We start from the raw sequence: 72089 nt of genomic DNA, 5'->3' as shown, positions 1-72089 counted from the left end.
TTATCCAACTAGTTTAATACATCTCCAACTAGTTTCCAGCTTATTATCCAACTAGTGTAATACATCTTATCCATCTAGTTTAATACATCTTATACAACTAGTTTAATACAGCTCATCCAACTAGTTTAATACAGCTTATTCAACCATCCAACTAGTTTAATACAGCTTATTCAACCATCCAACTAGTTTAATACAGCTTATTCAACCATCCAACTAGTTTAATACAGCTTATCCAACTAGTTTAATACAGCTTATTCAACCATCCAACTAGTTTAATACAACTTATTCAACCCTCCAGCTAGTTTAATACAGCTTATCCAACTAGTTTAATACAACTTATCTAACTAGTTTAATACAGCTTATCCAACAAGTTTAATACAGCGTATTCAACCATCCAACAAGTTTAATACAGCTTATTCAACCATCCAACAAGTTTAATACAGCTTATCCAACTAGTTTAATACAGCTTATTCAACCATCCAACTAGTTTAATACAGCTTATTCAACCCTCCAGCTAGTTTAATACAACTAGTTTAATATCCAACTAACTAGTTTAATACAGCTTATCCAACTAGTTTAATACAGCTTATTCAACCATCCAACTAGTTTAATACAGCTTATTCAACCATCCAACTAGCTTATCCAACTAGTTTAATTTAATACAGTTTAATACAGCTTATTCAACCATCCAACTAGTTTAATACAGCTTATCCAACTAGTTTAATACAGCTTATCCAACTAGTTTAATACATCTTATCCAACTAGTGTAATACATCTTATCCATCTAGTTTAATACATCTTATACAACTAGTTTAATACAGCTCATCCAACTAGTTTAATACAGCTTATTCAACCATCCAACTAGTTTAATACAGCTTATTCAACCATCCAACTAGTTTAATACAGCTTATTCAACCATCCAACTAGTTTAATACAGCTTATCCAACTAGTTTAATACAGCTTATTCAACCATCCAACTAGTTTAATACAGCTTATTCAACCCTCCAGCTAGTTTAATACAGCTTATCCAACTAGTTTAATACAACTTATCTAACTAGTTTAATACAGCTTATCCAACAAGTTTAATACAGCGTATTCAACCATCCAACAAGTTTAATACAGCTTATTCAACCATCCAACAAGTTTAATACAGCTTATTCAACCCTCCAGCTAGTTTAATACAACTTATCTAACTAGTTTAATACAGCTTATCCAACTAGTTTAATACAGCTTATTCAACCATCCAACTAGTTTAATACAGCTTATTCAACCCTCCAGCTAGTTTAATACAACTTATCTAACTAGTTTAATACAGCTTATCCAACTAGTTTAATACAGCTTATTCAACCATCCAACTAGTTTAATACAGCGTATTCAACCATCCAACTAGTTTAATACAGCTCATCCAACTAGTTTCATACAGCTTATCCAACTAGTTTCATACAGCTTATCCAACTAGTTTAATACAGCTTATTCAACCATCCAACTAGTTTAATACAGCGTATTCAACCATCCAACTAGTTTAATACAGCTCATCCAACTAGTTTCATACAGCTTATCCAACTAGTTTCATACAGCTCATCCAACTAGTTTAATACAGCTTATCCAACTATTTTAATGCAGCTTATCCAACAAGTTTAATACAGCGTATTCAACCATCCAACAAGTTTAATACAGCTTATCCAACTAGTTTAATACAGCTTATTCAACCATCCAACTAGTTTAATACAGCTTATTCAACCATCCAACTAGTTTAATACAGCTTATTCAACCCTCCAACCAGTGTTTAATACAGCTTATTCAACCATCCAACTAATTTAATACAGCTTATCCAACTAGTTTAATACAGCTTATTCAATCCTCCAACTAGTTTAATACAACTCATCCAACTAGTTTAATACAGCTTGTTCAACTCTCCAACTATATTAATACAGGTTATCCAACTTTGTTTAATACAACTATCCAACTAGTTTAATACAGCTTATTCCAACTAGTTTGTAATCAAAAATACCTGTTCAATTCCAGGTATCAGGGTCCAGGGGGGGCTAGATTTGGGACATAACCCAGAGTAATTTCCTTGAGGTCATTGAACTTTGTGTACTTTAAAAAGTGTGTCGCTCTAAATCACTGATTAACCTGTTGCTTTGGAGTCAGGGGCCTAAAGTAGTGCACTATGTAGGGAATAAGGTGCCATAGGGCTCTGGTCTAACGTAGTGCACAATATAGGGAATAGGGCCCTGTTCTAAAGTAGTGCACTATATAGGGAATAGTGCTCTGGTCAACAGTAGTGCACTATATTAGGGGGCTATTTTTGACGCACTTAGTGTCTTGTTTCCTTATTCCCATACCCCTGATGACGGAAAGGGGGTGTGCACCTATCGACCAATCACAAGTCATCTGAGTTATGAGCCTGCTCTCTGGTTACTCGGGTCAGTCCGTGGTCGGCCCTGCCCTGCCTCTCCTCAGATACAAACAAACCTCAAAGTCAAACGAAGGGTGTGGAACAACCAACATGTTCACACTGTAGGTCGAGTCACATGATCTGTACGCCTAATCCCCTAGAGTATTAATAATAATAATAACATAATATAAAATCCCCGTCAGAATCTGTCTCTTTAAACTAAAGATATATATATTTTTGTATGGGCTGTGTCTCAGTCCGCCACATCCGCCTATGGCTGCATTCCAAACACGTAAAAGACACACTCAGCCCTCAAATTAAGTGGACACCTCTGATGATCTATCATGAGTTAACACTTGCAGGGCGAGGGAGGAATGAATTAATTTTAAACGAATCGCCTTTGCATGAAAATTCATCATTAGTTGTCCCAACGTATGCATTAAACTGGTTGGATGAGCTGTATTTGTCCCAACTGTTTTCAGTCATCACGGAACCACCGATGTCTGTTGTGTGTGCTTTATATGCGCTACAGTCAATTATGATTGCATTTCATATCTTGGCCAAAAGACAATGCATCCGCGGACATCGAACACTAGCCATCTGACGATATCAATTGAAAATTATAATGTGATGTCAGGGAAAGTTATGGCTATTGTTTTCAAAAGAGACGTGTTTGTGCCATTATGTGCATTAGTAGCACAATTTCTAACTTATTTACATTTACATTACATTTAAGTCATTTAGCAGACGCTCTTATCCAGAGCGACTTACAAATTGGTGAATTCTCCTTCTGACATCCAGTGGAACAGCCACTTTACAATAGTGCATCTAAATCATTAAGGGGGAGGGGGTGAGAAGGATTACTTATCCTATTCTAGGTATTCCTTGAAGAGGTGGGGTTTCAGGTGTCTCCGGAAGGTGGTGATTGACTCCGCTGTCCTGGCGTCGTGAGGGAGTTTGTTCCACCATTGGGGGGCCAGAGCAGCGAACAGTTTTGACTGGGCTGAGCGGGAACTGTACTTCCTCAGTGGTAGGGAGGCGAGCAGGCCAGAGGTGGATGAACGCAGTGCCCTTGTTTGGGTGTAGGGCCTGATCAGAGCCTGGAGGTACTCTCTTTCCGGTTCCGGTTGGAGCGAGCGGCCGCATCTACACTTCGGTCCGCAGGTAGTATAACTTTTTATAACTTTTCATTACATTTCGTTATAGTACAACGGTTTGATTTGTCTAATCTTAGCAACTTCTTCTTAGCCAGCTACATAGCCGTCTTTGTATCAACGACAATTGCATAATTATCGTATTTCGTCGTCCTAACGTATCTGCCCAGCAGCTAGCTAAGCAGCTAGCTAACATCCACTGTCCACTAGCACTGTAGAAACTATTACACTCAACTGAACGACTCGATTAGCGTAGTGTCAGCTAGCTACATAGTTGTCTTCGTATCCAAGATAATTGTGCAGTTTAGAGTGTGTAGACTTAGAGTGATTATCTTAATTTACCGAGGTTAGCTAGCCAGCTATTTGTCGTCCTTAACGTAGGAAATGCTGCTAGCTAGCTAGCCAACAGCTAGCCAACCTCTACCGAATTGAACTCCAACTACCCGGTCAACATTCCGCGTCGTTCCACAGGTAGTATCACATTTTCATTTCACTTCATTACAGTACAACGGTTTGATTTGTTTGATCGTAGCTAGCCAGCTACATAGCCGTCTTTGTATCTAAGACAATTGTGTAGTCTAGAGCGATTTTCTAGGTTAGCTGGCCAGCTATTGTCGTTCTTCTAACGTAGCTAGCCAGCTAGCCCCGAATAGCAGCACTGTAGTAACTATTACAGTACAACGGTTTGTTTTGTTTGATCGTAGCTAGCTAGCTACATAGCCGTCTTTGTATCTAAGACAATTGTGTAGCCTAGAGCGATTTTCTAGGTTAGCTGGCCAGCTATTGTCGTTCTTCTAACGTAGCTAGCCAGCTAGCCCCGAATAGCAGCACTGTAGTAACTATTACAGTACAACGGTTTGTTTTGTTTGATCGTAGCTAGCTAGCTACATAGCCGTCTTTGTATCTAAGACAATTGTGTAGCCTAGAGCGATTTTCTAGGTTAGCCAGCCAGCTATTGTCGTTCTTTTAAAGTAACGGAACGCAATCAACCTTGCTAGCTAGCCAGCTAGCCCCGAATAGCAGCACTGTAGAAACTATTACACTCGACGGAACGACTTGATTAGTGTAGTGTCAACATCGCAGCCACTACCAGCTAGCCTACTCCAGCAGTACTGTTTCATTTCAATCATTTTAGTCAATAAGATTCTTGCTACGTAAGCTTAACTTTCTGAACATTCGAGACGTGTAGTCCACTTGTCATTCCAATCTCCTTTGCATTAGCGTAGCCTCTTCTGTACCCTGTTAACTATGTGTCTATCTATCCCTGTTCTCTCCTCTCTGCACAGACCATACAAACGCTCCACACCGCGTGGCCGCGGCCACCCTAATCTGGTGGTCCCAGCGCGCACGACCCACGTGGAGTTCCTGGTCTCCGGTAGCCTCTGGAACTGCCGATCTGCGGCCAACAAGGCAGAGTTCATCTCAGCCTATGCCTCCCTCCAGTCCCTCGACTTCCTGGCACTGACGGAAACATGGATCACCACAGATAACACTGCTACTCCTACTGCTCTCTCTTCGTCCGCCCACGTGTTCTCGCACACCCGAGAGCTTCTGGTCAGCGGGGTGGTGGCACCGGGATCCTCATCTCTCCCAAGTGGTCATTCTCTCTTTCTCCCCTTACCCATCTGTCTATCGCCTCCTTTGAATTCCATGCTGTCACAGTTACCAGCCCTTTCAAGCTTAACATCCTTATCATTTATCGCCCTCCAGGTTCCTCGGAGAGTTCATCAATGAGCTTGATGCCTTGATAAGCTCCTTTCCTGAGGACGGCTCACCTCTCACAGTCCTGGGCGACTTTAACCTCCCCACGTCTACCTTTGACTCATTCCTCTCTGCCTCCTTCTTTCCACTCCTCTCCTCTTTTGACCTCACCCTCTCACCTTCCCCCCTACTCACAAGGCAGGCAATACGCTCGACCTCATCTTTACTAGATGCTGTTCTTCCACTAACCTCACTGCAACTCCCCTCCAAGTCTCCGACCACTACCTTGTATCCTTTTCCCTCTCGCTCTCATCCAACACTTCCCACACTGCCCCTACTCGGATGGTATCGCGCCGTCCCAACCTTCGCTCTCTCTCCCCCGCTACTCTTTCCTCTTCCATCCTTTCATCTCTTCCCTCTGCTCATACCTTCTCCAACCTTTCTCCTGACTCTGCCTCCTCAACCCTCCTCTCTTCCCTTTCTGCATCCTTTGACTCTCTATGTCCCCTATCCTCCAGGCCGGCTCGGTCCTCCCCTCCCGCTCCGTGGCTCGATGACTCATTGCGAGCTCACAGAACAGAGCTCCGGGCAGCCGAGCGGAAATGGAGGAAAACTCGCCTCCTGCGGACCTGGCATCCTTTCACTCCCTCCTCTCTACATTTTCCTCCTCTGTCTCTGCTGCTAAAGCCACTTTCTACCACTCTAAATTCCAAGCATCTGCCTCTAACCCTAGGAAGCTCTTTGCCACCTTCTCCTCCCTCCTGAATCCTCCTCCCCCTCCCCCCTCCTCCCTCTCTGCAGATGACTTCGTCAACCATTTTGAAAAGAAGGTCGACGACATCCGATCCTCGTTTGCTAAGTCAAACGACACCGCTGGTTCTGCTCACACTGCCCTACCCTGTGCTCTGACCTCTTTCTCCCCTCTCTCTCCAGATGAAATCTCGCTTCTTGTGACGGCCGGCCGCCCAACAACCTGCCCGCTCGACCCTATCCCCTCCTCTCAACTCCGGACCATTTCCGGGGACCTTCTCCCTTACCTCACCTCGCTCATCAACTCATCCCTGACCGCTGGCTACGTCCCTTCCGTCTTCAAGAGAGCGAGAGTTGCACCCCTTCTGAAGAAACCTACACTCGATCCCTCCGATGTCAACAACTACAGACCAGTATCCCTTCTTTCTTTTCTCTCCAAAACTCTTGAACGTGCCGTCCTTGGCCAGCTCTCCCGCTATCTCTCTCAGAATGACCTTCTTGATCCAAATCAGTCAGGTTTCAAGACTAGTCATTCAACTGAGACTGCTCTTCTCTGCATCACGGAGGCGCTCCGCACTGCTAAAGCTAACTCTCTCTCCTCTGCTCTCATCCTTCTAGACCTATCGGCTGCCTTCGATACTGTGAACCATCAGATCCTCCTCTCCACCCTCTCCGAGTTGGGCATCTCCGGCGCGGCCCACGCTTGGATTGCGTCCTACCTGACAGGTCGCTCCTACCAGGTGGCGTGGCGAGAATCTGTCTCCTCGCCACGCGCTCTCACCACTGGTGTCCCCCAGGGCTCTGTTCTAGGCCCTCTCCTATTCTCGCTATACACCAAGTCACTTGGCTCTGTCATAACCTCACATGGTCTCTCCTATCATTGCTATGCAGACGACACACAATTAATCTTCTCCTTTCCCCCTTCTGATGACCAGGTGGCGAATCGCATCTCTGCATGTCTGGCAGACATATCAGTGTGGATGACGGATCACCACCTCAAGCTGAACCTCGGCAAGACGGAGCTGCTCTTCCTCCCGGGGAAGGACTGCCCGTTCCATGATCTCGCCATCACGGTTGACAACTCCATTGTGTCCTCCTCCCAGAGCGCTAAGAACCTTGGCGTGATCCTGGACAACACCCTGTCGTTCTCAACCAACATCATGGCGGTGGCCCGTTCCTGTAGGTTCATGCTCTACAACATCCGCAGAGTACGACCCTGCCTCACACAGGAAGCGGCGCAGGTCCTAATCCAGGCACTTGTCATCTCCCGTCTGGATTACTGCAACTCGCTGCTGGCTGGGCTCCCTGCCTGTGCCATTAAACCCCTACAACTCATCCAGAACGCCGCAGCCCGTCTGGTGTTCAACCTTCCCAAGTTCTCTCACGTCACCCCGCTCCTCCGCTCTCTCCACTGGCTTCCAGTTGAAGCTCGCATCCGCTACAAGACCATGGTGCTTGCCTACGGAGCTGTGAGGGAACGGCACCGCAGTACCTCCAGGCTCTGATCAGGCCCTACACCCAAGCAAGGGCACTGCGTTCATCCACCTCTGGCCTGCTCGCCTCCCTACCATTGAGGAAGTACAGTTCCCGCTCAGCCCAGTCAAAACTGTTCGCTGCTCTGGCCCCTAATGGTGGAACAAACTCCCTCACGACGCCAGGACAGCGGAGTCAATCACCACCTTCCGGAGACACCTGAAACCCCACCTCTTCAAGGAATACCTAGGATAGGATAAGTAATCCTTCTCACCACCCCCCTTAATGATTTAGATGCACTATTGTAAAGTGGCTGTTCCACTGGATGTCAGAAGGTGAATTCACCAATTTGTAAGTCGCTCTGGATAAGAGCGTCTGCTAAATGACTTAAATGTAATGTAAATGTACTGCGGTGCCGTTCCCCTCACAGCTCCGTAGGCAAGCACCATGGTCTTGTAGCGGATGCGAGCTTCAACTGGAAGCCAGTGGAGAGAGCGGAGGAGCGGGGTGACGTGAGAGAACTTGGGAAGGTTGAACACCAGACGGGCTGCGGCGTTCTGGATGAGTTGTAGGGGTTTGATGGCACAGGCAGGGAGCCCAGCCAACAGCGAGTTGCAGTAATCCAGACGGGAGATGACAAGTGCCTGGATTAGGACCTGCGCCGCTTCCTGTGTGAGGCAGGGGCGTATTCTGCGGATGTTGTAGAGCATGAACCTACAGGAACGGGCCACCGCCTTGATGTTAGTTGAGAACGACAGGGTGTTGTCCAGGATCACGCCAAGGTTCTTAGCGCTCTGGGAGGAGGAAACAATGGAGTTGTCAACCGTGATGGCGAGATCATGGAACGGGCAGTCCTTCCCCGGGAGGAAGAGCAGCTCCGTCTTGCCGAGGTTCAGCTTGAGGTGGTGATCCGTCATCCACACTGATATGTCTGCCAGACATGCAGAGATGCGATTCGCCACCTGGTCATCAGAAGGGGGAAAGGAGAAGATTAATTGTGTGTCGTCTGCATAGCAATGATAGGAGAGACCATGTGAGGTTATGACAGAGCCAAGTGACTTGGTGTATAGCGAGAATAGGAGAGGGCCTAGAACAGAGCCCTGGGGGACACCAGTGGTGAGAGCGCGTGGCGAGGAGACAGATTCTCGCCACGCCACCTGGTAGGAGCGACCTGTCAGGTAGGATGCAATCCAAGCGTGGGCCACGCCGGAGATGCCCAACTCGGAGAGGGTGGAGAGGAGGATCTGATGGTTCACAGTGTCGAAGGCAGCCGATAGGTCTAGAAGGATGAGAGCAGAGGAGAGAGAGTTAGCTTTAGCAGTGCGGAGCGCCTCCGTGATACAGAGAAGAGCAGTCTCAGTTGAATGGCTAGTCTTGAAACCTGACTGATTTGGATCAAGAAGGTCATTCTGAGAGAGATAGTGGAGAGCTGGCCAAGGACGGCACGTTCAAGAGTTTTGGAGAGAAAAGAAAGAAGGGATACTGGTCTGTAGTTGTTGACATCGGAGGGATCGAGTGTAGGTTTTTTCAGAAGGGGTGCAACTCTCGCTTTCTTGAAGACGGAAGGGACGTAGCCAGCGGTCAGGGATGAGTTGATGAGCGAGGTGAGGTAAGGGAGAAGGTCTCCGGAAATGGTCTGGAGAAGAGAGGAGGGGATATGGGCGGCCGGCCGTCACAAGAAGCGAGATTTCATCTGGAGAGAGAGGGGAGAAAGAGGTCAGAGCACAGGGTAGGGCAGTGTGAGCAGAACCAGCGGTGTCGTTTGACTTAGCAAACGAGGATCGGATGTCGTCGACCTTCTTTTCAAAATGGTTGACGAAGTCATCTGCAGAGAGGGAGGAGGGGGGGGGAGGGGGAGGAGGATTCAGGAGGGAGGAGAAGGTGGCAAAGAGCTTCCTAGGGTTAGATTTACATTCATTTTTACTTATACTTGTAAGTAGACTCCATTTGGGATGTTAGTTTTAAGTTTTGGTAAAATTTTCATTGAGATGAGATGTACAATCATCCAGAATTAAATTATGGGATGTTTCAGGCCCTGGAGTGAACAGAATTCGATCACTCACACTCGAAATCAAATCAAATCAAAATGTATTTGTCACATACACATGGTTAGCAGATGTTAATGCGAGTGTAGCGAAATGCTAGTGCTTCTAGTTCCGACAATGCAGTAATAACCAACAAGTAATCTAAATAACAATTCCAAAACTACTGTCTTATACACACTTATATACACAGTGTAAGGGGATAAAGAATATGTACATAAAGATATATGAATGAGTGATGGTACAGAGCAGCATAGGCAAGATACAGTAGATGGTATCGAGTACAGTATATACATATGAGATGAGTATGTAAACAAAGTGGCATAGTTAAAGTGGCTAGTGATACATGTATTACATAAAGATGCAGTAGATGACATAGAGTACAGTATATACATATACATATGAGATGAATAATGTAGGGTATGTAAACATTATATTAGGTAGCATTGTTTAAAGTGGCAAGTGATATATTTTACATCATTTCCCATCAATTCCCATTATTAAAGTGGCTGGAGTTGAGTCAGTGTGTTGGCAGCAGCCACTCAATGTTAGTGGTGGCTGTTTAACAGTCTGATGGCCTTGAGATAGAAGCTGTTTTTCAGTCTCTCGGTCCCAGCTTTGATGCACCTGTACTGACCTCGCCTTCTGGATGATAGCGGGGTGAACAGGCAGTGGGCTCGGGTGGTTGTTGTCCTTGATGATCTTTATGGCCTTCCTGTAACATCGGGTGGTGTAGGTGTCCTGGAGGGCAGGTAGTTTGCCCCCGGTGATGCGTTGTGCAGACCTCACTACCCTCTGGAGAGCCTTACGGTTGTGGGCGGAGCAGTTGCCGTACCAGGCGGTGATACAGCCCGCCAGGATGCTCTCGATTGTGCATCTGTAGAAGTTTGTGAGTGCTTTTGGTGACAAACCGAATTTCTTCAGCCTCCTGAGGTTGAAGAGGCGCTGCTGCGCCTTCTTCACGATGCTGTCTGTGTGGGTGGACCAATTCAGTTTGTCTGTTATGTGTATGCCGAGGAACTTAAAACTTACTACCCTCTCCACTACTGTTCCATCGATGTGGATAGGGGGGTGTTCCCTCTGCTGTTTCCTGAAGTCCACAATCATCTACTTAGTTTTGTTGACGTTGTGTGTGAGGTTATTTTCCTGACACCACACTCCGAGGGCCCTCACCTCCTCCCTGTAGGCCGTCTCGTTGTTGTTGGTAATCAAGCCTACCACTGTTGTGTCGTCCGCAAACTTGATGATTGAGTTGGAGGCGTGTGTGGCCACGCAGTCGTGGGTGAACAGGGAGTACAGGAGAGGGCTCAGAACGCACCCACTGGGGCCCCAGTGTTGAGGATCATCGGGTGGAGATGTTGTTGCCTACCCTCACCACCTGGGGGCGGCCCGTCAGGAAGTCCAGTACCCAGTTGCACAGGGCGGGGTCGAGACCCAGGGTCTCGAGCTTGATGACGAGCTTGGAGGGTACTATGGTGTTAAATGCTGAGCTGTAGTCGATGAACAGCATTCTCACATAGGTATTCCTCTTGTCCAGATGGGTTAGGGCAGTGTGCAGTGTGGTTGAGATTGCATCGTCTGTGGACCTATTTGGGCGGTAAGCAAATTGGAGTGAGTCTAGGGTGTCAGGTAGGGTGGAGGTGATATGGTCCTTGACTAGTCTCTCAAAGCACTTCATGATGACGGAAGTGAGTGCTACGGGGCGGTAGTTGTTTGGCTCAGTTACCTTAGCTTTCTTGGGAACAGGAACAATGGTGGCCCTCTTGAAGCATGTGGGAACAGCAGACTGGAATAGGGATTGATTGAATATGTCCGTAAACACACCAGCCAGCTGGTCTGCGCATGCTCTGAGGGCGCGGCTGGGGATGCCGTCTGGGCCTGCAGCCTTGCGAGGGTTAACACGTTTAAATGTTTTACTCACCTCAGCTGCAGTGAAGGAGAGTCCGCATGTTTTCGTTGCAGGCCGTGTCAGTGGCACTGTATTGTCCTCAAAGCAGGCAAAAAAAGTTATTTAGTCTGCCTGGGAGCAAGACATCCTGGTCCGTGACGGGGCTGGTTTTCTTTTTGTAATCCGTGATTGACTGTAGACCCTGCCACATACCTCTTGTGTCTGAGCCGTTGAATTGAGATTCTACTTTGCCTCTATACTGACGCTTAGCTTGTTTGATTGCCTTGCGGAGGGAATAGCTGCACTGTTTGTATTTGGTCATGTTTCCGGTCACCTTGCCCTGATTGAAAGCAGTGGTTCGCGCTTTCAGTTTTACGCGAATGCTGCCATCAATCCACGGTTTCTGGTTTGGGAATGTTTTAATCGTTGCTGTGGGAACGACATCTTCAACGCACGTTCTAATGAACTCACACACCGAATCAGCGTATTCTTCAATGTTGTTGTCTGACGCAATACGAAACATATCCCAGTACACGTGATGGAAGCAGTCTTGGAGTGTGGAATCAGATTGGTCGGACCAGCGTTGGACAGACCTCAGCGTGGGAGCTTCTTGTTTTAGTTTCTGTCTGTAGGCAGTGATCAACAAAATTGAGTCGTTGTCGGCTTTTCCGAAAGGAGGGCGGGGCAGGGCCTTATATGCGTCGCGGAAGTTAGAATAGCAATGATCCAACGTTTTGCCAGCCCTGGTTGCGCAATCGATATGCTGATACAATTTAGGGAGTCTTGTTTTCAGATTAGCCTTGTTAAAATCTCCAGCTACAATGAATGCAGCCTCAGGATGTATGGATTCCAGTTTGCAAAGAGTCAAATAAAGTTCGTTCAGAGCCATCGATGTGTCTGCTTGGGGGGGAATATATACGGCTGTGATTATAATCGAAGAGAATTCCCTTGGTAGATAATGCGGTCGACATTTGATTGTGAGGAATTCTAAATCAGGTGAACAGAAGGATTTGAGTTCCTGTATGTTTTTGTGATCACACCACGTCTCGTTAGCCATAAGGCATACGCCCCCGCCCCTCTTACCAGAAAGATGTTTGTTTCTGTCGGCGTGATGCATGGAGAAACCAGCTGGCTGCACCGACTCCGATAGCGTCTCTCCAGTGAGCCATGTTTCCGTGAAGCAAAGAAGGTTACAGTCTCTGATGTCCCTCTGGAATGCTACCCTTGCTCGGATTTCATCAACCTTGTTGTCAAGAGACTGGACATTGGCGAGAAGTATACTAGGGAGTGGTGCACGATGTGCCCGTCTCCGGAGTCTGACCAGAAGACCGCCTCCTTTCCCTCTTTTACGAAGTCGTTTTTTTGGGTCGCCGGCTGGGATCCATTCCGTTGTCCTGGGTGAAAGGCAGAACACAGGATCCGCTTCGCGAAAGTCATATTCTTTGTCGTACTGATGGTGAGTTGACGCTGCTCTTATATTCAGTAGTTCTTCTTGACTGTATGTAATGAAACCTAAGATGACCTGGGGTACTAATGTAAGAAATAACACGTAAAAAAAAACAAAAAACTGCATAGTTTCCTAGGAACGTGAAGCGAGGCGGCCATCTCTGTCGGCGCCGGAAGTAACACTAAGACCACAAACGAAGGCTGAGGGACTTAGGTTGCCAACTTTCCTTGCATGGCTAATTGTTCGGACCGACAGAAAAGATGGCCGCTGGGATTCCCCCAAGGGCACATGGTGAGGGTAAGTGCACAAGCATATGTCTTTGACGTGTTTGGAATGCAGACCCAGTCTGTGGGGGGAAGTGGCAGAGCTACAGTGGTGTTTGTCAGACCAGGAGACATCCCCAAAATCGGTCTTCTCACAATAGCGTCACGCATTCGATGGTGTTCTTCGTAAGTATTATGCAAGTGGCTATATGAGAAGTGTATGATAAGAAGGGTGTATTGTATGTATTAATTCTGAGTGTGTAATGTACAGTGTCCATTTTCTATACAGCAGTACCTGTATTTAAGACAGTTTTCCCCTTGGGATATTTCCTATGTATCATTTACTAAATCGTAATAAACATGAAAAAAAAAAATACAAGTATGCTACTACGCCTATATTTTGTACCAATTGACAGCAACACAAATGTATTTTCAGTGAACTGTTGCTTTGTTACAATGTTATGGGTTTGTCAAAAAAAAAATATATATAGAATTTAAGATACTTTAGCGTCATATGCCGTATTCCGTATTTTAACATAATGCTGCTCCATACTCCCAGTCCATACTGCCAGTCCATACTCCCAGTCCATACTCCCAGTCCATACTGCCAGTTCATACTGCCAGTCCATACTCCCAGTCCATACTCCCAGTCCATACTGCCAGTCCATACTGCCAGTCCATACTGCCAGTCCATACTGCCAGTCCATACTCCCAGTCCATACTCCCAGTCGATACTCCCAGTCCATACTGCCAGTTCATACTGCCAGTCCATACACCCAGTCCATACTGCCAGTCCATACTGCCAGTCCATACTCCCAGTCCATACTCCCAGTCCATACTCCCAGTCCATACTCCCAGTCCATACTCCCAGTCCATACTGCCAGTCCATACTGCCAGTCCATACTCCCAGTTGAGGTCAGTTGCCAAATACCAGCTCTGAGGTGATACATTACACAGTATACCGGAGGTGATACATTACACAGTATACCAGAGGTAATACAGTATACCGGAGGTGATACATTACACAGTATACCAGAGGTGATACATTACACAGTATACCGGAGGTGATACATTACACAGTATACCGGAGGTAATACAGTATACCGGAGGTGATACATTACACAGTATACCGGAGGTGATACATTACACAGTATACCGGAGGTAATACAGTATACCGGAGGTGATACATTACACAGTATACCGGAGGTAATACAGTATACCGGAGGTGATACATTACACAGTATACCGGAGGTGATACATTACACAGTATACCGGAGGTGATACATTATACAGTATACCGGAGGTGATACATTACACAGTATACCGGAGGTGATACATTACACAGTATACCGGAGGTGATACATTACACAGTATACCGGAGGTAATACAGTATACCGGAGGTGATACATTACACAGTATACCGGAGGTAATACAGTATACCGGAGGTGATACATTACACAGTATACCGGAGGTAATACAGTATACCGGAGGTGATACATTACACAGTATACCGGAGGTGATACATTACACAGTATACCGGAGGTGATACATTACACAGTATACCGGAGGTGATACATTACACAGTATACCGGAGGTGATACATTACACAGTATAGCAGAGGTGATACAGTATACCGGAGGTGATACATTACACAGTATACCGGAGGTGATACATTACACAGTATACCGGAGGTAATACAGTATACCGGAGGTGATACATTACACAGTATACCGGAGGTGATACATTACACAGTATACCGGAGGTGATACATTACACAGTATACCGGAGGTGATACATTACACAGTATACCGGAGGTGATACATTACACAGTATACCGGAGGTGATACATTACACAGTATACCAGAGGTGATACATTATACAGTATACCGGAGGTGATACATTACACAGTATACCGGAGGTGATACATTACACAGTATACCGGAGGTGATACATTACACAGTATACCGGAGGTGATACATTACACAGTATACCGGAGGTGATACATTACACAGTATACCGGAGGTAATACAGTATACCGGAGGTGATACATTACACAGTATACCAGAGGTGATACATTACACAGTATACCGGAGGTGATACAGTATACCGGAGGTGATACATTACACAGTATACCGGAGGTGATACAGTATACCGGAGGTGATACATTACACAGTATACCGGAGGTGATACATTACACAGTATACCGGAGGTGATACATTACACAGTATACCGGAGGTGATACATTATACCGGAGGTGATACATTACACAGTATACCGGAGGTGATACATTACACAGTATACCGGAGGTGATACATTACACAGTATACTGGAGGTGATACAGTATACCGGAGGTAATACATTACACAGGATACCGGAGGTGATACATTACACAGTATACAACAGGTGATACATTACACAGTATACTGGAGGTGATACATTATACAGTATACCGGAGGTGATACATTACACAGGATACCGGAGGTGATACATTACACAGTATACCGGAGGTAATACAGTATACCGGAGGTGATACATTACACAGTATACCGGAGGTGATACATTACACAGTATACAACAGGTGATACATTACACAGTATACTGGAGGTGATACATTATACAGTATACCGGAGGTGATACATTACACAGTATACCGGAGGTGATACATTACACAGTATACCGGAGGTGATACATTACACAGTATACAACAGGTGATACATTACACAGTATACCGGAGGTGATACATTACACAGTATACAACAGGTGATACATTACACAGTATACCGGAGGTGATACATTACACAGTATACCGGAGGTGATACATTATACAGTATACCGGAGGTGATACATTACACAGTATACCGGAGGTGATACATTACACAGTATACCGGAGGTGATACATTATACCGGAGGTGATACATTACACAGTATACCGGAGGTGATACATTACACAGTATACCGGAGGTGATACATTACACAGTATACCGGAGGTGATACATTACACAGTATACCGGAGGTGATACATTACACAGTATACCGGAGGTGATACATTACACAGTATACTGGAGGTGATACAGTATACCGGAGGTAATACATTACACAGGATACCGGAGGTGATACATTACACAGTATACAACAGGTGATACATTACACAGTATACTGGAGGTGATACATTATACAGTATACCGGAGGTGATACATTACACAGGATACCGGAGGTGATACATTACACAGTATACCGGAGGTAATACAGTATACCGGAGGTGATACATTACACAGTATACCGGAGGTGATACATTACACAGTATACAACAGGTGATACATTACACAGTATACTGGAGGTGATACATTATACAGTATACCGGAGGTGATACATTACACAGTATACCGGAGGTGATACATTACACAGTATACCGGAGGTGATACATTACACAGTATACAACAGGTGATACATTACACAGTATACCGGAGGTGATACATTACACAGTATACAACAGGTGATACATTACACAGTATACCGGAGGTGATACATTACACAGTATACAACAGGTGATACATTATACAGTATACCGGAGGTGATACATTACACAGTATACCGGAGGTGATACATTACACAGTATACCGGAGGTGATACATTATACCGGAGGTGATACATTACACAGTATACCGGAGGTGATACATTACACAGTATACCGGAGGTGATACAGTATACAACAGGTGATACATTACACAGTATACCGGAGGTGATACATTACACAGTATACCGGAGGTGATACATTACACAGGATACCGGAGGTGATGCATTACACAGTATATCAGAATAACGTGTATTACCCCAATTACAGAAATCACTGGTTGACTCAGTATCAATTTTTTTTTTTTTTGCAAATAGACTGTGCAAGAAATTTGACTTCCAGACATTAGAGGAGGAGGTTTTTTGGGGGGCATTTTTCAGTTTTGTCACCTCTCCCTCATGTCCCTTCGCACACAATAGTGATGAGCGGCTTGACTCATCACCCGCAGTCCGGACTGGTAAAGGGTCATTCAATATTGCCTGGCTGAAGGGCGGGCGGGTTGAATAAAGAGACAATACCTTAACATGTTTTATAAATGTATAATTCTTGTGCAATTTATATCTATAGGCTACATTGAGGGCTTTTCGGTCTTAGTGCATAAACTTAAATGTTTGGGTTTAACTGTACTCGCGCCAAATAGCCAACACAGCCAATCCTCAATGGATGCTTTTGGGATCAGCAGTGCCGGCTGTGTTGTGTAGTGATTGTGAGGCAGCAGTGCCGGCTGTGTTGTGTGGTGATTGTGAGTCAGCAGTGCCGGCTGTGTTGTGTAGTGATTGTGAGGCAGCAGTGCCGGCTGTGTTGTGTGGTGATTGTGAGTCAGCAGTGCCGGCTGTGTTGTGTAGTGATTGTGAGTCAGCAGTGCCGGCTGTGTTGTGTGGTGATTGTGAGTCAGCAGTGCCGGCTGTGTTGTGTGGTGATTGTGAGGCGTTATACAAATTCAACAGTCACAAGATAGGATTTCAAAATAGGCGTTGTGGCACGTCAATGGAACTGTAGCCTGCTGTTTAGATGGGTTAAATTGAAACTGAAATCTGGACACTGACTGTAGGTCTATAACTTCTCACATTACCTTAATAACTTTTGCAGAATTAAGCGTTTCTTGCAGTAAAATGATACTCCAAATGTAGGCTAAATTTGGACCTGGGAACAGGAGCGGAGAAATATGCTGAATTTATTTCTGCGTCGTGAGAGAGCGCAATAGTCAGTTAGATACAATCTGTAGAGGTGCTGTCTTCATCATAAAATCAGATAGTACTTTAAAAATATATATATAATAATCTTTCCCGTTTTTATTTTGTTGCGTTATTGTATTTTCCTCCCCTAAACGTATTTGCACCGCGAAAGATGACCGAGAACTTTACCGATGTCAACTAGATTTAAGCATTTATTCTATCGATCTTTTACAAAATATAATGACAAAGGATAAGCTGTATGTATCTAATTATAGACAAGTTGACTAACAAAAAGCCTTACAAAATGACGAAAATTATCAGCAGAAACTAAATCAGGCAACAACAAAAAATCCTGCACCCCTGTCAAAAAATCGTTCTGCCGTATTTGACTGTAGCCTGTAGTGCATTTTCTATATTTACGGGTTAGGTTTGAGTGGGGGCCTCAGATTTTCACATATAGTCGTTGAGTTGGTGTGCAGGCTCAGTCAATATCCTGACAGAACACTCCACTCATTGACGTCATGTGGGTGTGGACTCGGCGCGGCAGTGGGACCGCACCTCCGAGGCTCCGCCAATCGGAGGGGAACCCGGCTTCTCTTGAACCCAGATGGCTTCTGCTGATATATAACGCCTGGTGCTGAGACATAATTTATGAAAACTTACGAGCGTCGTGTAGCTTGTCTAGCTGACAGCGAATAGGACGGACCAGCCAAACTTGGGGAGAAGCATACCTTACCAAGGCGCAAAGAAACAAGGAACACTCTTCGAATTTCATAAAGATCCAGACTATTTATTTGGTGAGTAATTATTCATTTTAACGTATTAAGTTAAAGCAGATATGTTGTGTAAACTGAATTGGGGGTTTATTCAAATTTCTTGAAGCAAAATGGACAATTATGGACAGTTTTTTTTTATGCTGGCGCAAATTAGAACTTTTATTTTAAGGACGTAATATAAATAACTATATTATAGAGACTGTCGCTTATTGCTAATATTTCTCGAAATCAGCAATCTAGTAGAATTAAAACAACTCGATCGATTCAACTGTTGGCACATCTAAAAAAGTATCCTAAGCAAATAAGACAACATAGAGAAGAAGATATAACACGAAAGCTTGAAATTAAAACCTGCCAATGTGGTTTATAGCATTTCCGTTACGTGGCCGATACCCGGCCTTTGTTCGGTGTCGGCTTTTCCAATCAGTCCCAGGACACCGTTCATATGAGCCAGTGTGAGGAGTTGGACCAAAGCCCGGTAGATGGCGATATTGAGCAGTTTCATCAGACCTTCCAAAGGGAATGTATGCAGCCTGCTATACATTTATTCCCCCTGGACCAATTCCTTACATGACACATTCTCCATTCAACTGCAAAGGCATCCATTTCCACAACTCAATTTAATGGCGAGAAGGTCGGAAAAATAATTGATTGGCTGAAAGTGACAACACCCAGGACTAGCATTACCTACTCTAGCACGGTGGTGGTAAATGGTGTTTCATGAACATATTTCCCTGTTTTTTTGTTGTTGTTGCCTTCTCTCTATTAAATAGAGTAAAGGAGGAAATTGACGCATTTGCAGCCTGTATAGCCGCCTGCATGCATTCCCTTTGGACAGTAAGATGAAACGACTCAATAGTGCATATCAATATGTTACGTGTACATACAGTGCCTTGCGAAAGTATTCGGCCCCCTTGAACTTCGGCCCCCCACAAGCTTCCCACAATAAATTGGGTGAATTTTGGCCTATTCCTCCTGACAGAGCTGTTGTAGCTGAGTCAGGTTTGTAGGCCTCTCCCCTCTTTTTCAGTTATGCCCACACATTTTCTATTGGATTGAGATCAGGCTTTGTGATGGCCACTCCAATACCTTGACTTTTTCGTCCTTAAGCCAGTCTGCCACAACTTTGGAAGAATGCTTGGGGTCATTGTCCATTTGGAAGACCCATTTGCGACCAAGCTTTTACTTCCTGGCTGATGTCTTGAGATGTTGCTTCAGTATATCCAAATCATTTTCCATCCTCATGATGCCATCTATTTTGTGAAGTGCACCAGTCCTACCTGCAGCAAAGCACCCCCACAACGTGATGCTGCCACCTCCGTGCTTCATGCTTGGGATGGTGTTCTTTGGCTTGCAAGCCTCCCCCTTTTTCCTCCAAACATAACGATTGTCATTATGGCTAAACAGTTCTATTTGTGTTTCATCAGACCAGAGGACATTTCTCCAAAAGGTATGATCTTTGTCCCCATGTGCAGTTTGCAAGCCATAGTCTGGCTTTTTTATGAGGGTTTTGGAGCAGTGGATTCTTCCTTGCTGAGCGGCCTTTCAGGTTATGTTGATATAGGACTCGTTTTACTGTGGATATAGATACTTTTGTACCTGTTTCCTCCAGCATCTTCATAAGGTCCTTTGCTGTTGTTCTGGGATTGATTTGCACTTTTCGCAACAAAGTACCTTAATTTCTAGGAGACAGAACCCACTCCTTCCTGAGTGGTATGACGGCTGTGTGGTCCCATGGTGTTTATACTTGCGTGCTAGTCTTTGTCCAGATGAATATGGTACCTTCAGGCGTTTGGAAATTGCTCCCAAGGATGAACCAGACTTGTGGAGGTCTACAATGTTTTCTGAGGTCTTGGCTGATTTATTTTAGTTTGCCCATGATGTCACGCAAAGAGGCACTGAGTTTGAAGGTAGGCCTTGAAGTACATCCACAGGTACACCTCCAATTGACTCGAATTATGTCAATTAGCCTATCAGAAACTTCTAAAGCCATGCCATAATTTTCTGGAATTTTCAAAGTTCTTTAAAGGCACATTCAACTTAGTGTATGTAAACTTCTGCCCCACTGGAATTGCGATACAGTGAATTATAAGTGAAATAATCTGTCTGTAAACAATTGTTGGAAAAAGTACTTGTGTCATGCATAAAGTAGATATCCTAACCGACTTGCCAAAACTATAGATTGTTAACAAGAAATTTGTGGAGTGATTGAAAAACAAGTTTTAATGACTCCAACCTAAGTGTATGTAAACTTCCGACTTTAACTAAAGCCTTAGGCTATAGGAATGCTGCGTTTACATAGCCAGTCCTTGGCTCAATGTGTTCTCAGGGCATTTCGTATTATACTGTACGTAAATCTTTAGTATACATTATGTTTTGTATGGTAGGCTTTGTATTAATTAGTGAATGTCTGTTATCCTTTCCGTATGATATGTTACAAATTGCAATTTGTACAGTATGTTTACGAATTTTCTAAATGTACAAATGGTATGAATTGCAAAACGAATAATATGTTATGAAATCCAATTTGTTCTGGCTAATGTTAGATAGATGACTTAAGCTAACATTAGCTAGCATTAGGGATTAATGTTAGGGTTTAGGTAAGGGGAAGCCAACATGGTAAGTAGTTAAATATCTAAAATGCTGAAGTTGTCAGTGATGAGATTTGAACACACAACCTTTTGGGTTGCTCGAGGTTCTCATTGTCTCAATGTGCTAGGCTTGGCTCAACAGATGGAGATGCATGAGGGCGCTAAATTTACATTGAAAGAGGAATTCATTTAGTGACTAAAATCAAGGACAATTTATTATGTTGCACTTGCAACTGTGGGGAAAATGAGGCCAATCACTACATGGCTACACTACACTATATGTTTGAATGTTCTTGGCAGACGCAGACCAAATGAACAGTGTTTATTGAATTAGACAAATTAGACTAGGCTAGAGTTAGATACATTACGAGTCATAACGAGACGAGAGTGAGTCATAGCGGGACGAGAGCGAGTCATAGCGGGACGAGAGCGAGTCATAGCGGGACGAGAGCGAGTCATAGCGGGACGAGAGCGAGTCATAGCGGGACGAGAGCGAGTCATAGCGGGACGAGAGCGAGTCTTAGCGGGACGAGAGCGAGTCATAGCGGGACGAGAGCGAGTCATAGCGGCACGAGAGCGAGTCATAGCGGCACGAGAGCGAGTCATAGCTGCACCATATTTGCACCTTGAGTGGTTTTGCATGCCTGCAACTATTATTTGCCCTTATGATTGTAGGCATGTGAAAACACTGAACCTGGAAAAAAGATATTGAATGGTCAGTGAACATCACCATTGGAGGCATGTAATTAACTAAATGTATTTAAATTCAGGCTGCAATATGTTATCGGTGTATCAATACACCCAGACACTATAAAGATACAGAAATCCTTCCTAACTCAGTAGCCGGAGAAGAAGGACACCACTTAGGGACTTCCCAATGGTGACTTGTTTGTTTTATTACAATTTTCATTGTATTATTTCACTAATCCTGCATGTTGGAGTGGGGGAGGCTGAGATTTCACTGTACCCTGTAATCTCACCTGCAACCCTGTACATGTGACTATTAAACAATCTGACGCTGATCGGAGAAAACTGAGGACGGATCAACAATATTGTAGTTACAGTACTCTAATTGACAAAGTGAAAAGAATGAGGCCTGTACAGAAAATGCATCTCATTTGCAAAAAAAATATGGCGAGGCAATTAACTTTTCGTCCTGAATACAAAGTGTTATGTTTGGGTCAAATCCAATAAAACACATTACTGAGTAGCACTCTCCGTATATTCAAGCACAGTTGTGGCTGCATCATGTTATGGGTATGCTTGTAATTGTTAAGGACTGGGGAGTTTTTCAGGACAAAAAAAAGAAACAGAAACATGCAAAATCCTAAAGGAAAACCTGGTTCAGTCTGCTTTCCATCAGACACTGGGAGATGAATTCACCTTTCAGCAGGACAATAAGTTAACCCCCTAAGGTCGATGTCCGCACCCATGCGGAAATCTAAAAACAAAAATCCCCAGCAAAATCCGTCAGTTTAAGCTATAGGTATCTGTTTATTTTTTTGCATTGGATGCGTCTCAATCCACCTCATCCGCCTATGTGTAGCCTAGTGGTTAGAGCGTTAGCCTAGTGGTTAGAGCGTTGGACTAGTAACCAGAAGTTTGAGAGTTCAAACCCCCGAGCTGACAAGGTACAAATCTGTCGTTTTGCCCCTGAACAGGCAGTTAACCCACTGTTCCTAGGCCGTCATTGAAAATAAGAATTTGTTCTTAACTGACTTGCCTGGTTAAATAAAGGTAATAAAATAAATGTTGCACTTCCGCATCTGCTGTGAGCTAGAGCAGTGTTGGTCAGACCTTGAGACACCCCCCGAAAATTTGCCTTCTCACAAAAATCTTGCGTTGAAACGGTTTTACAGTGTCTCATCTATGGAAAGATCTCTCTTATTTTGCTCTACGACAAGCATCTGAAGTCGGTACAGCCGATCTGACAACTTCTGTCTGTAGTGTCCCAACATCTTAACATGTGCAAAGGTGAGACTCTCAGGAACACATACATGTTAATTGTTTTGCTCTAGGTTTTTATGACAGACATTCCTCTAGTGTATTCAGATATTAGATATATATTCAGATTTCTTGTGGACTTTCTACCCCCCCGCTTTTGTTTATATTTTTGTTATTGAACTTTTATTTATTCAGCCCAATACCTGTGCCCATCTAAGATGCTGCAAATTAGCAAAAGATTGATGGTGGATCAATGCATCTGATTGATGATCCAATATGTTTTAATTGTATCTGTAGCTAGCAACTAAAAACATTTATTATAGGTAATGTATTCTGAACCATGAGTTTGAGTCCTTGACAACAAAAGCATTCTACTTATTTGTAAAGTATTCAGGTGAGTGGGGTCCTTACAATGCCCCCATCCTCCTCCTTTAGGTGACTGTCAAGATGCCTGTTATTAGATCTCTCAGCAAGGTGGCTAAGCAGGCCCTCCTGAACCCAGGATGTGGCTGTCAGCCAATCACAGTGGCCGTACGGACCATCAGCTTCTCGCCCCGCCAGGTCACCTCGGACGCCAGCTTCCACTCTGTGTCCTTCTCCGAGACGGACCACCCCAAGGTGCTTATCACAGGTAAGACCAATCAATGAATCACTCAGTTAAGACCCCCCTCCCCGAGAGATCACCTAAAGGAAGAAACATAACACAATAGAATCTCTTATTAATGATTTGAAGAAGCATCTTCCTCTAACGACTCTCAAGCTAGCTGTAGTCTGTGGAACGAACCTCGATAACACAATTTCTCTCTGAATAAGATGAGCTTTGTCTAACTGAACATTAACAAGGATTGTCAAGCAACAGACAGGCTTAGCTCTATTTCTGGGAAGCAAACCTTAATTACACAACCTTACAACCTAACACAATAGGACCTCTATCTATGGTTTAAAGACACTTTGTCTAACTTAACCTAAACGAGACTCCCAAGCAACAGTTAGCTGTATTGATGGAGAGGTTGGTTTGTTGTGTGAACAGAACAGCTGTAGGTGTGAAGCTAGGGCCTCTCCTTCTCCGATGTAGCTTCTCTATGCCTGACTTAACCTGACGTATCCTGATCTCCACGGCAACCCTGTCGTCATGTTGCTGATCTGTAACGATAACGTCTCTAATGTCCTCTAATAGTAATATGTTTTGTCTTTTGTCTCTGTCTATATCTCTGTCTCTCTCTGTCTCTGTCTCTCTCTGTCTCTCTCTGTCTCTGTCTCTGTCTCTCTCTATCACTCTGTCTCTGTCTCTCTCTGTCTCTGTCTCTGTCTCTCTATCTCTCTGTCTCTCTCCCTCCCTCCCCCCCTCAGGCGGCCTTGGACAGTTGGGGGTAGGACTGGCTAAAAGGTTGAGGTAAGACCATTACAGAGTTCTGTAATAGCGTATGCTTGCCCTTCTACAAGTGTTGCTGTTTATTAACATTATATACATATGGTTATTAATTTAGGATCATATTTGGATGCTTATTATTAGTACTTAATCTAGGTCCCACTTAAAACAAACTACAATTTATAAAGCCTTTGTATAGCATACATAAAGCATTCAAAGCACTGTGGTAACCCAGTGATCAAGAACCAACCACTGAACGTAGTCTTTAGGAGGGAATGTTTTAGTCAAGCTTCCTCTTCTTCTTCTTCTTCTTCTTCTTGTGTTTTTAAATGTAACTTCCTGTTTCACAGGAAGTGGTTTGGAAACAAGAATGTAATCCTGTCAGATATAGCTGTCAGGTATAGCATGCATAAAGCATTCAAAGCACTGTGGTAACCCAGTGATCAAGAACCAACCACTGAACGTAGTCTTTAGGAGGGAATGTTTTAGTCAAGCTTCCTCTTCTTCTTCTTGTGTTTTTAAATGTAACTTCCTGTTTCACAGGAAGTGGTTTGGAAACAAGAATGTAATCCTGTCAGATATAGCTGTCAGGTATAGCATGCATAAAGCATTCAAAGCACTGTGGTAACCCAGTGATCAAGAACCAACCACTGAACGTAGTCTTTAGGAGGGAATGTTTTAGTCAAGCTTCCTCTTCTTCTTCTTGTGTTTTTAAATGTAACTTCCTGTTTCACAGGAAGCGGTTTGGAAACAAGAATGTAATCCTGTCAGATATCAGGAAGCCTCCAAGCCACGTTTTCTACAGCGGTGAGTGATACACAACATGTCAACACAATATAACCTCTCAGACATTATGCTTCAAGCATCTGCTGATCTAGGATCAGTTTTGCCCTTTAGATCACAGTGAATAACCAAGATTTCACGGACAGAGGGGACCTGATCCTAGATCAGCACTCCTACTCTGAGACACTTAAAAGAATATTACTCAATTGGTCTGTTGTGAATACGGTGTGACGTCTGTGAGGTGAGACTACAGGCACACAATGGCATGTGTTGAAGTATGATGGTGGTTTACTGTGCTACTGAAGTCGACCGGTCTGTCTATCTACCGATCTGGCTGTATTTGCATCACACTGGGTTGACGTCAGACTAGGTTGTTCATTCACCAGACTGTGTAAATATTCTGTTGGCGTCTGATCAGCTCACCAGCTAACTGGCTAAATTACGGCGTTACTAGGGCTGTTTCGGTGACCGTATTTCCACCACACAGGCGGTCACGAGTCATGAAGGCAGTCAAATTTCACTTGACCGTTTATTCAATAATTAGGCTTCTCCAAGCTCTGATGCTGCTGATGGTCATTAGTAGTCTACTAAACTTGCTAATTGCCTGGTACTCAGCACTCTATTGTCCCTCTAATCACTCTGACATCAATGGAAATGTATTTGAAAATGAGCCCATGAGCTCATGTTGCATAACATTTCAATAGGCTATGCAATTGCGTGATAAAATAGTGTGATGGCCTCTATTAAAAAGAGGAGGATCCCATCAGCTTTCTATAGGCTAGGCCTACTATTATGTATTTCTCAACTTTCCTGATATTAAGCACATTGCTTATCTTTACAACAGGAGTTTAGCCTACCTGGCTGGCGTGAAAATGAACCAGGGGGAAAATCACATTTTTTCCCGCTGCCCCTTGTTTCAGACAGGTGAATCATAATGGTCCATTCTAAATCAAACAAATTTCACAATTCATAAATATTATTTAGTACATGTAAAGACAAGATTAAATCAAGAATAGTCTGATGGGTGACAATATTAGCCTATCACTTGTGAATTATATATTATCACGTATGAATGATGCCCAGCATAAGAAATATAAGAAATAATGCCTTTTTGGCAACTTTTTTTAATCATCGTCGCACACCTCATGTAGCCTAGCCCATAGGCCTATATGTTTTAATAGGGTTAGTATCACACCTCATGTAGCCTAGCCCATAGGCCTATATGTTTTAATAAGGTTTGTATCACACCTCATGTAGCCTAGCCCATAGGCCTATATGTTTTAATAAGGTTAGTATCACACCTAGCCCATAGGCCTATATGTTTTAATAAGGTTAGCCTAGCCCATAGGCCTATATGTTTTAATAGGGTTAGTATCACACCTCATGTAGCCTAGCCCATAGGCCTATATGTTTTAATAAGGTTAGTATCACACCTCATGTAGCCTAGCCCATAGGCCTATATGTTTTAATAAGGTTAGTATCACACCTCATGTAGCCTAGCCCATAGGCCTATATGTTTTAATAAGGTTAGTATCACACCTCATGTAGCCTAGCCCATAGGCCTATATGTTTTAATAAGGTTTGTATCTAGCCCATAGTCCTATAAGGTTAGTATCACACCTCATGTAGTCTAGCCCATAGTCCTATAAGGTTAGTATCACACCTCATGTAGTCTAGCCCATAGTCCTATAAGGTTAGTATCACACCTCATGTAGTCTAGCCCATAGGCCTATATGTTTTAATAAGGTTAGTATCACAACTAAAGTGGCCAAAACACATTAATCCGCTTTATAAAGGGTGTAGAGCCTAACTACATACATAAACAGCACGTGAGTTTCAAGTTTGGGGAAGATGATTTTGACCATAAAAATTCACCTTTATAATAAAAGCATAACATGCATGATCACATTTGCGTTCGCTTTTGATAATGGTGATTTCCGCTAATGAAACATTAGCGCTTGAAACCTTCTACCATGGACCTACTTCTACCTACTGCCATGTACCTACTTCTACTTACTGCCATGTACCTACTTCTACTTACTGCCATGTACCTACTTCTACTTACTGCCATGTACCTACTTCTACCTACTGCCTACCTACTGCCATGTACCTACTACCTTCCACCTACTGCCATGTACCTACTTCTACTTACTGCCATGTACCTACTTCTACCTACTGCCATGTACCTACTTCTACTTACTGCCATGTACCTACTTCTACTTACTGCCATGTACCTACTTCTACCTACTGCCATGTACCTACTGCCATGTACCTACTTCTACCTACTGCCATGTACCTACTTCTACTTACTGCCATGTACCTACTTCTACTTACTGCCATGTACCTACTTCTACCTACTGCCATGTACCTACTGCCATGTACCTACTTCTGCCATGTATCTACTTCTACCTACTGCCATTTACCTACTGCCATGTACCTACTTCTACCTACTGCCAATTGAGCATTGAGCATTGCAGCACTTATAATATGGAGAAATGGACTAATAGTTTATCAATATTGAAAGCTAAGTGTTTTGATCTGTTGCGTCAGCCACATTGCTAGTGGTTGTATTAATTTGGGCTCTATCGCATCCCACAACTGTCCCCGACTATGTTTGGAATATTTATTTCTCTCACAGAATAGAATAGGTCAACGTTTGTACCATGGGGGATAGTAGATTGACAGAGGCTAGTGCTTTTGCTGTTCGTTAGGCCTACTCATCTTAGTTGGCTGATGAAAAGTAAATGTGGACAGTTCTTCCAATATCTTCAATATGCACCTCGGAATTGGATAAGGATGCGTCCCCGATGTGTCTGTCTTCACTTGTAGCCTGTGAGAAAGACCCGAGTCGCATCATGCAACCTTACAATGTATAAGAATCAAAATACCTGTCTGTGTCTTTGTTATTAACCTCTCAACACAGAATAGCTGCATGTGCAACACTCCCTCAAATTGTTTGGAGAAAATATCAGTTCGATTTTATTCAGCTTTTTTTTCAATTGATCAGGACCTAACATAAGGACAACTCAGAATATGCTATGCTGTTCTTCTGAAATAACTACAATTTCTTCATGTCATGTCTACTCCCTCTCCCCCTCTCTGGCGCTCGTTGTCGCCAGTTTTTTCATTATTATGCACACCTATCACCATCGTTACGCTCACCTGCACCTCACGAGACTCACCTGGGCTCCATCACCTCCTTGATTACCTTCACTATATCTGTCACTCCCTTTGGTTCTTTCCTCAGGCGTTATTGTTTCTGGTTGTATGATTCATGTCTGTACACTACTTATGTTTCTTGTTTTGTTCCATGTTCGTTTATTTACTAAATTCACTCCCTGTACTTGCATCCCGTTTATTAGCGTACAAGTTACAGAATAACGCCTCACCAAATGGAAGAAACAGGGTTTTTTTACTCTTTTTTTACTGGTGACATCGGGTCCATGGGCCGCTGCCGGAGTAACCAGGGATGCCTCAGATGGCTTGATAGGTTCACAAGCCTTGGTTGGCTCGTCAGGCTTCCATTACCGAAGTTACCGGGGATGTCTCAGCTAGCTCGTCAGGCTTCCAAGCCAAAACAGGTTCGTCAGGCTCCCATGCCTCAGCCGGCTCATCAGGCTCCCATGCCTCAGCCGGGTCGTCAGGCTCCCATGCCTCAGCCGGCTCATCAGGCTCCCGTGCCTCAGTCGGCTCATCAGGCTCCCTGGTCCTCAGGACCGTCCCTCTGGTTGGTGTCCTGAGGCAGGAGCCGCGCGTCAGGCAGGGGGTACTGTCACATCTACTCCCTCTCCGGCGCTACTTGTCACCAGTTTTTTATTAGCGTACACATTACATCATGCTTAATTAGACCTGATTAAAATAAATAATGGATGTATTGTGGAGGTGTTGGCCATATTACATGGATTTATTAGACTTTTTAAAATGTAGATGTTCCAAAGGTCTGCATCAGTGTCTTGTTGGCTATATGTGGAAGCCAGGAGATGCTAAGTGTGTTTATGTTAATTAACGGTCAATTACTGTGAGACCGACAGTTATATTTGCTTGACAATCACCGGCTGAATAGATTTCGTGACCGCCACAGCCCTAGTCGTTACAACCAGGAAGGAAGCATTAACCTGATTCACGTTACATTTATCAATTCATTAATTCAGGAGAATGTAAACTTGTCCGTAGTTTGTTTTAACATTTCTGAAATGTAAATTGAAAAGACATCTGGAGGGTTCCGTATTTAAATTAGGGAATGATTTGGTTAGTTGTGAAATTGATCCTTGTGAAAAGCTTCTCGTACAGAACGTCACCAGGAAGTGAATGTGTTTTGAACAGTTCATGAATGGTGATTAATTGGTCAAAACTGTCTACTACAATGCTTGATGAATGGTGATTGGTTAGTCAATAACCTGTAATGAACTGTCTGCTACATTGACTGATGCAGGGCCAGCTACTACTAAGTAAGTCTATAGGAATTGTCCAGGGTACTGTTTATTAACCAACCGTTATCATGAGTACTGTTAGTAATTCTCATCCAAAATCCAGAAGACATTACAATCATACTTGGGGCTTTAAGTGAGCACTGTTTTATATTGATGCTTGTTGTTTCTATGGTGCTTCCTGTTTCTCCTAAGGCCCCTTCATCTACTCTGACATCCTGGACTATAAGAACCTGCGTGAGATTGTGGTGAACAACCGCATCACGTGGTTGGTCCATTACAGTGCCCTGCTCAGCGCCGTGGGAGAGGCCAACGTATCTCTGGCTCGCGACGTCAACATCACTGGTGAGCAATGGAGAAACCGCCATCTTGGCTCAGCCTAGATCCTTAACACACCAAAGCTTCCTTTTAACCTGGCCTGGGAGGTGCCCAAAGAGAGTAACTGTGAACTTCCTGTTCCTCAGGGCTCCACAACATCCTGGACATTGCAGCGGAGCACGGCCTGCGTCTGTTCGTCCCCAGCACCATCGGAGCCTTTGGGCCCACCTCACCCCGGAATCCGACCCCTGACCTCTGTGTCCAGAGACCCAGGACCATCTATGGAGTGTCCAAGGTTCACGCAGAGCTCATGGGAGAGGTGAGATAAAAACACATGAATACAGAAGAAATTACCAATCAGCATTCAGCCTCAAGCCATTCAACCTCAGTCCAGAACCAGAATCACCTTAATTCCCCATTTACATGTACCTAGAATTTGACCTGGTGAATTTGACCCCTTCAAATCATCTGAAATCATTGGTCTGTAATGTCACTATAAGTGAAATATCCTAACTCTTATTGCCTGTCATCCCTCCAACAGTACTACCACCACCGCTACGGCCTTGACTTCCGCTGTCTGCGCTACCCAGGAATCATATCTGCTGACTCACAGCCTGGAGGAGGAACGACAGGTGAGTTAGAGAGACACACACCCCCTCCCCACACACACACCAAAGCGGAACACCAGGCTCCTCACTGTCATAACTCTATTTGAGTCCACCCCTCCCGACTTCAACGTGTTGTTGGGGGTTATCTAACAGGGACATGTTCTAGAACGTCTGCCTCCTGACTTCAACGTGTCGTTGGGGGTTATCTAACAGGGACATGTTCTAGAACGTCTGCCTCTTGACTTCAACGTGTTGTTGGGGGTTATCTAACAGGGACATGTTCTAGAACATTATGGTTATGGCCTTCAGCAATTTTAGCCAGGGTGATGATGTGAGAATGTGATGCAGTATGTAACCCATGTCTCAACCCCTGCCCTCCTCGACACACCCCTCCCACCATGCCTGGTAACCTCACTTTGGGACGGGGTTGTGGTTGTTGCTTTGGTAACTGTAAGGAAGTTAGTCTTGTCTATGCCAGGATTTTCCTGAATGTCCTGTTTCTGTAGCCAGTGTGAGGCAGCTTGATGTACAAGCTAATAAACCCCCTGGACACAGCCTGGTCTCATACACTAGACGTAACACTGGACACTCAAATTAGTATGACATGTTACGTTTGGTATGGTTACATAAGACAGATGGTTACTTAAGGCAAAAACGAAAGTAGGGTGGTTGTTATGGGTGGGCGTATAATGCGATCGTTTAGCAACCCAATGGTTGCAAGTTCGAATCTCATCACAGACAATTTTAGCTAATTAGCCTTTTTTCACCTACTTGCTACTTTGCAACTACTTAGCATGTTAGCTAACTCTTCCCCTATCCCTAACCTTATCCCTTTAACGTAACTCCTAAACTTAACCCTTCTAGCTAACCCTAACCCTTTAACCTAACCCAAACCTTAACACAAACCCCTAGCCTAGCTAACATTAGCCACCTAGCTAGATTACGTAACATATCATACGTTTCACAAATGTGTAACATATTGTACGCTTTCTGTAAGGTAACAAGGTCAGCTCTAACATAGCCTGGTGAACAGTTGGGACAATGGGAATACATAACAGCATCTGCATACAGATGACTGTTACAAGTTAACAGAAAGACCAATATTATTTATAGAAGTAGTCAAGAGAACCTAGGATTATCTAGACCTGGTGGATTATCTAGACCTGGTGGATTATCTAGACTTGGTGGATTATCTAGACCTGGTTGATTATCTAGACCTGGTGGATTATCTAGACCTGGTGGATTATCTAAACCTGGTGGATTATCTAGACCTGGTGGATTATCTAGACCTGGTGGATTATCTAGACCTGGTGGATTATCTAGACCTGGTGGATTATCTAGACCTGGTGGATTATCTAAACCTGGTGGATTATCTAGACCTGGTGGATTATCTAGACCTTTATGGTACGCTATTTGTAATATCCGGAAAACTTTTTAAAACATTTCTTAACCGTTATTTAAGTCAGTTATGAACAAATTCTTATTTACAATGACGGCCTACCGGGAAACAGTGAGTTAACTGCCTTGTTCAATGGGCTGAACGACAGATTTTTTATTTTTTTTTACCTTGTCACCTTTTGGTTACTGGCCCAACGCCCTAACCACTAGGCTACCTGCCACCGTCTACATATTGAATCCTGTCTGGGAAATCATTTGCAAACCACTTGGAAGATAACTGATCCAGGCCTATTTCAACCTTTGAATCAGAGTGTGATGTTCAACAGTATCAAAGGCCTTGGTAAAGGTCTATAAAGAAGGCTGCACAATGATTATTATAATCTAAGCAGCTTAATTAACACATCATCTAGAACAAGAGGGGAGGCAGGGTGGCCTAGTGGTTAGAGTGTAGAGGCGGCAGGGTGGCCTAGTGGTTAGAGTGTAGAGGCGGCAGGGTAGCCTAGTGGTTAGAGTGTAGAGGAGGTAGGTAGCCTAGTGGTTAGAGTGTAGAGGCGGCAGGGTAGCCTAGTGGTTAGAGTGTAGAGGAGGTAGGTAGCCTAGTGGTTAGAGTGTAGAGGCGGCAGGGTAGCCTAGTGGTTAGAGTGTAGAGGCGGCAGGGTAGCCTAGTGGTTAGAGTGTAGAGGCGGCAGGGTGGCCTAGTGGTTAGAGTGTAGAGGTGGCAGGGTAGCCTAGTGGTTAGAGTGTAGAGGTGGCAGGGTAGCCTAGTGGTTAGAGTGTAGAGGTGGCAGGGTAGCCTAGTGGTTAGAGTGTAGAGGTGGCAGGGTAGCCTAGTGGTTAGAGTGTAGAGGCGGCAGGGTGGCCTAGTGGTTAGAGCGTTGGACTAGTAACCCGAAGGTTGCGAGTTCAAACCCCCGAGCTGACAAGGTACAAATCTGTCGTTCTGCCCCTGAACAGGCAGTTAACCCACTGTTCCCAGGCCGTCATTGAAAATAAGAATTTGTTCTTAACTGACTTGCCTGGTTAAATAAAGGTAAAAAAATAAATAAAAAATAAATAAAAAAAGTAGCAGCTGAAACCATGCTTTGTCCTGGTCTAAAACCTGATTGGTCCAAATGTATACTAGTGAGAATTTAAACATGTTCTTTGTTTGGCCAGAGAATCTAAAACTTTGAATAGTCGAGATCGTTTGGAAATTGGACGTTTGTAATCTAAGTCAGAAGGATCTCCTCCTTCACATAGGGGGAAGACATGGGGTCTTTCCAGATCGTAGGGGGAAGACATGGGGTCTTTCCAGATCGTAGGGGGAAGACATGGGGTCTTTCCAGATCATAGGGGGAAGACATGGGCTCTTTCCAGATCGTAGGGGGAAGACATGGGCTCTTTCCAGATCTCTTTCCAGATCTTTCCAGATCTTTCCAGATCGTAGGGTAGCTTTCCAGATCATAGGGGGAAGACATGGGGTCTTTCCAGATCGTAGGGGGAAGACATGGGCTCTTTCCAGATTGTAGGGGGAACACCAGGAGCAATTGTGAAGTTCCAGGGGTCCGAGGCAACATTTGGAGTTATTTGGCAAACTTATCAAAACATATAGGTCTATAGACTAGACTACATGTTGCTGTAATACCAACCTTATCGAAACATATAGGTCTATAGACTAGACTACATGATGCTGTGATACCAACCTTATCGAAAACATATAGGTCTATAGACTAGACTACATGTTGCTGTGATACCAACCTTATCGAAACATATAGGTCTATAGACTAGACTACATGATGCTGTGATACCAACCTTATCGAAAACATATAGGTCTATGGACTAGACTACATGATGCTGTGATACCAACCTTATCAAAACATATTGGTCTATAGACTAGACTACATGATGCTGTGATACCAACCTTATCAAAACATATTGGTCTATAGACTAGACTACATGATGCTGTGATACCAACCTTATCGAAACATATAGGTCTATAGACTAGACTACATGATGCTGTGATACCAACCTTATCGAAAACATATAGGTCTATGGACTAGACTACATGATGCTGTGATACCAAACTGATCTAAACATATCGGTCTATAGACTAGACTACATGATGCTGTGATACCAACCTTATCGAAACATATCGGTCTATAGACTAGACTACATGATGCTGTGATACCAAACTGATCTAAACATATAGGTCTATAGACTAGACTACATGTTGCTGTGATACCAAACTGATCTAAACATATAGGTCTATAGACTAGACTACATGATGCTGTGATACCAAACTGATCTAAACATATAGACTTCACACACTGGGCATCATTCACAAGTGATAATATTCTCACCTATCAGACTATTCTCAATTTAATATTGTCTTTTCATATACTAAACAACATACTGTGTGTATGAAATTAATTTGAGTTACGAATTGATTGTCTATGGGCGAGGCTACATGATGCTGTGATACCAACTACACGATGCTGTGATACCAATTGATTGTCTATGGGCGAGGCTACATGATGCTGTGATACCAACTACACGATGCTGTGATACCAATTGATTGTCTATGGGCGAGGCTACATGATGCTGTGATACCAATGATGCTGTGATACCAATTGATTGTCTAAGGCTACATGATGCTGTGATACCAACTACACTGTGATACCAATTGATTGTCTATGGGCGAGGCTACATGATGCTGTGATACCAACTACACGATGCTGTGATACCAATTGATTGTCTATGAGGCATGATGCTGGCTACATGATGCTGTGATACCAACTACACGATGCTGTGATACCAATTGATTGTCTATGGGCGAGGCTACATGATGCTGTGATACCAACTACACGATGCTGTGATACCAATTGATTGTCTATGGGCGAGGCTACATGATGCTGTGATACCAACTACACGATGCTGTGATACCAATTGATTGTCTATGGGCGAGGCTACATGATGCTGTGATACCAACTACACGATGCTGTGATACCAATTGATTGTCTATGGGCGAGGCTACATGATGCTGTGATACCAACTACACGATGCTGTGATACCAATTGATTGTCTATGGGCGAGGCTACATGATGCTGTGATACCAACTACACGATGCTGTGATACCAATTGATTGTCTATGGGCGAGGCTACATGATGCATGCAACTATGATTTGAAAAAGTTCACTGGCTCAGACTGCACACATCATTCATAAGTGATAATATTGTCGCTCATCAGACTGACGATTCTCAATTTAATCTGGTCTTTACATGTCATAAATAATGTGTGAAATTAGTTTAGATTTAGATTGGACCATTATGCATCTGTCAGAACAGGGCCAAGGTAAAGAACATACATGTCAACCATAAGCACTTGAATAGCAAACGGAGGACACTTGTCCCTGCGGTTCATCTTCATGCCAGCCAGGTAGGTTATGCTCCTGTTGTAAAGAGAAGCAATGTGCTTACTATTAAGAAAGTTGAAACATAAATATAGTAGGCCGAGCCTATAGAAAGCCGATGGGACCCTCCTCTGTTTGCTCTCCTAATTACGTAACCTATTGAAGTGTTGCGCAACATGACTAATGGGAGCAGTTATATCATTCCCATGCATCAACCAGCAACAAGGAGGCGAATCTCACTGCACATCAGCTGATCCTATTCACTGGCTCTCATAAAAGTGTTCCATTTGATTTTCCATCGCATTTGCATTGATGTCATTGAGCCCTGAGTACTAGGCCATTAGTGACCTGATGGGTGGACAATAGAGCCTAGAGTACCAGGCCATTAGTGACCAGATGGAGGGACAATAGAGAACAATATAACCCTGAGTACCAGGCCATTAGTGACCTGATGGAAGGACAATAGAGACCTGAGTACCAGTCCATTAGTGACCTGATGGAGGGACAATGGAGCCCTGAGTACCAGGCCATATGACCTGATGGAGGGTCAATAGAGCCCTGAGTACCAGGCCATTAGTGACCTGATGGAAGGACAATAGAGTCCTGAGGACCAGACAGTTTTGGAGACACCTAGTTACCATGACTCAACAGTCACTTGGAATTTGACTTGTGACTGTCGGTGTGGTGGTAATGTGGTCACTGCAACAGCCCTATCTTAGTGTGTATACTCTAAATAGATTGAAAGTCATCAATTACTATGATCAGACCAAACCTATCTAAACCTGTCCTCCCCTCCTCCGTTTCTCCAGACTACGCGGTAGCCATATTCCATGATGCCGTCAAAACGGGGAAGTTTGAGTGTAACCTGAAGCCAGACACGCGGCTGCCCATGATGTACATTGACGACTGTCTGCGTGCCACCGTGGAGATGATGGAAGCGCCCGCAGACACCCTCTCCATGAGGACCTATAACATCAACGCCATGAGCTTTACCCCTGAAGAGCTTGCTCAGGAGGTCCAGAAACAGCTGCCGGACCTGGAGGTCACCTACGACATCGATCAAGTCAGACAGGCCATCGGTAAGATCAATACATTTAATTTATGCTTAATTCAGACTGGTTGGTTGGGTGGGTTGCAAAATTCCTATTTCCTGAAAACCTAGTGGGAGGATTCCTTCCTGATTCTGGCAATCATTCAACTGGGGATTTCTGGGAATTTTGGGACAAGTTATCCTGATACTGGTGGGTGATACCATTGAGATCGAAGATCGATGAACGAGGGGGCCTTGTCTAAATGCGCCACTGAAGGGTCTTTCGAGATTCTCTTGAACTTCCAAGCGTTTATATTTGAGTTGAATGTAGAAACTAACAACAAAAGTCTCATGTGACAATTTTACTAACTATTTTACAGCCTTTAGAGTAAGAAGACATTATTTTAGCAGACACTCTTACCGAGAGAGACTAGCAGACGCTCTTACCCAGAGAGACTTAGTCAGTGAGTCATTTAGCAGACACTGTTATCCAGAGAGACTTACAGTCAGTGAGTCATTTAGCAGACACTGTTATCCAGAGAGACTTACAGTCAGTGAGTCATTTAGCAGACACTGATATCCAGAGAGACTTACAGTCAGTGAGTCATTTAGCAGACACTGTTATCCAGAGAGACTTACAGTCAGTGAGTCATTTAGCAGACACTGATATCCAGAGAGACTTAGTCAGTGAGTCATTTAGCAGACACTGTTATCCAGAGAGACTTAGTCAGTGCATTTCTTAACTGTTATCCAGAAACTCCCCATCCCGGATCCGGGTTTGTGACTAAAGCCTCAGGCTCATTAGCATAAGCAACGTTAACGATTTCTGAAAATCAGTCAAGTCATTTAAAACTGAAAATAACTTAGTCAGTGAGTCATTTAGCTTAGCCTTTTCTTAACAACACTGTCATCTCAGATTTTCAAAATATGCTTTTGAACCATAGAAATTGACTAATTTGTGTAAGAGTATGCAAAGCTAGCATAGCATTTTGAGTAGCATGATTCCAGAGAGACTTACAGTCAACATTTTCACAAAAACCAGATAACCAAATAAATAAAATCATTTACACTGTTATGAAGAGCTTCAGTCATGAGTCATTTCAGACACTGATGAGGAGACTTAGTTACATACCAAATGCGCACTGTTTTCCAGAAAGACTTCAGTCAGTAGGAGAAATCGACACTGTTTCAGAGACATTACAGTCAGTGAGTCATTTACAGAAACTGAACCAAAATTCAGTCACCTACAACGTAAAACTTTTTCCGGATTAACTACATAATATCAGTGAAACATGGCAACACGTTGTTTGGAATCAACTTACAGTTAGGAGTTTTTTCACATATCTCTTCATTGATATGCAGTTCAGTGAGTCATTTCAGACACTGATATCCATGGAAAAATACAGTCAGTGACATTTAGCGACACTGTTATCCAGAGAGACGCAGTTAGGACATTTAGCAGACACTGATACCTGGACTTACAATGTGGTCATTTATGCAGACAATGATTCCAGAGAGACTTACAGTCAGTGAGTCATTTAACAATGATCTGAGCTTGACACTGATATCCAGTCAAGAATCACAAATACGTCACAATGCTGCAGACACCTTGGGGAAACTGTTATCCAGAAAGAGTTGACTCAGTCAGTGAGTCATTTACAGCCATATAAGGAGACAATGGAAAACAGAGCCTCAAAAATCCTTGTCATTTCCTGGATGCCATCTCATCTTGGTTTTGCCTGAAGCTCACTTTCTAGGCACTTACAGAGAATATTTGGTATTTCTGGACACAGTCAGTGAGTGTTTTCTTTCGAATGGTATCAATTATATGACTTAGTCAGTGAGCATCTTTTGTGACAAAATATCTTAGCAGTTTAAACAGGGAGACTTTTCATCCAAAAATGAAAGAGACTTAGTCAGTGAGTCATTTAGCAGACTCTCTTACACAGAGAGACTTAGTCAGTGCATTCTTAAGGAAGCTAAGTGAGACGGACAGCTGTCAGCGAAGTCAGTGCCAGTAATAAAAGACATTCACATTATGAACACAGTCAACATTATGAACACGACTCTCCCAATATTATGAACAGTGCATTCAACATTATGGACACGCCCCCAACATTATGAACACGACATTCAACATTATGGACACGCCCCCAACATTATGAACACGCCCCCAACATTATGAACACGCCCCCAACATTATGAACACGCCCCCAACATTATGAACACGCCCCCAACATTATGAACACGCCCCCAACAATATGAACACGCTCCCAACAATATGAACACGCCCACAACATAATGAACACTTCCCCAACAATATGAACACGCCCACAACATTATGGGCACGCCCCCAACATTATGAACATGCCCCCAACAAAACGGATCCTCTTCTCTTCTCTCCCTTTACAGCTGACAGCTGGCCAATGAACTTTGACGACTCTAACGCACGGAACGACTGGGGCTGGAAACATGACTACGACCTCCCGGAGCTCGTCCAGACCATGCTCAACTACATCGGCTCAGACTCGCGCATCGCACAGGCCAACTGAGGGGCCAGCGGTGTCATGCTGGATTAGTGGTGTTTCTTTGTACATACTGTAAAAAAAACATTGTTATAGAGGAGGGAGACACGTGGTCTATGAAGACTGTTAGAGAGGAGGGAGACATTTGGTCTATGAAGACTGTTGTTAGAGAGGAGGGAGACATTTGGTCTATGAAGACAGAGAGGAAGGAGACATTTGGTCTATGAAGAATGTTGTTATAGAGGAGGGAGACACGTGGTCTGGAAATTTGGTCTATGAAGACTGTTTGGTCTATGAAGACTGTTGTTAGAGAGGAGGGAGACACGTGGTCTGGAAATAGTCACTGTTTTCTCTCTCTCCTCTCTTTGTCTTTGTTTGTCTTTGTCTGTCTCTGTCTTTCTCTGTCTGTTTCTGTCTGTGTGGCAGAACAAGCTACTACAATGTAAAGGTTGGTCGCTCGAGAAATAGACGTTTGACTCTCCCCTTCTGGGAAAAGGGATTAGAACACAGGGTCTGTGAGAACTTGTTTAGATGAAACATCTCAGAGAGGTTGACTTCCACGGCTATGAATTGTTCACTCTATTGTACCATTGTGACATTTTCAAGGCAAACAATCAAAGAATGTAGCATTGGTCAATCTTAAGTGCTTGAACCCTTCTTCTCTCTGTGGTGAGCTATGTAAGGCTATTGTAAAGGGGTTAACGATTGTATAATTGTTTTTGATAAGAGCTGAGAATTCAGGTATCAGAGGGCCTAAATGTATGGCCGTAATCACATTAAGTTTAAGTTTTACTAATATATAAGCATTGTAATTTGATGCAGTTTAGAGTAAAGAGAGAATGATTGAAACCCTTTAAAATATTTTATTATTTTGTATCATTGAACAGTTATAATTCAGCGTGTGTGTTTTAATATCGATGTGTGGAAGCACATCGAGTACCAGCTCACATTTTTCTATTCTTTTATGTTATTTTCAGCTGGGTTTTTTTCCCACTGATTTCATTCTTGTATGTATTCTGTCTGCTGGTGATAACTGACTTGGAATGATGTTGAATCAATGTGCTTCTTGCACTGCTTGTATGTATAGTGCGAATGTTCCACAGTCTCTCTGGAACGTTTGGCTTGCGTCCCAAATGACTCCCTAGATAGTGTCCACCATATTCCTTAAATATTCCCTATACACTATAAAAGGGATTTGTCATTTGGGATGCTTCCTATTTGACTGTTTCCTTTAGTTCGTAAGTGACCTGTCAGGGATGTCCGTTTTCACTCCGTCTGTTCGTCAAAGGGGTCCATGTGGATGCTATTAAAAAGGGAAATGGTTTTGTGGTGGTTGTATGTTTTTCTTTTCGGATGCTATCGTTGTAAATTAATTCAATGCTTTCTGTGTGTAAGTCTGGAAACAAACGTGTGTTCTTTCAATCACAAATCTGCTTTGTCATCAAAGTATCTCTTGTCTGTATCCTCTTAATATGCCATGTATTTGTTAGGGACCGTGTACAACATGCCATTGCACCATCTTTATATAGATAGTTCATTTTCATCTGTAGCAGAACACAGTCTACATTAAAACATCAATACAATCCTACAGTATAACGCACTGTTTTCCTCACTGTTACAATGTAAACAGACTCTTCCTTTAATTTTTCTCCTCACTGTTACAATGTAAACAGACTCTTCCTTTTCACTGCATCACCAGGCATTTATTTGATTAACATTTGACTGACAATTTGGTTAAATAAAAAACAAGACTGGTTAGCTACTGCGGGGAACCTGAAGCATAAGGAGGGGCTGCTATGAACCAGTGATACTTTGTGAGTGACGTTGAGCCATGTACTCTGGACAACAGTCATGACAGCTCCTGTATGAGCCAAGGAATGTTAAGATGTTCCAAGGTGTTAATGGTGTCCTGTAAAATACTATAGGGTAGGAACATCCTGTAATCAAAACATGCAATGACACGTGACTGACTTTTACTGCACTATATAACACTGAAAATACACTGAAAATACATTGCCTCCGATGGAATGGAATGCATTCTAGAACACCTTAACAGTTCATATAAGGAAATCAGCCAATTGAAATACATTCATTAAGCCCTAGTCTATGGATTTCACACGACTGGGAATCAGAAAACCAGTCCGTATCTGGTGTGACCACCATTTGCAGTGCCACACATCTCCTTCACATAGAGTTGTGGCCTGTGGAATGTTTTAAGTTGTGGCGGCAGGAAGCCGAGTGGTTTGAGCGTTGGACTGGTAACCGGAAGGTTGCAAGATCAAATCCACCAAGCTGAAAAGGTAAACATTTGTCATTCTGCCCCTGAACTAGGCAGTTAACCCACTGCTCCTAGGGTGTCATTGAATATAAGAATTTGTTCTTTAATAAAAGCTCAGTTACTGGATGTTGGTGGGAACTGGAACACACACGTCAATCCAGAGCATTCCAAACATGCTCAATGGGTGACATATCTGTTTAGTATGCAGGCCATGGAAGAACTATGACATTTTCACCATCTAGGAATTGTGTGCTTAATTGTATTTCACCTTTATTTACCAGGTAGGCTAGATGAGAAAAAGTCCTCATTTGCTTTTGCGACCTGGCCAAGATAAAGCAAAGCAGTTCGACACATACAACACAGAGCTCCACATGAAATAAACAAACATACAATCAATAATACAATAGGAAAATCTATTTACAGCATGTGCAAATGAAGTATCTTCGTGCATTATCATGCTGAAAGATGAGGTGATGGTTGCGGATGAATGACACTACAATTGATCTCGTCACGGTATCTCTGTGCATTCAAATTGCTATCGATGAATTGCAATTGTGTTCATTGCCCATACCTTATGCCTGCCTATACCATAACCCCACCACCACTATGGGGTACTCTGTTCACAACATCGACATCGGGAAACCGCTCGCCCACACAACGCCATACAAGTGGTCTGCAGTGTGAGGCCAGTTGGACGCCAAATTGTCTAAAACAACATTGGAGGTGGTTTATGGTAGAGAAATTAAAATGATCTGGCAACAGCTCTGGTGGACATTCATGCAGTCATAAACTTGCGACATCATTGTCTTGTGTGACAATACTGCACATTTTAGAGTGGCCTTTTATTGTCCCTAGCACAAGGTGCACCTGTGTAATGATTAGGCTGTTTATTCAGGTTTTTGATATGCCACACGTGGATGGATTATCTTGGTGTAGGAGAAATGCTCACGAACATGGATGTACAGTAAACAAATTTGTGCACAACGTTTTAGAGAAATATTTCTGTGATATTTTATTTCAGTTAATGAAACATGGGACCAACACTTTAAATGTTGCATTTATATTTTTATTCAGTATAACAGATCCCAGAAAATGTCCATAAACTGAGCTAACGTAGATTCAGTTTGCTAGCTGGTTAACACACAATCACATGAAACAGCTGAAATGACAGCAAACAATGTGCATTTTAGTTTGTTTTGCCTTAGATTCTATTCTTTGGGTATATCCATTATAATGATCCTGACAAATCAATTTGCCTGGATCATAGAAGCTGTCAGTCTCGTCATGTTAATAGGCATAGCACGGTGGAGATTGCAAAAAATAAACTGCACAGGTCAGAGAGGCTCACAGCAAGGATTATATTAGCTATTAAACCCCACTGTACCAAACCAAAGATTAAGATTAAGTTTATTAATTGACTGGCTGGGCTGTGGGACAGTGGATGCGCCATAGAATTAGGAATAGAATACTAGAATGGTCATGATCCTTTTTACGATGATCCCAAGGTCAGCCATGTTGGTAAGGGAGTTAGTCAACCATGGTTTGCCAGTGTTGTGATAAGATAGCAGGGGCACAACTTTTACTGGGGAAATTGCCTTGTAGTCCCCCCCTCTTATCATTGGATGATACAAAACGAGGCGTGTGTTGTAGGACCATATGGACGCCTCTGATAGGCTGTTCAAATCAAATCAAATTTCATTGGTCACATACGAGTGTTTAGCAGATGTTATTTCGGGTGTAGCGAAATGCTTGTGCTTCTAGCTTCGACAGTGCAGTAATATCTGACAAGTAATATATAACAGTTTCACCAAATATACCCAAAATACACGTAAATCTAAGGAATGGATTAAGAAAATATATATACATATACAGTTGAAGTCGTAAGTTTACCATACACTTAGGTTGGAGCCATTACAACTTGTTTTTCAACCACTCCACACATTTCTTGTTAATATCAAACTATAGTTTTGGCAAGTCGGTTAGAACATCTACTTTGTTCATAACACAAGTAATTTGTCCAACAATTGTTTACAGACAGATGATTTAATTTATAATTCACTGTATCACAATTCCAGTGGGTCAGAAGTTTACATACACGAAGCTGACTGTGCCTTCAAACAGCTTGGAAAATTCCAGAAAATTATGTCATGGCTTTAGAAGCTTCTGATAGGCTAATTGACAACAATTGGAGGTAGATGTATTTCAAAGCCTTCAAACTCAGTGCCTCTTTGCTTAGGTTGAGACGTCGCCAGATGCCCATCTGTTAGCCCCGGCCCGCTAGCTGTCTGAATCGCCGTGTCTCCAGCTCGCCTATCGTAGCAGCGACTACGGAATTGGCTCCCTGACTCATCTAGTGCTACTAACTGGACCCAATGATCACTATGCTACACATGCCTCTCCCTAATGTTAATATGCCTTGTCTATTGCTGTTTTTGGTTAGTGATTATTCTCTTATTTCAGTGTAGATTCCCTAGTCCTGCCCAATATGCCTTAGATAGCCCCTTTGTTCCACCCCCAACACATGCAGTGACCTCACTTGGCTTAACTGGTGCCTCGAGACTAAACCTCTCTCATCATCACTCAATGCCTCCTCCTCTGTTCCTCTGGGGATGTAGAGGTTAACCCAGGCCCTGCAGCCCCCAGCATCACTCCTATTCCCCAGGCGCTCTCATTTGTTGATTGTGTAACCGTAAAAGCCTTGGTTTCATGCATGTTAACATTAGAATCCTCCTCCGTACGTTCATGTTATTCACTGCTTTAGCCCACTCTGCCAACCCGGATGTCCTAGCCGTGTCTGAATCATGGCTCAAGAAGACCACCCAAAACCTTGAAATCTCCATCCCTAACTGTAACATTTCCAGACAAGATAGAACTGCCAAAGGGGGCGGAGTTGCAATCTACTGCAGAGATAGCCTGCAGAGTTCTGTCATACTATTCTGGTCTGTGCCCAAACAATTTGAGCTTCTACTTTTAAAAATCCACCTTTCCAGAAACAAGTCTCTCAATGTTTCCGCTTGTTATAGACCCCCTTCAGCCCCCAGCTGTGCCCTGGACACCATATGTGAATTGATTGACCCCCCATCTATCTTCAGAGTTAGTACTGTTAGGTGACCTAAACTGAGATATGCTTAACACCCTTACTGTCCTACAATCTAAGCTAGATGCCCTCAATCTCACACAAATTATAAAGGAACCTACTAGGTACAAACATAAATCCGTAACCATGGGCACCCTCTTAGATATCATCCTGACCAACTTGCCCTCTAAATACACCTCTGCTGTCTTCATCCAGGATCTCAGCGATCACTGCCTCATTGCCTGCATCCGTAATGGGTCTGTGGTCAAACGACCACCCCTCATCACTGTTAAACGCTCCCTAAAACACTTCAGCGAGCAGGCCTTTCTAATTGACCTGGCCCGGGTATCCTGGAAGGATATTGACCTCATCCTGTCAGTAGATGATGCCTGGTTGCTTTCCTTGCCATCTTAAATAAGCATGCCCCATTCAAAAAATGTAGAACTAAGAACAGATATAGCCCTTGGTTCACCCCAGACTAAGAACCGATATAGCCCTTGGTTCACCCCAGACTAAGAACCGATATAGCCCTTGGTTCACCCCAGACTAAGAACAGATATAGCCCTTGGTTCACCCCAGACTAAGAACAGATATAGCCCTTGATTCACTCCAGACTAAGAACAGATATAGCCCTTGGTTCACCCCAGACTAAGAACAGATATAGCCCTTGATTCAACCCCAGACTAAGAACAGATATAGCCCTTGATTCAACCCCAGACTAAGAACAGATATAGCCCTTGATTCAACCCCAGACTAAGAACAGATATAGATCACCCCAGACTAAGAACAGATATAGCCCTTGATTCACTCCAGACTAAGAACAGATATAGCCCTTGGTTCACCCCAGACTAAGAACAGATATAGCCCTTGATTCAACCCCAGACTAAGAACAGATATAGCCCTTGATTCACTCCAGACTTGACTCCCCGTGACCAGCACAAAAACATCATGTGGCGGTCTGCATCAGCATCGAATAGCCCCCGCGATACGCAGCTTTTCAGGGAAGTCATGAACCAATATACTCAGTCAGTTAGGAAAGCTAAGGCAAGATGTTTTCAAACAGAAATTTGCATCCTGTAGCACTAATTCCAAAAAGCTTTGGGACACTGTAAAGTCTATGGAGAATAAGAGCATCTGCTCCCAACTGCCCACTGCACTGAGGCTAGGAAACACTGTCACCACCGATAAATCTACGATAATCTATCATTTCAATAAGCATTTTTCTACGGCTGGCCATGCTTTCCACCTGGCTACCCCTACCCCGGCTAACAGCTCAGCACCCCCTGCAGCAACTTGCCCAAGCCCCCCTTGCCCAAGCCTCTCCTTCACTGAAATCCAGACAGCTGATGTTCTGAAAGAGATGCAAAATCTGGATCCCTACAAATCAGCTGGGCTAAACAATCTGGATCTCTTTCTAAAATTATCTTGTTTTATCCCTATTACTAGCCTGTTCAACCTCTCTTTCGTATTGTCTGAGATCCCGAAAAGATTGGAAAGCTGCCATGGTCATCCCCCTCTTCAAAGGTGGAGACACTCTAGACCCAAACTACTGTAGATATCTATATGCATCATGCCCTGTCTTTCTAATATCTTTGAAAACCAAGTTAACAAACAGATCACCAACCATTTCGAATCCCAACCTTCTCCACTGTGCAATCTGGTTTCCGAGCTGGTCATGGGTGCACCTCTGCCAAGCTCAAGGTCCTAAATGATATCATAACCACCATCGATAGATGATAGTACTGTGCAGCCGTCTACATCAACTTGGCCAAGGCTTTCGACTCTGTCAATCACTGCATTCTTATCGGCAGAATCAATAGCCTTGGTTTCTCAAATGACTGCTTCGCCTGGTTCACAAACTACTTCTCAGATAGAGTTCAGTGTGTCAAATCGGAGGGCATGTTGTCCGGACCTCTGGCAGTCTCTATGGGGATGCCACAGGGTTCAATTCTCAGGACGACTCTCTTCTCTGTATACATCAATGATGTTGTTCTTGCAGCTAGTGAATCTCTGATCCACCTCTATGCAGACGACACCATTCTGTATACTTCTGTCCCTTCTTTGGACACTGTGTTAACAAACCTCCTAACGAGCTTCAATGCCTTACAACACTCCTTCAGTGGCCTCCAACTGCTTTTAAATGCTAGTAAAATTAAATGCTTTCTCTTCATCCGATTGTTGCCTGTACCCGACCGCACGACTAGCATCACTACTCTGGACGGTTCTGAATATGTGGACAACTACAAATACCTAGGTGTCTGGTTAGAATGTAAACTCTCCTTTCAGACTCACATCAATCATCTCCAATCCAAAATTAAACCTAGAATCGGCTTCCTATTTCGCAACAAAGCCTCCTTCACTCGTGCTGCCAAACAGACCCTCGTAAAACTGACCATCCTACCGATCCTCGACTTCGGCGATGTCATTTACAAAATAGCCTCCAGTGCCATATAACACAACACGTTCATTGGCTGGCCCTTTCTACATATTTGTCACAAAACCCACTGGCTCCAGGTCATCTATAAGTCTTTGCTAGGTAAAGCCCCACCTTATTTAACCTTTATTTAACCAGGCAAGTCAGTTAAGAACAATGCAGAATTAAAGATTTTTTACCTTGTCAGCTCAGGGATTTGATCTTGCAACCTTTCGGTTACAAGTCCAACACTAACCAGTAGTCTACCTGCCTATCTCAGCTCACTGGTCACCATAGCAACACCCACCGTAGCATACGCTCCAGCAGGTATATTTCACTGGTTGTCCCCAAAGCCAACACTTACTTTGGCTGCCTGTCCTTCCAGTTCTCTGCTACCAATGACTGGAACGAATTGCAAAAATCTCTAAAGCTGGAGTCATATCTCCCTCTCTAACTTTAAGTATCAGCTGTCTGAGCAGCTTACCGATCACTGTACCTGTACACAGCCCATCTGTAAATAGCCCACCCAACTACCTCATCCCCATGTTATTACTTACCCTCTTTCTATTTTGCACCCCAGTATCTCTACTTGCACATCATCATCTGCACATCTGTCACACCAATGTTAATGCTAAATTGTAATTATTTTCACCTCTATGGCCTATTTAATGCCTTACCTCCCTACTCTTCTACATTTGCACACATTGTACATACATTTTTCAATTGTGTTATCGACTACATTTGTTTATGTGTAACTCTGTGTTGTTGTTTTTGTCGCACTGCTTTGCCAAGTCACAGTTATAAATGAGAACTTGTTCTCAACTGGCCTACCTGGTTAAATAAAGGTAAAATAAAAAAGCATGGGGGGACAATAGACTGGGATTTGGAGAGGTTGAATATATCTGTTAACACACCAGCCAGCTGGTCTCTGAGGATGTGGCTGGGGAGGCCGTCTGGGCTGGCAGCCTTGTGAGGGTTAACACACTTCAATGTCACGTCAGCCATGGAGAAGGAGAGCCCACAGTCCTTGGGAGTGTGCCGCATCGGTGGTACTGTGTTATCCTCAAAGTGGGAAAAGAAGGTGTTTAGCTTGTCCGGAAGCAAGACGCGATGTCCAAGACGTGGCTGGTTTTCCTTTTATAATCCGCGATTGTCTGTAGACCTTGCCACATACGTCTAATGTCTGAGCCGTTGACCTGGGACTCAACTTTGTCCCTATACCGACGTTTAACCTGCTTGATTGCTTTGTGGAGGGAATAACTACTGTTTGTATTTTCCCAGTCTTCTTGCCCTGGTTAAATGCGATGGTTCGCGCTTTCAGTTTTGTGCAAATTCTCCCATCTATCCATGGTTCCTGGTTTGGGTAGGTTTTAATAGTCACAGTGGGAACAACATCCCCTATGCACTTCCTGATGAACTCAGTCACCGTATCAGTGTATGTGTTGATATTATATTCTGAAGCTACTCTGAACAGATCCCTGATCTGCGTGATCAAAACAATCTTGAAATGTGGATTCCGATTGGTCAGACCAGCATTGAATAGTCCTCACCACGGGTGCTTCCTATTTGAGTTTCAGCCTATAGGAAGGGAGGAGCAAGATGGAATCGTGGACCGATTTGCCAAATGGAGAGCGGGGGAGGGCCTTATATGCATTCTGGAAAGTAGTATAGCAATGGTTGAGGGTTTTAGCAGCGCTAGTACAACAATCAATATGTTGATAGAATTTTGGGTGCCCTTTCCTCAAATTTGCCTTGTTAAAATCTCCAGCTACAATAAATGCATCCTCAGGATATCTGGTTTCCAGTTAGCATAAATTCCGGAGAAGTTCTTTGAGGGCCATCGTGGTATCCGCTTGGAGGGATATAGACCGCTGTGGCTATTGTTGACGAACATTCTCTCTCTGCATTTGATTGTGAGATATTCTAGGTCGGGTGAACAGAAGTACTTGAGTTCCTGTATGTTATCACAGTTACACCATAAGTCCTTAATCATAAAACATAAAACAACCTCCACCCTTCTGCTTCCCGGGGAGATGTTTGTTCCTGTCGGCACGATGTACTGAACCCAACTGGCTTTACAGAGTCAGACAGTATATCTCAAGAGAGCCATGTTTCTGTGAAAGATAGTATGTTATAATCCCTGGTGTCTTTCTGAAAAGCAACTCTCGCCTTGAGCTCATCAATTTTATTATCCAGAGTTTGGACATTAGCGAGTAAAATACTCGGGAGCGGTGGGTGGTTTGCAAGCTTCGGACCAGAAGATTCCCTCGAGTACCTCTCCTTCGCCGGCATTGATTTGGGTCAGCTTCTGGAATAAATTAAATTGCACTGGTGAGAGCAAACAAATGATCCGCTCCAGAGAAGTCATAATCCTGGTTGTAATGCTGGTAGTTCTGGTGACCGACGCTCTAATATCTAATAGTTCTTCTCGGCTGTATGTAATGACACAAAACAACTCCTGAGTGTTTATCCGAATGGATAACAGCATATATACAGTACCAGTCAAAAGTTTGGACACACCCACTCAATCTTTGAGTAGCATGGATGAAAGGTGCACAGAGGTGCCCATATTCAACGGCCAGTTCCTCAGTAATAGTTGCTAATATTTGCATAATATTTGCATATTATTTGCATATTATTATTAGTATTGGATAGAAAACACTCTGAAGTTTATAAAACTGTTTGAATTATGTCTGTGTGTATAACAGAACTCATATAGCAGGAAAAAACCTGAGAAATTCCACTTCCTGTTTTTTTTTCTGGAGGGGCAGATTTTCAACCAAGCTCATTGAAATTACAGCGAGATATGGATGAGTTTTCACTTCCCACGCCTTCCACTAGATGTCAACAGTCAATATAACTTTGTCTGATGACTCTAATGTGAAGGGGGGGGCGAATGACACAGGAAATAGTCACTACTGCCACGAGATGACCATGCATTCACTATGCGCGTTCACAGGGGAAGGACCTGCGTTCCACCGGTCATCTGAAGTCATTCTAATTCTCCGGTTGGAACGTCATTCAAGATACAGTGCCTTGCGAAAGTATTCGGCCCCCTTGAACTTTGCGACCTTTTGCCACATTTCAGGCTTCAAACATAAAGATATAAAACTGTATTTTTTGTGAAGAATCAACAACAAGTGGGACACAATCATGAAGTGGAACGACATTTATTGGATATTTCAAACTTTTTTAACAAATCAAAAACTGAAAAATTGGGCGTGCAAAATTATTCAAGGGGGCCGAATACTTTCGCAAGGCACTGTATATATATGTGAAGCAGAATTCACCAAGCGTTGGATTGTTCACCCACTAATAGGGAACGTGAGCTGGGTTTAGACCGTTGTGAGACAGGTTCGTTTACTGATGATCTGTTGTTGCAATAGTAATCCTGCTATATATATATATATATGCATGTCCCACACCGAAAAACAAAGATAGTGTTAAACAATGAATGTGAAGAGTTTATCTGAACTGTGTATTTGTTAGCTGTGTAGTCGGACAGGTTTAGAGGAATCCATTGTCAACATTCAACCACAGTCAGTCCACAGCGGAAATCAGTGACGGTACGACTTAGACAAGTTATAAAGTGTAACAAGTACTGATACTGTATCTTATAATAGGAATCACATCTTTCCAAGATTACAAGATCTCAGACATTTATGGTCTGTTTACATATAGTTTAGAGGATATTTATACAGAAAATGTGTATAAAACCCTTATACACTGTAATTTAATTATTTGATAATATTTGACGTTTACTATAATTCTGTGATCATTGGCATCAGTTGACCTCACGTATAGCATGAAAAGAGTGCATCCCAGATGTTTTAAACCACACCTCTACCGTAAATATTTGGTTGAATCCCAACTGCCAATGATCATATAGGCCAAGCCCTATGTAGTTTGTATAACGGCAGACAGAAGGGTCAGGCAGGCAGAAGGGTCAGGCAGGTGGGTACAGAGTGGCAGACAGGCTCATGGTCAAGGCAGACAGAAGGGTCAGGCAGGCAGAAGGGACAGGCAGGTGGGTACAGAGTCCAGAAAGGGTCAAAACCGGGAGAATAGAAAGGGCAGGAGTCCTGATAGAGAAAAACACACTGGGTGACTTGGAATATACAGGACGAACTGGCACAAAGAGACAGGAAACACAGGGATAAATACACTGGTACAGAGAGACAGGAAACACAGGGATAAATACACTGGTACAGAGAGACAGGAAACACAGGGATAAATACACTGGATAAATACACTGGTACAGAGAGACAGGAAACACAGGGATAAATACACTGGTACAGAGAGACAGGAAACACAGGGATAAATACACTGGTACAGAGAGACAGGAAACACAGGGATAAATACACTGGATAAATACACTGGTACAGAGAGACAGGAAACACAGGGATAAATACACTGGATAAATACACAGAGAGACAGGAAACACAGGGATAAATACACTGGTACAGAGAGACAGGAAACACAGGGATAAATACACTGGCACAGAGAGACAGGAAACACAGGGATAAATACACTGGTACAGAGAGACAGGAAACACAGGGATAAATACACTGGTACAGAGAGACAGGAAACACAGGGATAAATACACTGGTACAGAGAGACAGGAAACACAGGGATAAATACACTGGTACAGAGAGACAGGAAACACAGGGATAAATACACTGGTACAGAGAGACAGGAAACACAGGGATAAATACACTGGTACAGAGAGACAGGAAACACAGGGATAAATACACTGGTACAGAGAGACAGGAAACACAGGGATAAATACACTGGTACAGAGAGACAGGAAACACAGGGATAAATACACTGGTACAGAGAGACAGGAAACACAGGGATAAATACACTGGTACAGAGAGACAGGAAACACAGGGATAAATACACTGGTACAGAGAGACAGGAAACACAAGGATAAATACACTGGTACAGAGAGACAGGAAACACAGGGATAAATACACTGGTACAGAGAGACAGGAAACACAGGGATAAATACACTGGTACAGAGAGACAGGAAACACAGGGATAAATACACTGGATACAGAGAGACAGGAAACACAGGGATAAATACACTGGTACAGAGAGACAGGAAACACAGGGATAAATACACTGGTACAGAGAGACAGGAAACACAGGGATAAATACACTGGTACAGAGAGACAGGAAACACAGGGATAAATACACTGGTACAGAGACAGGAAACACAGGGATAAATACACTGGTACAGAGAGACAGGAAACACAGGGATAAATACACTGGTACAGAGAGACAGGAAACACAGGGATAAATACACTGGTACAGAGAGACAGGAAACACAGGGATAAATACACTGGTACAGAGAGACAGGAAACACAGGGATAAATACACTGGTACAGAGAGACAGGAAACACAGGGATAAATACACTGGTACAGAGAGACAGGAAACACAGGGATAAATACACTGGTACAGAGAGACAGGAAACACAGGGATAAATACACTGGTACAGAGAGACAGGAAACACAGGGATAAATACACTGGTACAGAGAGACAGGAAACACAGGGATAAATACACTGGTACAGAGAGACAGGAAACACAGGGATAAATACACTGGTACAGAGAGACAGGAAACACAGGGATAAATACACTGGTACAGAGAGACAGGAAACACAGGGATAAATACACTGGTACAGAGAGACAGGAAACACAGGGATAAATACACTGGTACAGAGAGACAGGAAACACAGGGATAAATACACTGGTACAGAGAGACAGGAAACACAGGGATAAATACACTGGTACAGAGAGACAGGAAACACAGGGATAAATACACTGGTACAGAGAGACAGGAAACACAGGGATAAATACACTGGTACAGAGAGACAGGAAACACAGGGATAAATACACTGGTACAGAGAGACAGGAAACACAGGGATAAATACACTGGTACAGAGAGACAGGAAACACAGGGATAAATACACTGGTACAGAGAGACAGGAAACACAGGGATAAATACCCTGGTACAGAGAGACAGGAAACACAGGGATAAATACACTGGTACAGAGAGACAGGAAACACAGGGATAAATACACTGATACAGAGAGACAGGAAACACAGGGATAAATACACTGGTACAGAGAGACAGGAAACACAGGGATAAATACACTGATACAGAGAGACAGGAAACACAGGGATAAATACCCTGGTACAGAGAGACAGGAAACACAGGGATAAATACACTGATACAGAGAGACAGGAAACACAGGGATAAATACACTGGTACAGAGAGACAGGAAACACAGGGATAAATACACTGATACAGAGAGACAGGAAACACAGGGATAAATATCACTGGTACAGAGAGACAGGAAACACAGTGATAAATACACTGGTACAGAGAGACAGGAAACACAGGGATAAATACACTGATACAGAGAGACAGGAAACACAGGGATAAATACACTGGTACAGAGAGACAGGAAACACAGGGATAAATACACTGGCGCAGAGAGACAGGAAACACAGGGATAAATACACTGGGACAGAGAGACAGGAAACACAGGGATAAATACACTGGTACAGAGAGACAGGAAACACAGGGATAAATACACTGATACAGAGAGACAGGAAACACAGGGATAAATACACTGGTACAGAGAGACAGGAAACACAGGGATAAATACACTGGTACAGAGAGACAGGAAACACAGGGATAAATACACTGGGACAGAGAGACAGGAAACACAGGGATAAATACACTGGTACAGAGAGACAGGAAACACAGGGATAAATACACTGATACAGAGAGACAGGAAACACAGGGATAAATACACTGGTACAGAGAGACAGGAAACACAGGGATAAATACACTGATACAGAGAGACAGGAAACACAGGGATAAATACACTGGCACAGAGAGACAGGAAACACAGGGATAAATACACTGATACAGAGAGACAGGAAACACAGGGATAAATACACTGGTACAGAGAGACAGGAAACACAGGGATAAATACACTGGTACAGAGAGACAGGAAACACAGGGATAAATACACTGATACAGAGAGACAGGAAACACAGGGATAAATACACTGGTACAGAGAGACAGGAAACACAGGGATAAATACACTGATACAGAGAGACAGGAAACACAGGGATAAATACACTGATACAGAGAGACAGGAAACACAGGGATAAATACACTGGTACAGAGAGACAGGAAACACAGGGATAAATACACTGGTACAGAGAGACAGGAAACACAGGGATAAATACACTGATACAGAGAGACAGGAAACACAGGGATAAATACCCTGGTACAGAGAGACAGGAAACACAGGGATAAATACACTGATACAGAGAGACAGGAAACACAGGGATAAATACACTGATACAGAGAGACAGGAAACACAGGGATAAATACCCTGGTACAGAGAGACAGGAAACACAGGGATAAATACCCTGGTACAGAGAGACAGGAAACACAGGGATAAATACCCTGGTACAGAGAGACAGGAAACACAGGGATAAATACCCTGGTACAGAGAGACAGGAAACACAGGGATAAATGCCCTGGTACAGAGAGACAGGAAACACAGGGATAAATACCCTGGTACAGAGAGACAGGAAACACAGGGATAAATACACTGGTACAGAGAGACAGGAAACACAGGGATAAATACACTGGCACAGAGAGACAGGAAACACAGGGATAAATACACTGGTACAGAGAGACAGGAAACACAGGGATAAATACCCAGGGGATAAGTGGGGAAGATGGGTGACACCTGGGGGTGGGGGGGGGGGGTGGGGGGGGTGGACACAAGGACAGGTGAAGCAGATCAGGGTGGGACAGTTTGTTTACTGGTCGTGTGCATTTCAAAGTACTATCACCAACTAATCTCAAAACCCAGAGCCAAACCAGCCAGTCTTCAATTGGGTCCCCTGGCACCGTATTCCCTACATATTGAGCAGGTTGACGTTAATTGACATGGTCCTTGTCATGGAAACAGAACTGAGAGATTTCCCCTTAGATAGACCAGCTGCAAAGTAAAAATTGGCTTTAGTGTAAAACAAATCGGTTGCGGTTAGCATTGGGGTTACGTTTTGGGTTAGGTTTAAAATCTGTTTTTTTTGTTGTCTTTGTGGCTGTGCCAGCTAGTGACCACTCTGCAGAGCTGCCTCCAGGATATGATTCATGTCAAAAACACACTAACCGCCACACTTTTGACCAGGGGCCTATGGGAATAAAATGCTATTTGGGACAGTCTCTATCAGCCTATCAGTGAACCATAGCACAAACATCAGTCTCTATCAGCCTATCAGTGAACCATAGCACAAACATCAGTCTCTATCAGCCTATCAGTGAACCATATCACACGTCACATGGCATGTTGAGGCTGTCTGGATGTCATGCGTGAACTAAAGCGAACAGTTACACGAACACACTGGTCAAGAAGTTAGATACCATTAATTAATATATGTTCTTACAGTATGAAGGTCTCAATTCCCAGAGCCAGATTAATATCAGTAACCTTCCTGAGGTATGTGGAGTTACATAATACTATTGCTGATTGGGCCACTGTGCCAACCTGCCACAACCTTCGACACGGTAGACCCAGACAGCTGCTCAGCGGCATCCCAAATGGAAACCTATTCCCTATATAGTCCACTTATTTTGACCAAGGTCCAACAGGGAATAGGGTGCCATTTCAGTGTGACATGCATGTCTTGGCCAATAGCATTCTACTGTTAGCTCAGGGGATTAATATTAAACCAATAGCATTCTAGTCTCTATCAATAGCATTCTATCAGGGGATGAATATAAACACAAACATCTAGTCTCAGGGGAAGAATATTAAACCAATAGCTTTCTACTGTTAGCTCAGATGAATATTAAACCATATCATTCTACTGTCACATGGCATGTTAGCATTCTACTGTCTGGAAGAATCATTAAACCGTGAACTAGCTCAGGGGAAGAATATTAAACCAATAAGCTCAGGGAAGAATATTAAACAGTTAGCAGGGGATGAATATTAAACCAATAGCATTCTACACTGGTCAGGGGAGAATATTAAACCATTAATTCAGGGGAAGAATATAAACCAATGTTCTTACAGAATATTAAGGTCAATCATTCTACTCAGAGCCAGATGAATATCAGCATTCTACCTCAGGGGAAGAATATTAAATATAGCCTTCCTGAGGTATGTGGAGTTAAACCATAGCATTCTATTGCTGATTGGGCCACTGTGCAGGGGATGAATATTAAACCAATAGCCATTCTACTGTTCGCTCAGGGGAAGAATATTAAACCCAGACACTGCTCAGGGGAAGAATATTAAACCAATAGAATTCTATCCCAAATCAGGGGGAAACCTATTCCCAGGGGAAGAATATTAAACCAATTATTTTGACCAAGGAATATTCCAACATTGGGAATAGGAAGAATATTGCCAATTTCACTGTGTGAATATTAAACCAATGCATGTCTTCAGGGGGAATATTAAACCAATAGCATTCTACTGTTAGCTCAGGGGATTAATATTAAACCAATAGCATTCTACTGTTCGCTCAGGGGATGAATATTAAACCAATAGCATTCTACTGTTCGCTCAGGGGAAGAATATTAAACCAATAGCATTCTACTGTTCGCTCAGGGGATTAATATTAAACCAATAGCATTCTACTGTTCGCTCAGGGGATGAATATTAAACCAATAGCATTCTACTGTTCGCTCAGGGGAAGAATATTAAACCAATAGCATTCTACTGTTCGCTCTACTGTTCGCTCAGGGAAGAATATTAAACCAATAGCATTCTACTGTTCGCTCAGGGGAAGAATATTAAACCAATAGCATTCTACTGTTCGCTCAGGGGATGAATATTAAACCAATAGCATTCTACTGTTCGCTCAGGGGAAGAATATTAAACCAATAGCATTCTACTGTTCGCTCAGGGGATGAATATTAAACCAATAGCATTCTATTGTTCGCTCAGGGGATGAATATTAAACCAATAGCATTCTATTGTTCGCTCAGGGGAAGAATATGAAGCAACAACAATATAGAGCAAATAACGGGATGAGCATCCGTCTGTCTCCTAGTGTTTGTGGCTCTGTGTTTTGTGTGTGTATGTGGTTGCGTGTGTGTGTGTGTGTGTGTGTGTGTGTGTGTGTGTGTGTGTGTGTGTGTGTATGTGGTTGCGTGTGTGTGTGTGTGTGTGTGTGTCTCCCTCCCTCTCTCTGAGTGATTGACTGACACTGTACAACAAACCGTAGAGTAGCAGTTCTGTCACCACATCCTGGCACCTTTCTTCAATTTCAGCATGTCAGTAATAATGGTCCCACCTGCCTGAGTGACCTTGGAGGGTTTTGTTCTGCTGCAAAGGAGGAAGAGGAGCAGGACAGAGTAGGGGAGAGGGGGAGGGGAGGGGGAGGGGGAGGACCGGGAGGGGAGGGAGAGGAGGGAGACAGAGGGGGAGACAAAGGTCAAGGATAGAGAGGGGGAGGACCGGGAGGGAGGGAGTGGATGAGAGGGGGGAGACAGAGGGGGAGGGGGGAGACAGAGGGGGAGGGAGGGACAGAGGAAGAGGACGGGGAGGACAGGGGAGAGAGGGTGGGAGAGGGGGAGTGATGTTTTGGTGATAGCAGTGAAACCTGCTCTGCATAATCACTGGTCACTATCCTCTCTCTCTCTCTCTCTCTCTCTCTCTCTCTCTCTCTCTCTCTCTCTCTCTCTCTCTCTCACTCTCCTCTCTCTCTCCCTCTCTCTTCTCTTTCTACTCTCTCTCAGTCTCTCCCCTCTTTCTACTCTCTCTCAGTCTCTCTTCTCTTTCTACTCCGTCTCTCGCTCTCCTCTCTTTCTACTCTCTCTCAGTCTCTCCTCTCTTTCTACTCTCTCTCAGTCTCTGCTCTCTTTCTACTCTCTCTCATTCTCTCTTCTCTTTCTACTCTCTCTCTCAGTCTCTCTTCTCTTTCTACTCTCTCTCTCTCTCTCCTCTCTTTCTACTCTCTCAGTCTCTCTTCAATTCAATTCAATTCAAGGGGCTTTATTGGCATGGGAAACATGTGTTAACATTGCCAAAGCAAGTAAGGTATATAATATATAAAGTGAAATAAACAATAGAAATTAACAGTAGACATCACACATACAGAGGTTTCAAAACAATAAAGACATTACAAATGTCATATTATATATATATACAGTGTTTTTACAATGTGCAAATGGTAAAGGACACAAGATAAAATAAATAAGCATAGATATGTGTTGTATTTACAATGGTGCGTGTTCTTCACTGGTTGCCCTTTTCTCGTGGCAACAGGTCACAAATCTTGCTGCTCTGATGGCACACTGTGGAATTTCACCCAGTAGATATGGGAGTTTTTCAAAATTGGATTTGTTTTCGAATTCTTTGTGGATCTGTGTAATCTGAGGGAAATATGTCTCTATAATATGGTCATACATTGGGCAGGAGGTTAGGAAGTGCAGCTCAGTTTCCACCTCATTTTGTGGGCAGTGAGCACATAGCCTGTCTTCCCTTGAGAGCCATGTCTGCCTACGGCGGCCTTTCTCAATAGCAAGGCTATGCTCGCTGAGTCTGTACATAGTCAAAGCTTTCCTTAATTTTTGGTCAGTCACAGTGGTCAGGTATTCTGCCGCTGTGTACTCTCTGTGTAGGGCCAAATAGCATTCTAGTTTGCTCTGTTTTTTTGTTAATTCTTTCCAATGTGTCAAGTAATTATCTTTTTGTTTTCTCATGATTTGGTTGGGTCTAATTGTGCTGCTGTCATGGGGCTCTGTAGGGTGTGTTTGTGAACAGAGCCCCAGGACCAGCTTGCTTAGGGGACTCTTCTCCAGGTTCATCTCTCTGTAGGTGATGGCTTTGTTGTGGAAGGTTTGGGAATCGCTTCCTTTTAGGTGGTTATAGAATTTAACTGCTCTTTTCTGGATTTTGATAATTAGTGGGTATCGGCCTAATTCTGCTCTGCATGCATTATTTGGTGTTCTACGTTGTACACTGAGGATATTTTTGCAGAATTCTGCGTGCAGAGTCTCAATTTGGTGTTTGTCCCATTTTGTGAAGTCTTGGTTGGTGAGCGGACCCCAGACCTCACAACCATAAAGGGCAATGGGCTCTATGACTGATTCAAGTATTTTTAGCCAAATCCTAATTGGTATGTTGAAATTTATGTTCCTTTTGATGGCATAGAATGCCCTTCTTGCCTTGTCTCTCAGATCGTTCACAGCTTTGTGGAAGTTACCTGTGGCGCTGATGTTTAGGCCAAGGTATGTATAGTTTTTTGTGTGCTCTAGGGCAACAGTGTCTAGATGGAATTTGTATTTGTGGTCCTGGTGACTGGACCTTTTTTGGAACACCATTATTTTGGTCTTACTGAGATTTACTGTCAGGGCCCAGGTCTGACAGAATCTGTGCATAAGATCTAGGTGCTGCTGTAGGCCCTCCTTGGTTGGTGACAGAAGCACCAGATCATCAGATCTCTTCTCTTTCTACTCTCTCTCTCGCTCTCCTCTCTTTCTACTCTCTTTCCCTCTCTCTTCTCTTTCTACTTTCTACGCTATGTTCCAAGATGGCGTAGCAGTAAGTCGTCCTGTCGTATCGTCTCTCTGTAAATATCGTCTCTTTTTCGTTTTAGATATTTTTCGTCGCATATCTTTAAAAACATTTTTGCTCGCTTCCAAATACTCTCCTGCAACCCGCCTCACCCAATGTAGCTACTTTTCCTAAAGTATTTATATTTACTTCGGAACCGGAACCCCTCAACTGAAGCTAGCCAGCTAACCACCAGCTATGCTAGCGGTCTTCAGCTAACCGGTCATCAGCTAACCCTTAGCTCGGAAAGCTCTCGCCAGTTCGAACAACGCGACGCTAACCAGAGCATAACGGACCTATTTATTTTTTAAACCCCGGATTCCCACCGCAAACGGAACATCTTTCAGCTGGATCTTCACAACTAGCTATCAAGCTAAACCGCAACCCTGGTTGATTACTCCTGGCCAGCGTTTCCACTCACGTAGCTTGAAGCTAGCCCGGCCAGAGCTCCTGTGCTCATAGCATACTCCTGGGCTACAATAACCGGACCCACGACCGGTCTATCGATGTCACTGCATGAAGAGGAATAAACTGACTCACCCCATCGCGACGCCCTCCAAAGGCGAACTCTCTAGCCCTCGCTATCTCCTTGCTTGCTAATTCGGCATGCTAACTGCTAGCTTGTTTAGCCCAGGTCCGCTAACTACTACCTTGTTTACCCCGGCCTGCTAATCTGCTAGCACAGGCCTGCTAATCTGTTAGCTTGTTAACACAGGCCTGCTAACCGTCTGCATTGCCGCGTCCCAAACACACAGTGGCCCATATGTACTTTCTATCTCTTCCCGATTTTTTAATTTTTTTATACCTTCCGGAAACCTGCCTCAACCAATGTGATACGGAATCGCTATTATTTTTAATTTTTAGAACACACTCAAGAACCTCCAGAAGCTAACCAGCTAACTAGCTACAAGCTATTTAGTCATTGTTAGTTCTTTAACCTGGATAACACTCGCCAGTCCAGCCTCCCTGCCCCATGGACTCTGATCACTTGGCTACATAGCTGATGCACGCTGGACTGTCCATTAATCACGGTACTCCATTCTGCTTGTTTGTTTTATCTGTCGGCCTCGTTGCCTAGTCAATGTCATTTTACCTGCTGTTGTTATGCTAGCTGATTAGCTGTTGTTTCACCCACTGTTTTAGCTAGCTTTCCCAGTTCAACACCTGTGATTACTGTATGCCTCGCTGTATGTCTCTCTCAATTGTCAATATGCCTTGTATACTGTTGCTCAGGTTAGTTATCATTGTTTTAGTTCACAATGGAGCCCCTTGTCCCACTCCTCATACCCCTGATACCTCCTTTGTCCCACCTCCCACATATGCGGTGACCTCACCCGTTACAACCAGCATGTCTAGAGATAAAACCTCTCTCATCATCACCCAGTGCCTGGGCTTACCTCCGCCGTACCCGCACCCCACCATACCCCTGTCTGCGCATTATGCCCTGAATATATTCTACCATGCCCAGATACCTGCTCCTCTTATTCTCTGTCCCCAACGCTCTAGGCGACCAGTTTTGATAGCCTTTAGCCGCACCCTCATACTACTCCTTCTCTGTTCCGCGGGTGATGTGGAGGTAAACCCAGGCCCTGCATGTCCCCAGGCACCCTCATTTGTTGACTTCTGTGATTGAAAAAGCCTTGGTTTCATGCATGTCAACATCAGAAGCCTTCTCCCTAAGTTTGTTTTACTCACTGCTTTAGCACACTCTGCTAACCCTGATGTCCTTGCCGTGTCTGAATCCTGGCTCAGGAAGGCCACCAAAAATTCAGAGATTTCCATACCCAACTACAACATCTTCCGTCAAGATAGAACTGCCAAAGGGGGAGGAGTTGCAGTCTACTGCAGAGATAGCCTGCAAAGTAATGTCATACTTTCCAGGTCCATACCCAAACAGTTCGAACTACTAATTCTGAAAATTACTCTCTCCAGAAATAAGTCGCTCACTGTTGCTGCCTGCTACCGACCCCCTCAGCTCCCAGCTGTGCCCTGGACACCATTTGTGAATTGATTGCCCCCATCTAGCTTCAGAGTTTGTTCTGTTAGGTGACCTAAACTGGGATATGCTTAACACCCCAGCAGTCCTACAATCTAAACTAGATGCCCTCAATCTCACACAAATCATCAAGGAACCCACCAGGTACAACCCTAACTCTGTAAGCAAGGGCACCCTCATAGACGTCATCCTGACCAACTTGCCCTCCAAATACACCTCCGCTGTCTTCAATCAGGATCTCAGCGACCACTGCCTCATTGCCTGTATCCGCTACGGTGCCGCAGTCAAACGACCACCCCTCATCACTGTCAAACGCTCCCTAAAACACTTCTGTGAGCAGGCCTTTCTAATCGACCTGGCCCGGATACCCTGGAAGGACATTGACCTCATCCCGTCAGTTGAGGATGCCTGGTCATTCTTTAAGAGTAACTTCCTCACCATTTTAGATAAGCATGCTCCGTTCAAAAAATGCAGAACTAAGAACAGATAAAGCCCTTGGTTCACTCCAGACCTGACTGCCCTCGACCAGCACAAAAACATCCTGTGGCGGACTGCAATAGTATCGAACAGTCCCCGCGATATGCAACTGTTCAGGGAAGTCAGGAACCAATACACGCAGTCAGTCAGGAAAGCTAAGGCCAGCTTCTTCAGGCAGAAGTTTGCATCCTGTAGCTCCAACTCCAAAAAGTTCTGGGACACTGTGAAGTCCATGGAGAACAAGAGCACCTCCTCCCAGCTGCCCACTGCACTGAGGCTAGGGATCACGGTCACCATGATTATTGAAAACTTCAACAAGCATTTCTCAACGGCTGGCCATGCCTTCCGCCTGGCTACTCCAACCTCGACCAACAGCTCCGGCCCCCCCGCAGCTCCTCGCCCAAGCCTCTCCAGGTTCTCCTTTACCCAAATCCAGATAGCAGATGTTCTGAAAGAGCCGCAAAACCTGGACCCGTATAAATCAGCTGGGCTTGACAATCTGGACCCTCTATTTCTGAAACTATCCGCCGCCATTGTCGCAACCCCTATTACCGGCCTGTTCAACCTCTCTTTCATATTGTCTGAGATCCCCAAGGATTGGAAAGCTGCCACAGTCATCCCCCTCTTCAAAGGGGGAGACACCCTGGACCCAAACTGTTACAGACCTATATCCATTCTGCCTTGCCTATCTAAGGTCTTCGAATGCCAAGTCAACAAACAGGTCACTGACCATCTCGAATCCCACCGTACCTTCTCCGCTATGCAATCTGGTTTCCGAGCCGGTCACGGGTGCACCTCAGCCACACTCAAGGTACTAAACGACATCATAACCGCCATCGATAAAAGACAGTACTGTGCAGCCATCTTCATCGACCTTGCCAAGGCTTTCGACTCTGTCAATCACCATATTCTTATCGGCAGACTCAGTAGCCTCGGTTTTTCGGATGACTGCCTTGCCTGGTTCACCAATTACTTTGCAGACAGAGTTCAGTGTGTCAAATCGGAGGGCATGCTGTCCGGTCCTCTGGCAGTCTCTATGGGGGTGCCACAGGGTTCAATTCTCGGGCCGACTCTTTTCTCTGTATATATCAATGATGTTGCTCTTGCTGCGGGCGATTCCCTGATCCACCTCTACGCAGACGACACCATTCTATATACTTTCGGCCCGTCATTGGACACTGTGCTATCTAACCTCCAAACGAGCTTCAATGCCATACAACACTCCTTCCGTGGCCTCCAACTGCTCTTAAACGCTAGTAAAACCAAATGCATGCTTTTCAACCGATCGCTGCCTGCACCCGCATGCCCGACTAGCATCACCACACTGGATGGTTCCGACCTTGAATATGTGGACACCTATAAGTACCTAGGTGTCTGGCTAGACTGCAAACTCTCCTTCCAGACCCATATCAAACATCTCCAATCGAAAATCAAATCAAGAGTCGGCTTTCTATTCCGTAACAAAGCCTCCTTCACTCACGCTGCCAAGCTTACCCTAATAAAACTGACTATCCTACCGATCCTCGACTTCGGCGATGTCATCTACAAAATTGCTTCCAACACTCTTCTCAGCAAACTGGATGCAGTTTATCACAGTGCCATCCGTTTTGTCACTAAAGCACCTTCTACTACCCACCACTGCGACTTGTATGCTCTAGTCGGCTGGCCCTCGCTACATATTCGTCGCAAGACCCACTGGCTCCAGGTCGTCTACAAGGCCATGCTAGGTAAAGCTCCGCCTTATCTCAGTTCACTGGTCACGATGGCAACACCCATCCGTAGCACGCGCTCCAGCAGTTGTATCTCACTGATCATCCCTAAAGCCAACACCTCATTCGGCCGCCTTTCGTTCCAGTACTCTGCTGCCTGTGACTGGAACAAATTGCAAAAATCGCTGAAGTTGGAGACCTTTATCTCCCTCACCAACTTCAAACATCAGCTATCTGAGCAGCTAACCGATCCCTGCAGCTGTACATAATCTATTGGTAAATAGCCCACCCATTTTCACCTACCTCATCCCCACAGTTTTTATTTATTTACTTTTCTGCTCTTTTGCACACCAATATCTCTACCTGTACATGATCATTTATCAATCCAGTGTTAATCTGCAATATTGTAATTATTTGCCTACCTCCTCATGCCTTTTGCACACATTGTATATAGACTCCCCTTTTTTTCTGCTGTGTTATTGACTTGTTAATTGTTTTCTCCATGTGTAACTCTGTGTTGTCTGTTCACACTGCTATGCTTTATCTTGGCCAGGTCGCAGTTGTAAATGAGAACTTGTTCTCAACTAGCCTACCTGGTTAAATAAAGTGAAAGGTGAAATCAAATAAAAAAATAAAACTCTCTCTCTCTCTCTCTCTCTCTCTCTCGCTCTCCTCTCTTTCTACTCTCTCTCCCTCTCTCTTCTCTTTCTACTCCATCTCTCGCTCTCCTCTCTTTCTACTCTCTCTCCCTCTCTCCTCTCTCTCTCGCTCTCCTCTCTTTTTACTCTCTCTCTCGCTCTCCTCTCTTTCTACACTCTCTCCCTCTCTCTTCTCTCTCTACTCTCTCTCCCTCTCTCTTCTCTCTCTACTCTCTCTCAGTCTCTCTTCTCTTTCTACTCTCTCTCTCTCTCCCTCTCTCTCTCTCTCTCTCCCTCTCTCTCTCTCTCCCTCTCTCTCTCATTTCTTTCTACTCTCTCTTTCTCCCTCTCCTCTCTCTCTCCCCTCTCTCTCTCTCCTCTCTCTCTCCCCTCTCTCCTCTCTCTCTCCTGCTCTTTCTCTCCTGCTCTCTCTCTCTCTCTCCTCTCTCTCTCTCTCTCTCTCCCGCTCTCTCTCTCCCACTCTCTCTCTCCTCGCTCTCTTCTCTCTACTCTCTCTCTCTCTCTCTCTCTCTCTCCTCTCCCTCTCCTTTTGCTCTCTCCTCTCTCTCTCTCTCTCTCTCTCCTCTCTCTCTCTCTCCTCTCTCTCCCTCCTCTCTCTCTCTCCTCTCTCTCTCTCCTCTCTCTCTCTCTCTCTCTCTCTCCTCTCTCTCTCTCTCTCTCTCTCTCTCTCTCTCTCTCTCTCTCTCTCTCCTGCTCTCTCTCTCCTGCTCTCTCTCTCCTGCTCTCTCTCTCTCTCTCTCTCTCCTCTCTCTTGCTCTCTCTCTCCCGCTCTCTCTCTCCCACTCTCTCTCCTCCTCGCTTCTCTCTCTCTCTCTCTCTCTCTCTCTCTCTCTCTCTCCCCTCTCCCTCTCCTTTTGCTCTCTCCTCTCTCTCTCTCCTCTCTCTCTCTCTCTCTCTCTCCTCTCTCTCTCTCTCTCTCTCTCTCTCTCTCTCTCCTCTCTCTCCTCTCTCTGCAGCGGTTTCAGTTCCCACAGATATTCTCTCCCTTGTCCTTCCTTTCTAAAACGTTAAGATTGCATCTTGTTGAAATGTTTGGACACCTGCAATGAGGATTTTTTTTAACGATACATGGGTTTGAAGACGCTCCTCTGCATTCCTTGCAGTCTCTAACTCTAGTGAGGTTCCCAGCTTTAAGTCATAAAAGTGTGATGTACTCCTTTTTGTTTTCCCAACCAACAACGTATAACTGTTGCTGAACACCGTTCTGTACATCTGAGGATGTAAGCGGAATAGTCAACATCACTCACACGTCACAAAGATTCAACACATGCAGCCTATTTTAACACCTCCACCAACAGCGTATTCCAAATGCCTCCACACAACTCCGAATGGAGGGATCTTCATGTCTTGTGATGTTACACCAACACATTGTGGTTGGCAGCTAAATGTGTACTGATTACATCTAGAGGCAGATAGATGCAGGTTCCACCACATTCATAGAACACCTCCACTGGTTCTAAGAATCCTGTGGGGGGGGTCAAATGACTGTCACGTCTGTATGTGGCTGGTGTTACTGTGGTGTAGAAATTAGAGCCGGTTGGTTCTCTTTTCTTAGGATCAAAGCCTTGAAAGAGGGGGGGTGGTTTTGTAATGTCTCTCACTGTTTGTCTTCCTGGATAGTAGAGCTTGGTTTGTAATGTCTCTTAGTGTGCACGTTCACATGCACATGCACACTGGGCTGAACCAATGGGAGGGCCTGTGCCAATGGGAGGGCCTGATCCATTGGGAGGGCCTGTGCCAATGGGAGGGCCTGAGCCAATGGAATGGCCTGAGCCAATGGGAGGGGGCCAATGGGAGGGCCTGATCCAATGGGAGGGCCTGATCCATTGGGAGGGCCTGTGCCAATGGGAGGGCCTGAGCCAATGGGAGGGCCTGAGCCAATGGGAGGGCCTGTGCCAATGGAATGGCCTGATCCAATGGGAGGGCCTGAGCTAATGGGATGGCCTGATCCAATGGGAGGGCCTGATCCAATGGGAGGGCCTGTGCCAATGAGAGGGCCTGAGCCAATGGGAGGGCCTGAGCCAATGGAATGGCCTGAGCCAATGGGAGGGCCTGATCCAATGGGAGGGCCTGAGCCAATGGGAGGGCCTGAGCCAATGGGAGGGCCTGAGCCAATGGAATGGCCTGAGCCAATGGGAGGGCCTGAGCCAATGGGATGGCCTGATCCAATGGGAGGGCCTGAGCCAATGGGAGGGCCTGAGCCAATTGGAGGGCCTGATCCATTGTGAGGGCCTGAGCCAATGGGAGGGCCTGATCCATTGGGAGGGCCTGAGCCAATGGGAGGGCCTGAGCCAATGGGAGGGCCTGATCCATTGGGAGGGCCTGATCCAATGGGAGGGCCTGATCCATTGGGAGGGCCTGTGCCAATGGGAGGGCCTGTGCCAATGGGAGGGCCTGATCCATTGGGAGGGCCTGTGCCAATGGAATGGCCTGAGCCAATGGGAGGGCCTGATCCATTGGGAGGGCCTGAGCCAATGGGAGGGCCTGATCCATTGGGAGGGCCTGAGCCAATGGGAGGGCCTGATCCATTGGGAGGGCCTGAGCCATTGGGAGGGCCTGAGCCAATGGGAGGGCCTGAGCCAATGGGAGGGCCTGATACATTGGGAGGGCCTGAGCCAATGGGAGGGCCTGATCCAATGGGAGGGCCTGCCTGCCAATGGGAGGGCCTGATCCATTGGGAGGGCCTGTGCCAATGGGAGGGCCTGAGCCAATGGAATGGCCTGAGCCAATGGGAGGGCCTGTGCCAATGGGAGGGCCTGATCCAATGGGAGGGCCTGATCCATCCAATGGGAGGGCCTGTGCCAATGAGAGGGCCTGAGCCAATGGGATGGAATGGCCTGGCCTGGGAGGGCCAATGGGAGGGCCTGAGCCAATGGGGAGGCCTGTGCCAATGGAATGGCCTGATCCAATGGGAGCCTGGCCTGAGCCTGAGCCAATGGGAGGGCCTGAGCCAATGGGATGGCCTGATCCAATGGGATGGCCTGATCCAATGGGAGGGCCTGAGCCAATGGGAGGGCCTGAGCCAATTGGAGGGCCTGATCCATTGTGAGGGCCTGAGCCAATGGGAGGGCCTGATCCATTGGGAGGGCCTGAGCCAATGGGAGGGCCTGAGCCAATGGCCTGATCCATTGGCCTGATCCAATGGGAGGGCCTGATCCATTGGGAGGGCCTGTGCCAATGGGAGGGCCTGGCCAATGGGAGGGCCTGATCCATTGGGAGGGCAATGGAATGGCCTGAGCCAATGGGAGGGCCTGATCCATTGGGAGGGCCTGAGCCAATGGGAGGGCCTGATCCATTGGGAGGGCCTGAGCCAATGGGAGCCTGATCCATTGGGAGGGCCTGAGCCAATGGGAGGGCCTGATCCATTGGGAGGGCCTGAGCCAATGGGAGGGCCTGAGCCAATGGGAGGGCCTGGGGGCCTGAGCCAATGGGAGGGCCTGATCAATGGGAGGGCCTGATCCATTGGGAGGGCCTGATCCATTGGGAGGGCCTGAGCCATTGGGAGGGCCTGAGCCAATGGGAGGGCCTGAGCCAATGGGAGGGCCTGAGCCAATGGTACTTGTTTTTGTTCCTTTTTCTCTTCCGGTAACAAGATGGATGTCAAGGAGGGCGTTGCCTGACAACCCAAACTGAATTCTTCCACTGATCCACAAAAACAGCTTCTATCTCAAGGCCATCAGACTGTTAAACAGCCACCACTAACATTGAGTGGCTGCTGCCAACACACTGACACTGACTCAACTCCAGCCACTTTAATAATGGGAATTGATGGGAAATTATGTAAATATATCACTAGCCACTTTAAACAATGCTACCTTATATAATGTTACTTACCCTACATTATTCATCTCATATGCATACGTATATACTGTACTCTATATCATCGACTGCATCCTTATGTAATACATGTATCACTAGCCACTTTAACTATGCCACTTTGTTTACATACTCATCTCATATGTATATACTGTACTCGATACCATCTACTGTATTTTGCCTATGCTGCTCTGTACCATCACTCATTCATATATCCTTATGTACATATTCTTTATCCCCTTACACTGTGTATAAGACAGTAGTTTAGGAATTGTTAGTTAGATTACTTGTTGGTTATTACTGCATTGTCGGAACTAGAAGCACAAGCATTTCGCTACACTCGCATTAACATCTGCTAACCATGTGTATGTGACAAATAAAATTTGATTTGATTTGATATTTAATTTCAGAATTGATTCAAAATAATGTAACCTTTCCCTTCTGTTTGATTCAGCCTACGCTGTTTAAATATAGGATTTTAACCTCCCAAAAAAATATATTTTTTCCAGTATCTGACAATGTCCTCTTTCAAATGCTTTCCTGTAAATACACTTTAAATATACTGTAAAGACTGTAAATACACTGTAAAGACTGTAAAGACTGTAAATACACTGTAAAGACTGTAAATACACTGTAAAGACTGTAAATACACAGTAAAGACTGTAAATATACTGTAAAGACTGTATATACACTGTAAAGACTGTAAATACACTGTAAAGACTGTAAATACACTGTAAAGACTGTAAATACACTGTAAATACACTGTAAAGACTGTAAATACACTGTAAAGACTGTAAATATACTGTAAAGACTGTAAATATACTGTAAATACACTGTAAAGACTGTAAATACACTGTAAAGACTGTAAATACACTGTAAAGACTGTAAATACACTGTAAAGACTCTAAAGACTGTAAATATACTGTAAAGACTGTAAATACACTGTAAAGACTGTAAATACACTGTAAAGACTGTAAAGACTGTAAATATACTGTAAAGACTGTAAATACACTGTAAAGACTGTAAATACACAGTAAAGACTGTAAATATACTGTAAAGACTGTAAATACACTGTAAAGACTGTAAATACACTGTAAATACACTGTAAAGACTGTAAATACACTGTAAAGACTGTAAATACACTGTAAAGACTGTAAAGACTGTAAATACACTGTAAAGACTGTAAATACACTGTAAAAAGACAGTAAATACACTGTAAAGACTGTAAATATACTGTAAAGACTGTAAATACACTGTAAAGACTGTAAATATACTGTAAAGACTGTAAATATACTGTAAATATACTGTAAAGACTGTAAATACACTGTAAAGACTGTAAATATACTGTAAATACTGTAAATACACTGTAAAGAATGTAAATACATTGTAAAGACTGTAAATATACTGTAAAGACTGTAAATACACTGTAAAGAATGTAAATACATTGTAAAGACTGTAAATATACTGTAAAGACTGTAAATACACAACTTGAAGCAACCACATATTTACCCATGGAGAACGTTCTGATTGGCCAGAGAGGGGCCAAGCCTTCGACACGCCCACAACTAATTTTAAATAGAAACCATCCCTTTCGCGCTAACGACAACAAGTGCGCCAATAATTGTGACAATGAAAACAGCAAAAATATTTCTGACACACCCCTGAATGCTACCGCCTGCACTTACATCTACCAATGAGTTCAAATAGAGCCCTCCATCTTAACTCCTCCTCCACATTGACTGGACTGGACCAGAAAGCACTCAGGCGTTTAATTTATGCCTGCTACGTTAGGGTTAGAGTAGTTTTACACGTTAGGAGTGTCCTTACAGGCCTTTGCAATTATGCTACAGTGATCTCTCTCTCTCTCTCTCTCTCTCTCTCTCTCTCTCTCTCTCTCTCCTCGCTCCTCTTCTCTCTACTCTCTCTCTCTCTCTCTCTCTCTCTCTCTCCTCTCCCTCCCTCCTTTGCTCTCTCCTCTCTCTCTCTCTCTCTCTCTCTCTCTCTCTCCCTCTCTCCTCTCTCTCTCTCTCTCTCTCTCTCTCCTCTCTCTCTCTCTCCTCTCTCTCTCTCCTCTCTCTCTCCTCTCTCTCCTGCTCTCTCTCCTGCTCTCTCTCTCTCTCTCTCTCCTCTCTCTCGCTCTCTCTCTCCCGCTCTCTCTCTCCCACTCTCTCTCTCCTCGCTCTCTTCTCTCTCTCTCTCTCTCTCTATCCTCTCCCTCTCCTTTTGCTCTCTCCTCTCTCTCTCTCCTCTCTCTCCTCTCTCTCTCTCCTCTCTCTCCTCTCTCTCTCTCCTCTCTCTCCTCTCTCTGCAGCGGTTTCAGTTCCCACAGATATTCTCTCCCTTGTCCTTCCTTTCTAAAACGTTAAGATTGCATCTTGTTGAAATGTTTGGACACCTGCAATGAGGATTTTTTTAACGATACATGGGTTTGAAGACGCTCCTCTGCATTCCTTGCAGTCTCTAACTCTAGTGAGGTTCCCAGCTTTAAGTCATAAAAGTGTGATGTACTCCTTTTTGTTTTCCCAACCAACAACGTATAACTGTTGCTGAACACCGTTCTGTACATCTGAGGATGTAAGCGGAATAGTCAACATCACTCACACGTCACAAAGATTCAACACATGCAGCCTATTTTAACACCTCCACCAACAGCGTATTCCAAATGCCTCCACACAACTCCGAATGGAGGGATCTTCATGTCTTGTGATGTTACACCAACACATTGTGGTTGGCAGCTAAATGTGTACTGATTACATCTAGAGGCAGATAGATGCAGGTTCCACCACATTCATAGAACACCTCCACTGGTTCTAAGAATCCTGTGGGGGGGGGGGGTCAAATGACTGTCACGTCTGTATGTGGCTGGTGTTACTGTGGCGTAGAAATTAGAGCCGGTTGGTTCTCTTTTCTTAGAATCAAAGCCTTGAAAGAGGGGGGGGTGGTTTTGTAATGTCTCTCACTGTTTGTCTTCCTGGATAGTAGAGCTTGGTTTTGTAATGTCTCTTAGTGTGCACGTTCACATGCACATGCACACTGGGCTGAACCAATGGGAGGGCCTGTGCCAATGGGAGGGCCTGATCCAATGGGAGGGCCTGATCCATTGGGAGGGCCTGAGCCAATGGGAGGGCCTGTGCCAATGGGAGGGCCTGATCCATTGGGAGGGCCTGTGCCAATGGAATGGCCTGAGCCAATGGGAGGGCCTGATCCATTGGGAGGGCCTGAGCCAATGGGAGGGCCTGATCCATTGGGAGGGCCTGAGCCAATGGGAGGGCCTGATCCATTGGGAGGGCCTGAGCCAATGGGAGGGCCTGAGCCAATGGGAGGGCCTGATACATTGGGAGGGCCTGAGCCAATGGGAGGGCCTGATCCATTGGGAGGGCCTGAGCCAATGGGAGGGCCTGAGCCAATGGGAGGGCCTGATACATTGGGAGGGCCTGAGCCAATGGGAGGGCCTGATACATTGGGAGGGCCTGAGCCAATGGGAGGGCCTGATCCATTGGGAGGGCCTGAGCCATTGGGAGGGCCTGAGCCAATGGGAGGGCCTGATCCATTGGGAGGGCCTGATCCATTGGGAGGGCCTGAGCCAATGGGAGGGCCTGTGCCATTGGGAGGGCCTGATCCATTGGGAGGGCCTGAGCCATTGGGAGGGCCTGAGCCAATGGGAGGGCCTGAGCCAATGGGAGGGCCTGAGCCAATGGTACTTGTTTTGTTCCTTTTTCTCTTCCGGTAACAAGATGGATGTCAAGGAGGGCGTTGCCTGACAACCCAAACTGAATTCTTCCACTGATCCACAAAAACAGCTTCTATCTCAAGGCCATCAGACTGTTAAACAGCCACCACTAACATTGAGTGGCTGCTGCCAACACACTGACACTGACTCAACTCCAGCCACTTTAATAATGGGAATTGATGGGAAATTATGTAAATATATCACTAGCCACTTTAAACAATGCTACCTTATATAATGTTACTTACCCTACATTATTCATCTCATATGCATACGTATATACTGTACTCTATATCATCGACTGCATC

General features: G+C 44.4%; 1 protein-coding gene across 1 annotated transcript; it reads left to right on the top strand.

Annotated features, from left to right (window-relative positions):
* Nucleotides 1–18505: 18505 nt before the first annotated feature.
* Nucleotides 18506–39285, top strand: LOC135506236 (L-threonine 3-dehydrogenase, mitochondrial-like). The gene is made up of 9 exons (XM_064925757.1): nucleotides 18506–18662; nucleotides 23612–23807; nucleotides 24527–24569; nucleotides 25282–25352; nucleotides 29951–30100; nucleotides 30220–30392; nucleotides 30615–30705; nucleotides 36278–36547; nucleotides 38911–39285. The coding sequence occupies exons 2-9, from the start codon at nucleotides 23624–23626 to the stop codon at nucleotides 39048–39050; spliced, it is 1122 nt and encodes a 373-aa protein (XP_064781829.1). The 5' UTR covers nucleotides 18506–18662; nucleotides 23612–23623; the 3' UTR covers nucleotides 39051–39285.
* Nucleotides 39286–72089: the final 32804 nt, after the last annotated feature.

Source organism: Oncorhynchus masou, chromosome 19 (genome assembly GCF_036934945.1).
Source record: "Oncorhynchus masou masou isolate Uvic2021 chromosome 19, UVic_Omas_1.1, whole genome shotgun sequence".
NCBI lineage: Eukaryota > Metazoa > Chordata > Actinopteri > Salmoniformes > Salmonidae > Oncorhynchus > Oncorhynchus masou.
Note: the sequence above shows the minus strand (reverse complement) of the source record. Positions and strands in the feature narration are given on the sequence as shown.

Excerpts from the sequence above, each read along its gene's own strand:
- LOC135506236 (XM_064925757.1), top strand. The coding sequence starts at position 23,624 with ATGCCTGTTATTAGATCTCTCAGCAAGGTGGCTAAGCAGGCCCTCCTG. Across the intron at positions 23,808-24,526 it reads CCCCAAGGTGCTTATCACAG|GCGGCCTTGGACAGTTGGGG; the intron begins GTAAGACCAATC and ends TCCCCCCCTCAG. Across the intron at positions 25,353-29,950 it reads AAGCCACGTTTTCTACAGCG|GCCCCTTCATCTACTCTGAC; the intron begins GTGAGTGATACA and ends GTTTCTCCTAAG.